The sequence below is a fragment of the Acipenser ruthenus genome, chromosome 37 (genome assembly GCF_902713425.1).
Source record: "Acipenser ruthenus chromosome 37, fAciRut3.2 maternal haplotype, whole genome shotgun sequence".
NCBI lineage: Eukaryota > Metazoa > Chordata > Actinopteri > Acipenseriformes > Acipenseridae > Acipenser > Acipenser ruthenus.
This window is the reverse complement of record NC_081225.1, coordinates 1280062-1341009: the sequence shown is the minus strand read 5'-3', so window position 1 is coordinate 1341009 and position 60948 is coordinate 1280062. Positions and strand designations below refer to the sequence as shown.

General features: G+C 43.6%; 4 protein-coding genes and 1 non-coding gene across 10 annotated transcripts in view; all 5 read left to right on the top strand.

Moving 5' to 3' along the window:
- Positions 1–3165: 3165 nt before the first annotated feature.
- Positions 3166–10092, top strand: LOC117966433 (low molecular weight neuronal intermediate filament-like). Its single transcript, XM_059008601.1, has 4 exons — positions 3166–4033; positions 5959–6276; positions 6732–6856; positions 8288–10092. Exons 1-4 carry the CDS (start codon positions 3272–3274, stop codon positions 8550–8552), a joined length of 1470 nt encoding a protein of 489 aa, XP_058864584.1. The 5' UTR covers positions 3166–3271; the 3' UTR covers positions 8553–10092.
- A 7266-nt stretch (positions 10093–17358) lies between these two features.
- trnag-ccc (transfer RNA glycine (anticodon CCC)) lies at positions 17359–17429 on the top strand. Its single transcript has one exon. It is a non-coding gene; the product is annotated as a tRNA-Gly (tRNA).
- A 289-nt stretch (positions 17430–17718) lies between these two features.
- Positions 17719–37894, top strand: LOC117962572 (cytotoxic granule associated RNA binding protein TIA1-like). 6 transcript variants are annotated; one of them, XM_059008373.1, is made up of 13 exons: positions 17719–17986; positions 20218–20314; positions 21377–21470; positions 23501–23553; positions 23835–23889; positions 24637–24724; positions 27760–27835; positions 28487–28595; positions 29384–29482; positions 30092–30176; positions 31243–31414; positions 32008–32159; positions 33240–33615. In XM_059008373.1, the coding sequence occupies exons 1-13, from the start codon at positions 17952–17954 to the stop codon at positions 33256–33258; spliced, it is 1134 nt and encodes a 377-aa protein (XP_058864356.1). In that variant the 5' UTR covers positions 17719–17951; the 3' UTR covers positions 33259–33615. The 6 variants fall into 6 exon arrangements, with proteins under 6 accessions (XP_058864356.1, XP_058864354.1, XP_058864357.1 ...); XM_059008371.1 differs by lacking the exon at positions 33240–33615 and adding an exon at positions 36331–37894 and having other exon boundaries at positions 17720–17986; XM_059008374.1 differs by lacking the exon at positions 33240–33615 and adding an exon at positions 36331–37894 and having other exon boundaries at positions 17720–17986; positions 21377–21475.
- A 2806-nt stretch (positions 37895–40700) lies between these two features.
- Positions 40701–50425, top strand: LOC117397728 (uncharacterized protein C2orf42). Its single transcript, XM_059008615.1, has 10 exons — positions 40701–40903; positions 42396–42607; positions 43215–43996; positions 44153–44266; positions 45011–45109; positions 46129–46233; positions 47917–48021; positions 48552–48652; positions 49204–49369; positions 49854–50425. The coding sequence occupies exons 2-10, from the start codon at positions 42405–42407 to the stop codon at positions 50054–50056; spliced, it is 1878 nt and encodes a 625-aa protein (XP_058864598.1). The 5' UTR covers positions 40701–40903; positions 42396–42404; the 3' UTR covers positions 50057–50425.
- A 5258-nt stretch (positions 50426–55683) lies between these two features.
- LOC117966086 (calcium-activated potassium channel subunit alpha-1-like) overlaps positions 55684–60948 on the top strand; it is a 26751-nt gene continuing 21486 nt past the window's right edge. Inside the window, exons 1-3 of the mRNA XM_059008432.1 lie at positions 55684–55745; positions 56592–56682; positions 59984–60095. Of these exons, the coding sequence (XP_058864415.1) occupies positions 55684–55745; positions 56592–56682; positions 59984–60095 (265 nt within the window). The remainder of the gene's footprint in view (positions 55746–56591; positions 56683–59983; positions 60096–60948) is intronic.

Genomic DNA, 60948 nt, shown 5'->3' with positions numbered 1-60948 from the left:
GTAGCACAAAAATACACCCGCAATTGTTAATAACATCAGATACATACAAAACATACATCAGAAACAGCATTTTAAAAAAATAAAAGCAGGTTTTTTAAAACAGAGTTAATACCAAAGTCATTACAATATATCAATACGTGTGAAACATCCATTATAAGTTATACTAAAAAAACAATTAATGATCAAAAACCAAGTGTGTGTGTGTGTGTGTGTGTGTGTGTGTGTCTGTGTGTGTGTGTGTGTGTGTATATATATATATATATATATATATATATATATATATATATATATATATATATATATATATATATATATATATGGACAATTAAAAATAACTAAAACGGAGCTATTTAGTTTTCAAGAAAAAAACTAGAGATTGGAATTATAAATGTATAAACACACACACACACACACACACACACAGCTAGTATAGCTGCAATACGGGATATTAGGAGTTAATGCGTTCGCTGTGAAACCGAGGGAGTTCTGTAATTCGACACACGTCACGTTTAGAACACCTGTAGATTTATCGGGGCAGCCTCTGCCGCTTCAGAGCACTGCGCTGTTAAACCCGACGATTGTGATGTCATTATTCAAGCTGCAAGGACAGCCAGCCTGCAGCAGCAGCAGCAGCAGCACATTGATTTGCTGCACAGGCAGAGTGGGCGAGGTCAGATCCTCGGCTCCTGTTGAATTGTGTTACCGCGAGAGACGGTGCATTGGCTTATGATGTTACTCACTCTTACAGGACCGGCGCTGGGAGGGGATGGGTGTTATGCGGTCACTTTAATTCATGAAAGACAGTGTTTTCAATTCCTGATTGTATGATGTTTTTCATTAAGACAGAATGATGGTGACTTGTACATAACTAGTAATTTCCTACTGGTTTAATTATATATATATATATATATATATATATATATATATATATATATAGAGAGAGAGAGAGAGAGAGAGAGAGAGAGAGAGAGAGAGAGAGAGAGAGAGAGAGAGAGAGGGGGGGGAGAAATTAAATTAAATGATCTTTTACAAATCGCATGTCTAAACAAAATACTATTAGGTAGTTCTTGTTGCAATTATATATCAATCAATCAATCAATCAATCTTTATTTTATATAGCGCCTTTCATAGTGGACCACCATCACAAAGAGCTTTACAAGATAGTGAGGAACAACGCATAATACATTAAATACAGTGAAATACAGGGCATAGCACATTACATACAAACAGTAAAAAAGGCTAGGATGTGAATTCTAAATATTTATCTATCTATCTATCTATCTATCTATCTATCTATCTATCTATCTATCTATCTATCTATCTATCTATCACATTTTGCTGCGAAGCGCATCTCTCTGTCCCTCTCGCTTGCTCCCGAGTGTTCAGCACCCTGGACAGCGCTTACCGTGAAGTTCCATATCCCGGCCGGGAGCGTCCTCCGCCGGCCACCTCGCTGAGACGGTGCGGTGCGCTCGTTTCTCCCCATCGACTTGAAATAACCTTCGATCGATCCAGAGAACCAGGGCCGCTGCACACGCAGCATGTCTGAGGGTGTCAGAAAAACAGAAAAAAAGACTGCTTTACTCATCAATAAAACAGTAAGCCGCAGACAGCCACCGGGAATGCAGTGTGGTTTTTTCAAGGGGACTCGCACAATTTGCAACTCTGAAAAAAAAAAAAAACAACCTAAGTGACCATCTGTAAAGTGTTGGACGGTCCTGAGAGAATGGTGCATTCATTCCGCTGTTTACAGACCAGAATACAAGTTTTACATTATTTTCCTTCAAGGTAATCTACACAGATCACCACATAAAACCGAGGTCCTATTGGAAGTGACTCTGCAACAGCAGCAGCAGTTGATAAAGCATAGTTCGCCCCCAAGTCTCTGTAAGTCGCTTTGGATAAAAGCCTCTGCTAAATGACTTATTCCTAAATATTATTATTATTTATACCTCGCTTTACTTACCACGTTTCGGATTGCATTGCCTTTTTTATTATACTTTACTACACTCTGTGCTCACAGTATGGCGTGAAAGCAACAAGACTTCCTACTGGCTTTAGACGCACACAAGGACATGCACGTATGGGATTGTATACACGACAGCGCGGAAATACTGTACATTGAGAAACACACGTCGTGCATTGCAGCAGAGACTGGAGAGGAATCAGTGTTTAATGTATTCACTAAGATGCAGCGGAGCAATCCACGATCGATTCTGTTTCACGCCTAGAAACTGCAGAACTCTAGGGCGTGCTCTCCGTTGCTTTACAAAGCAGGCGCTTGCAATCTAATATAACAAAGACTTCACTGGCTGAAGAAACGGTATGCGTGTAATATGATTAACCTGCACTGACGACCCCACCCCACTCCACCTGGGACTCCTGTGTCACTATAGAAGCACACCGATGTGTCGACTTCTCAAAAAGGGAATTCATTTTCTTCCGTTGGTTTTTATTTTCTGCCGGCCGGGCAATTTAAAAGGTGTTCCGTTTTGTGTTCTGTCGCCTTTGCAATAGGATGTTATCTTATTTAAACCCCAAAAATATTTAAAAAGCACATACGCTTCTTTTGTGATCAGTATTTTGTTTCAACTACATAATAATAATAATAATAATAATAATAATAATAATAATAATAATAATACTAATAATAATAATAATGAAGCATATCTAAACGTGTGTATTTAATACAAGGGTGACATTGTGAGCATTTCTGACTGTTTTCCGATGCACAAAAAAACATTATTAAGTAACATTCACACGTTCAGATATAGAGTTGAATTATAACACACGCTCTCAGCGGTGGTGCCACAGAATGTAACATAATGTCGAACTGTCAAGTTTACGCCGATATCGTCTTATTTTTTAGTGTCGTGTGTGTTTAAGTGAAATGCAACTGTGTTTTTATTTGAATGGCATTATTGTAAGTACTATTTTTCATGGGAAAAACGTGCGATTCTGCAGCAGCGACAGCTCGGGTGAAAAGCGCATAGCCTGTCTGTTTCTCTCCCCCTCTCTCTCTCTCCCTCTCATTGGAAATCAATTGGATTTTTTTTTTCGCAGCGTTTGCAGGTCGTCCCCCCCCCCCCCCCCCCCCCCCAGTAAATGGGCGTGTTCATTCAAGAGCTGTTTCTTACCCGTGCGTATAAAATGTAACGCCGCGGCACCGAAGGACCGCATTATCAACTCGCTCTCTCACACACTCACCCACTCACTCCCAGACTGAGCTAACAGCAAGAACTAAAACGAAAATAAAAAAAACTCCGCAGCCATGAGTTACTCCAGAGATGTCTACTCCTCCTCCAGCTCCTATCGGAAAATATTCGGAGAGTCTCCGCGGGTCTCTTCCAGAATGTCTTCGAGCGGCAGCCCGGCCCGATCTGCCGGTTACCGCCCCGGCCCGGCTCTGCACCACCGCAGCTACGGCTCATCGTCCGCAGTGCCTTCCTCCGCCTACCGAAAAGTCGGCTCAACCCGCCCAACGTCCTACTCCGCTGGGCTGGGCAGCACCGACCATTTCGACCTCTCCCAGTCCACAGCTGTCACCAACGAGCTCAAAATCATCAGGACCAACGAGAAGGAGCAGCTGCAAGGGCTGAACGACCGCTTCGTTACCTTCATCGATAAGGTCCACATGCTGGAGCAGCAGAACAAGGTCCTGGAGGCCGAGGTGACGCTGCTGAGACAACGCCACTCCGAACCGTCCCGGCTCCACGAGCTCTACGAGCAGGAGATCCGTGAGCTCCGGTCTCGGGTGGAGGAGCTGGACCACGAGAAGAGCCAGATGCAGCTGGACTGCGTGCAGATGAGCGACGCGCTGGAGAAGCTGAAGGAGAAGCTGGACGAGGAGGTGAGGATGAGAGAGGAGGCCGAGGCGACCCTCAAAGGGTACCGCAAGGACGTGGACGACGCCACCCTCACCCGGCTGGAGCTCGAGAAGAAGGTGGAGTCGCTGCTGGACGAGATCGCCTTCCTCAGGAAAGTGCACGAGGAGGAGGTCGGGGAGCTGCAGAGCTCTGTGCAGGCCTCCCAGGTGAGAACACAATACAAATGTATTATTGCACTGACTGTAAACTACACTGTGTTTAAATATGAAGCTTGCATTGTAACCCTGTACTGCCCTGGAACACCTGTCAGTCACCTGGGATAAAGGCGTCTGCCAAATAAATAATAATAATAATAATAATAATAATAAATAACGCAGCAAACACAACCAAGATATATACATAGCTAATAGACACCGAAGTAATAGAAAGTGTGTGTGCGTGTGTGTCTGTGTCTGTGTGTCTATATCTTTCTTGGATAAAAGCGTCTGCCAAATAAATTAATAATCCTAAAATAATCATAGTAATAATAATATATCACCCACAGAACTCTTGAAAAGTAACACGTGTAACTGCAGCGCGTTTTGTGTTTATTCTACACTGTGCATACATTTGTAAAGTATGAAATCATGTATATAGAAATAATACGCACGTGTAGCTACAAGCTGCATTGCGGACCCTTACAATAACAGATACCGTAATCCAGTGCTGTACTAATGATGCGGTATTCCGGCTGCAGTAACTTTGCATAAATCCTGCAAAATACACATTACCCCCCCGCCAAAAAAAAACTGCAGCATCCTACTGCATTGAAATTAGACACCGTCCAAAATATCGTTCCACGGTCTTCATGCACGCTCCAAAAATACCGCAGTGTATTCATTCACGAGCTGTAATTAATAGAGATTTTAAGATTGTAATTTAATATAATGTCTATTTATCAGGCACAGAAATTGCCTGTTTATTATATATATATATATATATATATATATATATATATATATATATATATATATATATATATATATATATATATATATATACTCTTTATTATGGTTGTCGATTAACTTTATAGTGGTTGTTGATTGAACCGGACCATGCCGTGTCCCGAGAGGGTTAATATAAAATAAATCAGGTTTGGGATTGGTGCGCGCGCGCTTTGCACTGGGTGCGGCAGGCAGGCAGCGCGTGTCTTGGGAGGGACGGGGGCGGGCACGCGCAAGGTTTTTGCAGGGTGAATCGAACACGTCTCGCAGTGTCATCATCACACATGGTAGAGACAAATTCAACCCCAAAGAAAATAATATATAATACTGTATAATGTTTTGTGTTTTTTTTTTAATAGAACTGCGTGCTTATTTTTTCAAACGCAACGACAAAAGAAAAATAGCATTTTTAAAAAAAAATTTTTTTGCATATTTGGTATAAATCATATTAAGTGGTCCTCCACCTTTGGTTTATATATACAACATAGATCATCTTGTTATACAGATGGCTTTGGGATTACATTAGGAAAGCCAGCCAGGCTTGACCTTAGTCATGAAATAATTGAAAATAATTGAAAATATGTGAGCCCCCCCCCTTCAACTGCTAATGAAAGTTATCCATGGTAAAAATACTGCAAAATGCAGTAAAGCACAGCGAAATAATGAGAAAGAGTGGCACACAATGCTAAATCGTGCAAAACCATTGAAAAAAAAAAGTTTGACTTTTCTTTTGAAAAAATAAATGTTTAAAAAAAAAAACAGCAAAAATAAAATAAATACCAGGATAATATTGTCTTCATCCCATTGCAAATGATATCGCTCTTGATCAAGCAATAGTATCTTAGTTAACTTGGTCAGGCGTCAAACTGTTTATTTTGCACAGCAGTGTGATCCAGTCCTGGTTTCACTAGGAGTTTAATAATCAGACACACCTGAGCTTGTTAGCTAGACACACTGTGTCTGATCAAGCTGGTAGTAAAACCTGGAATGGGTGACACTGCTGTGCAATAGGAGTCTTATTCCCACTCTTGCATTGAATGCCATAAAATCGCTTAATTTCCCCTCTACGTTCCCTCTTCCTTTTGCCCTCTCCCTTGTATACCCCCCCCCCCCCCCCCCTCTCTCTCTCGCTCGCTCTCCGTACCCAGGTGTCCGTCGAGATGGACATGAGCAAGCCCGATCTGACTCTGGCCCTGAAGGAGATCCGTGCCCAGTACGAGAATCTCTCCTCCAGGAACCAGCAGGCAGCGGAGGAGTGGTACAAATCCAAGACCGCCAACGTGACGGAGGCAGCGGTGCGCAACAACGACGCTCTCAGGCAGTCCAAGGAGGAGCTGAGCGAGTACCGGCGCCAGCTCCAGTCCCGCACCCTGGAGATCGACTCGCTGCGCAACCAGAACGAGGCTCTGGAGCGCCAGCTGCGCGAGATGGAGGATCGCCACGGCAACGAGATCAACGAACTGCAGGTGCAACCCTTGGGAAACAGTCTTCCCCTTAGTAAAAGCACAGCAAAGTGTAATAGAGCATGGTGAAGCACTGTAAAGCACAGAGAGGTATGGTAAAGCATAGGGAAGCATTGTAAAGCACAGAGAGGTATGGGGAAGCATAGGCAAGCATTGTAAAGCACAGAGAGGTATGGGGAAGCATAGGCAAGCATTGTAAAGCACAGAGAGGTCTGATAAAGCATAGGGAAGCATTGCAAAGCACAGGGAGGTCTGGTAAAGCATAGGGAAGCATTGTAAAGCACAGAGAGGTCTGGTAAAGCATAGGGAAGCATCGTAAAGCACAGAGAGGTCTGGTAAAGCATAGGGAAGCATCGTAAAGCACAGAGAGGTCTGGTAAAGCATATTAAAAACAAACCATGGTAAATTTCTTTCCTCTTATGAGAAAGAGACTCAATCGCATCTGTTGCATTTTGCAGGAAACCGCTCAGCAGCTTGAAAACGCTTTGAGGACAACCAAGGGGGAGATGTCCCGTCACCTGCGAGAATATCAGGACCTTCTTAACGTCAAGATGGCTCTGGACATTGAGATAGCAGCCTACAGGTAACTCTAACCCTAACAATATCCCTAACTCTATCCCTAAACCCAACTCTAACCCTAACCCTAACAATATCCCTAACCCTATCCCTAAACCCAACTCTAACCCTAACAACATCCCTAACCCTATCCCTAACCCCAACCCTATCTATATCCCTAAAACTATTCATATCCCTAACCCCAACTCTAACCCTAACCCTAACAATATCCCTAACCCTAAGCCCAACTCTAACCCTAACCCTTTCATGCATGCAATATTGAAAAATAGTATAGCAGTTTGTCTGCTTTAAGAATTGGGTACATGAAGCTCTGCTTTGGGATCAGGCACACCTCCAGGATCATCCTTCTAAATCTATAGATTGTTCCTCTTCCTAATGACCTCATTTTCAAGGCTTGGAAACTGCAGTTGAGTGCAGTTCAGAGGGGCCCATTGACTAAGCTTGGATAGGGAACATTTTACATTGTTTTACCTGTTAAACTGCAGAGCTGGGAACGAGAATGCCACTGCCAGACCGCACTGCCTTGATGCAGCTCGTTCTGCACAGCACGGTCACCTATTAACAAGGTGCACTGTACTACTGTATTATATAGCTTAACCTTTTCATGCATGAAATAGTGAAACTAGCCAAATAAAAAGGAGTTTCGGGCACATAAACATATTATTCATTGAAAATATTTTCATTTTTTTCCATTGCTTTATATGGGGGAAAATCCGGCTCATATGAGATCATCATGCATTTGCTTGCTAGTGTTCCACATGTCCCCAGATATATATGCAAGATTGGAATATTGAAAATGACTGCACGGGTTATTATTATTATTATTATTATTATTATTATTATTATTATTATTATTATTATTATGTATTTCTTATCCAGGGCGACTTACAGTCGTAAACAAAAATACATTTCAAGGATCACAGTACAAGTAATAATACAATTAAGAGCAAGATAAATACAATGACTTTGGTTCTAGCAAGTACAAGTGTGACAAAATACAATTCAATAACGGAGCAGATAACAGTGTCAGTGATAGTTACATCAGGATATGATTAAATACAAAATACTACAGATTAAATAACACTTGACAGATTCCAGTACTCTAAAGTACAGGATTGTTATGACGGTTTTGTGCAAGGCATGGCTGCAAGCCTTCTCAGACCTCGTATCATGCTTGCACAGTTCTTGCGATATACTTGCATTTCATGCTCTTGCTTGATGCTAGTGCAACAGGGGGGAGGCGGGACGCGAAGCGACGAGCACTGCAAGCGAGCATCTTAACCGCTGTGCAAAAGACCCGTCTGCATTCGCGGTTTTAGAGCTTTGAAACTCATCTCGCTGACAGAGGACAGAATCCGTAACGGCATCACACAGCACTAGCAGTTTTTGCTCTTGAAGAGCGCTGGGTAACTTTTCCTTCTCTGTCTTGATTTTCCAGGAAGCTGCTGGAAGGCGAGGAGACCCGTCTGAGCACAGTGGGAGGGGGAGCGGGAGGCAGCCTGCTGCAGTCAGGCTATTCCAGCTACACATCAGCCTCCCCCTTCTCTGGCATGAGGTCTTACTCCAGCAGCACAGCCTACCGCCAGAGGATGGCCAAACCGGAGGAGCCTGAGGAAGAGGAGGAGGAGGAAGAGGAGGAGGAAGGAGAGGAGGAAGAGGAGGAGAAAGCAACCGCCCCCGCTGACAAAACCAGCAAGGATTGACCGCAGAGCAACAGCCAGAACCAGCTGTCTCCCCCACCCTGCATCCCCCCCCCCCACCATCCCACTAACCTAATCCAATAGGGCTGCACAAAACGATCATTCCGTTATTCTGATCAAGCTCTCCACAGGTGAGGGTCTCTGCTGTCGATCGGGCTGATTTACCCATTCAGAGTGAAACGAGTGACGAGACAGCTGCTTGGGTTTGTGTGGATCGCTGTTCTCCACAGTCTTAAGAAAAGCAGCGATCATCTCAAATCCAAGCAGCTGTTTCTTCACTCGTTCCACTAGGAACGCTGAATCAGCCCGATCGACACCAGCGACCCTCACCTGACTGTCAACCCCTGATTTCTGTGGCGCGCAATGAATAATTCCACCTCTATCAGTGAAGCACAGCAAATCACAGTCATATCTACAAGTATGAAGCTAGTTTAATGGCTCTGTAATTCTGACACACATTGATCCGCAGTCTCACCAGAGGAAAGGGAGGCGTTTCAATGGAAATCTTTGGCGGCTTGATTTCCATTGTAACTTATTTCAGTATTGCTGATTAATTTAAAATATGTTTATTTATTTATTTATTTATTTATTTATTTATTTAATAATGCATTTATTTATGTATTTACTGCATATGTTATTTAGTATTTAGGAGAAGAAAATGAACAGATTTTCCCTAGGAACCAATATTCAGGACTATCCGAATATTCCCTGGTGGGAACTAATATTCGTTTACACCGGAATGCTGTCACGGTGCTTAAAGAAAGCCAAGAGTTTTAAAAGCCTTGTTCAATCTGATCCTTATAAGACATCTGTGAGTGGCTGTACTGTACCTCAGTCCACACTAGCGCCAGATGGCTGGCCCTTTAGCATCTGTGTTTGACAAGAAGTACCAGGGGAGTCATTGTTCTCCAGACACCTACAAACAGACGCTGGCTTTGTGTGAAGTCCGTCCCGGTGAAAATAAAGAAACGGATTAAAGCTACTGAGATGCATGTGCCAGATACGGCAAGCTTGTAACTGAGAGAAGGCTGGACCAGCCCGGACGCCCATTGCAATTCCAGATACAAATCAAAATATTGCAAAATGCTGGCAGCCCCTACCCCCCCCCCCCCCGCCCCCCCCGTTAATTCATGTGGGTTTAATCACCCGGATGCATTCAATGCTCCTCTGTAATGAATGCTGTGGATCGCGTGTATAAGACAGGCATTCATTATGAATGAACACTTCTCACAATCCCCTGGTGTTATTCCTGCGGGATTCAGATCAGGGATTCATTAGGAATTTGCAGCCGTTCTTTAAAAGTCCTTCCGCCTTAAGCATCGAACACGAGGCGTTTTAATTCACACAGAGCATCGTGCATCGCCACAGACCCAATGGGGAGACAGCGATAGATCGCGCACACTTAAGTAGAGTCACGCTAAACTGAACTGAACGCTATGTATGTATGTATGTACATGTGCTGGGGGGTTACAGCACGGGTTCACTGGAGTCCGCTGCAGTGACATTCTGCCCAATGCCAAATAAAGCAATTCACAAACCAAAATACTGAACCCGCTGGTGTGTTTTCTACCGGTTATATTATATCAAGGACTATGTGTGTATGCATCTACACATCAACCTAATCCTACCTTTATTATATCACAGTTTCACCCCAAACCTTCAATGTATACCCTTATTATTATTTATTTCTTAGCAGACACCCTTATCCAGGGCGACTTACAATTGTTACAAGATATCACATTATTTCATATTATACATTATTCAGATATTACATTATTTTTACATACAATTACCCATTTATACAGTCGGGTTTTTACTGGAGCAGTCTAGGTAAAGTACCTTGCTCAAGGGTACAGCAGCAGTGTCCCTCACCTGGGATTGAACCCACGACCCTCTGGTCAAGAGTCCAGAGCCCTAACCACTACTCCACACTGCTGCCTTAGACAAGCTTCCCACAGTAAAAGCATTGCAAAGTGTAATAAAGCACAGTGAAAGCATGGTAATGCAAGCGTGCTAAAGCCCTGAGAGGTATGGTAAAGCATATTTAAAACATGGCAAACTATGGTAAATGCATCGCATAACCAAGGGGAAGGTGTGGCGGAAACTGAAAACCAGCTGTGCAAATTGAATCTGATAAAAGGGGATTCTGGACCTTAAAAGTCACTGTCAGGTTTGCAAAATTGCAATTCAGTTCCCCCAGCGGGATAATTGAAATAATATTTTCTGTGCAGCATTTACTCTGTGTGTGTGTGTGTGTGTGTGTGTGTGTGTGTGTGTGCAATTGAAGCCATTGCATTGCTACTGTCTGTCTCTGTCTGCATTGCCACTGAAGATACTTAGGGAAGGGCATAGTTGGCACACTGTGGTCCTATTCAATGGCAGCCTCATCCCATTGTAGCTGCCTTTGTGCTACCATTGCCTCTCAGTATGATACAGAACCACTGCATTATCATTGTCTGTCTCTGTCTGTCTGCATTGCCACTGAAGATCACCTGGGAAGGGCATAGCTAGCACACTGTATTACCATTCCACCAATGGCAGCCTCACCCCATCGTAACTGCCACGGTTTGACCCTTGCCTCTTAGTGCAGAACAATTGCCATAGTAGTGCCACTGTCTGTCTGTCTGTCTGTCTGTCTGCCATTGAAGATTATTTGGGAAGGGCACAGTTAGCACACTGTGGTCCTATTCTCCCAATGGCAGCATCATAAAATTTCAGCTGCCCTTGTATTACCAATTGCCACTTAAAGAGTGAACCATCTCCACTGTAGCGCCGTTGCAATCGAAGATAATTTCAAAGTGGATGCAATATTTTCAATGCACCATGCACACATGCACACTAAAAGCTGGTGTGCTATCTCATCTGCAAGGCAGTAATGGAGCAGAAGCAGCCCTATTTTTTTACCTTCTTAATAGGCTGTAAAATAAGCAGCCAGGCTCACCGCAGCAAAGCTTGCAAATGCAGAGTAAGATGACAGCCAGACTTACAGATAAATGTGACAAGCAGGGCAGCTTAATTACGAGGGCCCCGCTCGCCTGCATTAGTACAGGGTCCGGAGATATCGTCTTGCTCCTGCCGATCGAGACGTCAGCTTGCAGGAAACAGACCTTTTTTAATGGGATTACTCAGGACTGAGCTCCAGGGAGAATAACTCACTCTGTCTCTGTCTAGACAACATTGAAATCAGGGATGGCATTAACAGAGGCTGTCTCCCGTCTCATCTGCAGGTCCCTGGTATTTCTAACTTGTTCAATATCCTGTTATGCGTGTTCCTAAATGGCTCCTTGGTGCCATATTTGCTGCTCTTACTAACTATCCCAGCACCTGAATAGACACTGCTGATTGTGGGGAAAGTGGGGTGGGGAAGCATATTAGCGTTGCGCTCCCCGCTGGTGAATTGCTCTGCATTGAGGCCTGTGCAGCGCTTTTATGCTTCCCCAACTTCACACAATTAATATTGAGGAGAGTCCCCTAAAACGTTCCCCATAATAAAAGCACAGCAAACTGTAATAAAGCACAGTGCTTTACAATGCTTTCCTGTGCTTTACCAGACCTCTCTGTGCTTTACAATGCTTTCCTGTGCTTTACCAGACCTCTCTGTGCTTTACAATGCTTTCCTGTGCTTTACCAGACCTCTCTGTGCTTTACAATGCTTCCCTATGCTTTACCACACCTCTCTGTGCTTTACAATGCTTCCCTATGCTTTACCAGACCTCTCTGTGCTTTACAATGCTTCCCTATGCTTTACCAGACCTCTTTGTGCTTTACAATGCTTCCCTATGCTTTACCAGACCTATCTGTGCTTTACAATGCTTCCCTATGCTTTACCAGACCTCTCTGTACTTTACAATGCTTGCCTATGCTTTACCAGACCTATCTGTGCTTTACAATGCTTCCCTATGCTTTACCAGACCTCTCTGTACTTTACAATGCTTGCCTATGCTTTACCATCCTTCTCTGTGCTTTACAATGCTTCCCTATGCTTTACCACACCTCTCTGTGCTTTACAATGCTTCCCTATGCTTTACCATAAAGCAAGTTTAGTTAAGTTTTGGGGCGTAGTTAATAAAACATCTTAAGTTTGGACTGTTTTTGGAAATGGTCACAGATGCATGCTTTGTTACACTCTGCTGTGGTGTTACTATGGGGAAAATAAGGGATAAGCTATGCAGTTCTAGTTCTTTATCACAGAGATACCAGAAGGGCCAGGGATGGAACAGTTAACAGCATGTGAGCAGGAGTTCAGGACTCTGCTGTGCTGCAGTTAATACGATTTTAAGCAGGATTGAATTATCTGTTTACTTATCCGGTCGTGTTTCTGGCTCGTATTGATGCATTGCTATCAAATATCTCTGAAATATTGCTTTGCTGTTTGGCAAGGTCACAATATAGAAAAGATTTGTTTGTTCCCCAGCTGAAAACCAGTGGAGCTACCATCTCTGATCAACTGGAAACCAGTACAGGCAGCCTATCTGACCAGCTGTAAGCCAGTATAGCCCTTTTAAAAGATCCCATAGTAGCAAAAAAGAATGCAGCAGAGTGGAAACATGGGGAAGCACAGGGAGCATTGCAAAGCACAGAGAGGTGTGGTAAAGCATAGGGAAGCATTGTAAAGCACAGAGAGGTCTGGTAAAGCATAGGGAAGCATTGTAAAGCACAGAGAGGTCTGGTAAAGCATAGGGAAGCATTGTAAAGCACAGAGAGGTCTGGGGAAGCATAGGGAAGCATTGTAAAGCACAGAGAGGTCTGGTAAAGCATAGGGAAGCATTGTAAAGCACAGAGAGGTCTGGTAAAGCATAGGGAAGCATTGTAAAGCACAGAGAGGTCTGGTAAAGCATAGGGAAGCATTGTAAAGCACAGAGAGGTCTGGTAAAGCATAGGGAAGCATTGTAAAGCACAGAGAGGTATGGTAAAGCATAGGGAAGCATTGTAAAGCACAGAGAGGTATGGTAAAGCATAGGGAAGCATTGTAAAGCACAGAGAGGTATGGTAAAGCATAGGGAAGCATTGTAAAGCACAGAGAGGTCTGGTAAAGCATAGGGAAGCATTGTAAAGCACAGAGAGGGATGGTAATGCATATTATACAGCACACCCCCTCCCAGCCTCACTGCTCACTGCTCCTTCACACACACACTCCCTCCCAGCCTCACTGCTCACTGCTCCACAGCACACCCCCTCCCCCAGCCTCACTGCTCACTGCTCCTTCACAGCACACCCCTTCCCCCAGCCTCACTGCTCACTGCTCCTTCACAGCACACCCCCTCCCAGCCTCACTGCTCACTGCTCCTTCACAGCACACCCCCTCCCCCAGCCTCACTGCTCACTGCTCCTTCACAGCACACCCCCTCCCAGCCTCACTGCTCACTGCTCCTTCACAGCACACCCCCTCCCCCAGCCTCACTGCTCACTGCTCCTTCACAGCACACCCCCTCCCCCAGCCTCACTGCTCACTGCTCCTTCACAGCACACTCCCTCCCAGCCTCACTGCTCACTGCTCCTTCACAGAACACCCCCACCCCCTAGCCTCACTGCTCACTGCTCCTTCACAGCACACCCCCTCCCCCAGCCTCACTGCTCACTGCTCCTTCACAGCACACCCCCTCCCCCAGCCTCACTGCTCACTGCTCCTTCACAGCACACCCCCTCCTAGCCTCACTGCTCACTGCTCCTTCACACACACACACTCCCTCCCAGCCTCACTGCTCACTGCTCCTTCACACACACACACTCCCTCCCAGCCTCACTGCTCACTGCTCCTTCACATGCAATGGGATATTTGTTACACTTGCGCATGCCTGTCATATTGCACAGCGCTCCCTTGTATCTGGGAATCTTAAGCCCCATGACAAGGATTCAAAGCCCTCTGCAATCCTCTTGTACCTGCCCTCTGTCTGCCTCTGTTCCCAGACACTGCTAAAAACGGATGACAGGCAGATTTAATCTGCAGCAGCTGAGACTAAGTGTGCTGCCTCTGGGGAGCATAGAGAGTGCAGCTTCTGTGTTATACTGAGAGGCAATGGTAGCACAAAGGCAGCTGCAATGGGATGAGGCTGCCATTGGCTGAATGAAACTGCAGTGTGCTAACTAGACCCTTCCCTAATGATCTTCAATGGCAATGCAGACAGAGAGACAGACACAATGGTAAAGCAATGGGTCTGTACAGTCTTAAAGGCAATATTAGCACGAGTATAGGGCAGCTGCAATCAGGTGAGGCAGACTTCGGTAGAATGATGCCTCCCTCTCTCTCTCTCTTTCTTTCCCTCCCTCTCTCTCTCCCTCTCCCATCTCTCTCTCTCTCTCCCTCCTCCTCTCTCTCCCTCTCCCTCCTCCTCTCTCTCCCTCTCTCTCTTTCTCCTTCCCCCTCTCTCTCCCTCTCTTTCTCCCTCCCCCTCTCCCTCCTCCTCTCCCTCCCCCTCTCTCCTCTCTCCCCCTCCTCTCTCTCTCTCTCTCTCTCCCTCTCTCTCCCCCCTTTTTCTCTCTCATACTCCTCTCACCCTGCCTTCCTCTCTTTCTCACCCTCTCCTCCCTTCACTATTCTTCCTTGCTTCTCTCTCCCTTCCCCTAACCTCCCACACCTCTCTGTTTCTCTGGCTCTATCTTCACTCTATCACCTCGTGCTATATTTAGACTCCTGCATTGCAGATAGTCAGTGACCCTGTACCCGCAGTGAGCTGTGTGGCTGCTGTGCTGCGCTGTGCTGTGCTGTAGATCCGTGACGTAGCTGGGATTTTGCTGTGGTGTAATAGCTGTGCTGTGCTATGCTGTGCTGTAGATCCGTGACGTAGCCGGGATTTTGCTGTGGTGTAATAGCTGTTCTGTGCTGTGCTGTGCTGTGCTGTAGATCCGTGACGTAGCCGGGATTTTGCTGTGCTGTGCTGTGCTGTGCTGTAGCTACACCACTGCCGTAAATACATAGATACAGACCCCCCCCCCCCCCCCCCCCCCACACACACAAAGCATTGTAAAGCACAGAGAGGTCTGGTAAAGCATAGGGAAGCATTGTAAAGCACAGAGGTCTGGTAAAGCATAGGGAAGCATTGTAAAGCACAGAGAGGTCTGGTAAAGCATAGGGAAGCATTGTAAAGCACAGAGAGGTCTGGTAAAGCATAGGGACGCATTGAGAAGCCCAGGGAGGTATGGTAAAGAATAGGGAAGCATTGTAAAGTACAGAGAGGTATGGTAAAGCATAGGGAAGCATTGTAAAACACAGAGAAGTATGGTAAAGCATAGGGAAGCATTGAGAAGCCCAGGGAGGTATGGTAACACCCAAAAATCAGTTTATATGACTCTTTTGGAGAGGGTGGGTTGTTGGATGTTGTTGTTGAGAGAGAAAAAACTTAATAAATAAGAAAATACATAAAATCAATCAATTCAATCAATAAATAAACAAGAATGAAAAAAAACAGCGCCGCGGTCCGACTGGAAGGTGAAGTTCACTGTAACGCGTGCCCTCGGTGCTTCAGTCAGGCCTCGTGTTTTATTCATGAGTTTGGCCGCAGCTCTTGCCCTGTGCCGGGAATAACCTGAAAGCAGACCCCCGGGGAGTTCAGCTGCCACACTTCGATTTGTTTAGTGAAATTACCCCTCCTCCAACCCCCTACAGCTCTTAACTGTTGGGCTCGGCAGCTTCATTACGGTCAATATATGCTTTACAACTTTCCTGGATCCAAGAGTCAGGATTTAAAATGTTGTTAAACTTTATTTAACACAGTTCAAGCAAGACAGAGTTCCATTTTAAACCAAACCAGCGGTTATGTCTTCATAGTGCATTAGTACGATAGTCGAAATTCCGAGTTTTAAGAGACGAGTTTAAATGTTTATTTTGCAAGTAAACGGTTTTTGAAGGACTTTACTGCCATCTGCTGTTAGCAGGCGGTACTGCACATGACAATATATACCGTGGCGGTAATGTACTTACAAAAATTGCAAAATGTTGTCAAACATCATGAAACACGGCCATCATTTACTATTGTTTATTACTCTTTTAAGGAGGGTATTTAATGCCAAATTGAAAAATAAATGTCTAAATAAATGTCTATATAAATGTCTAAATAAATAAACATATAGACATTTATTTACGTATTTCTATATTTCTGTATTTATTTGATTATTTCTACATGTATTTATTAATTTCAGTATTTATTCATGTATTTATTCATTTATTTAGGCATTTATTTTTCATTTTGGTATAAAATATCCTCCACACCCTTATACATGTATATAGAAATACTATCAGAAACTTGTAAGAACGACGGATTTCCAATATTAAGAACATAGGAAAGTTTCCAAACGAGAGGAGGCCATTCAGCCCATCTTGCTCGTTTGGTTGTTAGTAGCTGCTGGTTTATCCTAGCTGCTGGTATCCTAGATTTGGATGGACAGTATTTATCCTACCTTGATTTTTATTTCACAGTACTTTGTGGCTATTACTGGACATCTGGCGCCACCGTGTGGACATTGTTAATAACTGCCAAAATCAGGCAATTTGTAAGATTTGCCCCTTTGTACATGTAGAGAAATGCATACCACAAAATCAACCCACCTCCCTCCTTAATAATCCTTTAAAATTTGTTTCATGCTAAAGTATTTATAAACTATAATACACGCGAGCTTAATAGCAGCATTTTTGTAATAATAATAATAATAATAATAATAATAATAATAATAATAATAATAATAATAATAAGACTCCCATGGTCGTGACAATTAAGGATCTTGCGGAAATATATGCAAACTGGACATGGACATATGTGAATTAGTGTCAGAATTTAACACGGTTTAACCCAATCACTAAATTAAATCTGCAACAGCGCCGCTGGTGTAGTGGTATCATGCAAGATTCCCATTCTTGCGACCCGGGTTCGATTCCCGGGCGGCGCACGTCTTTTTATTAGTATTATTATTACTATTATTTTTTTAATAATTGTTATTTTTTTAACCACTCCTTTTTTAAAATAATACATTTACTTTCATGCATATAATAACACAAAATATTGATCAATTGTTTAAAAAAAAAAAAAAAAAAAAAAATCAACTCCCTATTTTTTATTAAAAAAAAAAAAAAAAAAAAAAACAACACACATGTTGAATTTGCGTAATCGCGTACAAAGATGCTGAAGATATAATTATATTGCCCGCTGCCCTCCCCTGATCTGCCCCGACGGCGCGTCACTGCGCCTGCGCGCTGGTATATCCGCCCGGACTCGGCCGCCATCTTATGTCGCTTTTTCTTTTGTTCCACAGACGGAGCAGAGGCGGCTCTGCGAGAACGAGAGAGAGAGAGATTTACCTTTAAAAAATAACCTTATAAACAAACAAACAAACAAACAATACAACACGAAACACACAGAAAGAGATTCATTCTCAGGGTACACGAAGTCTCTCTCGGCAAAAAAAAATAAAATGATGATGATGGATGACGAGCAGCCCAAGACGCTGTGAGTATTAGTATTATTATTATTATTTTAATTCTGTTGTTACCACACACACACACACACAAAAAACATGTCTGGTCTTTTAGCAGCGCTAGACCGGAGTCGTTGCTGTTTTTTTGGGGGGGTACAGAAATACATACGTGGTTGTTTTGTGATATCGCAAAAAAAGGCCGCGTAATTCACGCCGGTTTGCGAATGGGATGTGATGACGTGCCCGTCTCCTTCTGTTGTGATTATTATTATTATTATTATTATTATTATTATTATTATTAAATAAAACGAAGGGGGGACCAAGTCATTTTTAAAATAAACACAATATTGATTCGCTGTTCGCGCTTACTCGCTCGCATTTGAAATCGGAATATCGTTTTGGGCAATCGTTCACATCCAGTACAAGTCGTACCAGAGAGAAACAAACAAACAAAAAACACAATATGGCCTTGAATTTTGATTTTCTGGACTTTGATACATTGAAAACAAACACACAACACGGCGCCAGGCGCCACAGTATTATAAACAACGACCAGGCGCCATTGCTTCGTGTATGTGGCTGATGGTGGTGTTACAAATGTTAACATTTTCTGGCTAAACAACCCGTCAAAGCTACTGTTAATAAGAATATGCTTGGCCGACGACGTTTTGTATTATTGGCTGAATACTGTCGCTCTATTAAGACACGTTCTTTTATTTTAATTTAATTTTTTTTCAGTATTGATGCAGTGTAAGTTAACCAAATGTCCCAACACTGTATAGGAAGTGTTAGGCCCAAGGCTTTTATACAAAGTATAGGGACGAGTCTCCTTAATGTTTTTAGGCGGGTACATGCAAGCACACGTTTATACTTGCAACCGCAATTGATAATGCGTTAATTGTGTTTTACAAAGTTATAGAAGAGTTATTTTTTTATGCAAAAATACATAAGCCAGCCTGTACCATTTTAAACTCTGCTGCATTACGTGTCCTGAACGGAAGCGTTGATTATGACAGTATTGCTTTTGAAAAAAGTGTTGGCAGGCAATGCCATTTTATAAACTCCAGGAATCAGAATACCCAAACTTTTCTCTTTCGGTATAAACTCCAGTCTAGGTTCAAAAACCTGAAGTATTGCATCTCGCGTTCTGTTAAACCCATTATTACTGGGCTGGAAATATGTACAGCAGTTTGATCCTTTCCTGGTTTTGCTGTAACACACCTGAGCTTGTTACCTAGACACACTGGGGCTAATCAAGCTCGTAGTAAAACCTGGAATGGGTGACACTGCTGTGCAATTCCAACCCTGCGTTCTGCTCCCAAACCAACTACGACTAAAGTGATCTTGTAGCTTCCTCATTCAGCTTGTCTCTGGATCCTGCATGCACTGATTATTAAATAGAAGGGTTTGTTAACACAGATAGCCTGGGCCTTGGTAGTCTCATGGTGTTAACTTGTAGTTGCACTTGTACACGCTTTTTCAACATGTTTGGGCCCATGAGTAACGCACACCCATCTTCAGCACACACACTCGCACACACCTTTCTTGGAACCCTTTTCTCCGCAGCATGTTTGTCATCAACCACAAGTGCAGAAACCCCTCCCCAGATTCACTTGAACCAAAATGACCCTGCTGGAGAAAATTTATAAAAAGGAGAATATGCAGCTTCCAGCTTATTCCATTAAACACTGAAAGACACGTTTTTTTTTTAGTCTTGATCTCTGCACCTTTTTCTAATTTTACAAGCAATTTCACAAGCGAGTTCTGGTGGTGTATATAGTTTAGAAATGCTACACAGTTTTTGTTTTTTTTTATAAATTCAAATGTTTCGACTAGAAGTCTTTCTCAATACATTCATCATTTTAAATGTAGTACTTCTAAATTTAGCACTTGAGTGTTTTATTTTTAATGGTCATGGATAGTGTTGTATGCCAACCACTATTCAGGGCTGGAAATAAGACTCCTGTTGCATAGCAGTTTGGCCCATTTTAGGTTTTACTACAAGCTTGATGAGCCCCAGTGCGTATAGTTAACAAGCTCAGGTGTGTCATTAAACTCGTAGTAAAATCAGGAACGGATCAAACCGCTATGCAGTGGGAGGCCTATTCCCATCCCTGTTTGGTCCACACTTCCTGTTCCCCTTCCAGTTCATATAAATGTTTTGACTTGTGCAATTGAATAACTGGTTTCTTCTCTCTCTCTCTCTCTCTCTCTCTCTCTCTCTCTCTCTCTCTCTCTCTCTCTCTCTCTCTGTGTTTTACAGTTACGTTGGGAATCTCTCTAGAGATGTGACAGAAGCTCTTATCCTTCAGCTGTTCAGTCAGATTGGACCGTGCAAAAGCTGTAAAATGATTGTAGATGTAAGTCTCTCTCTTTTTAATCCAGTGTCGTGTAGCACAGCGGTGGCCGACCCTGGTCCTGGAGGGCCGCAGGGTCTAATGGTTTTTGTTCCTTCTGCCCGAGTTCTCAGTTACTTAATTGAACAAATTTTTTTTTTGTTTAATTGGTCAACAGCACAAAAAAAAATCTAGGTCTTTAGCCATGGATGATTTTAAATATACCCAGAAAACCTGCAGGATGGTGGCTGTCCAGGACCTGGTTTGGTCACCCCTGCTGTAGCATGTAGTGCTGAATCAATCTGTTCGGATTGTGATCTCCACAGGTGAGGGTCACTGGTGTCGATCGGGCTGATTCACTCGTTCAGAGTGAAGAAGCCGCTGCCTGGATTTGTGTGGATTGCTGTGCTCCATAGTCTTAAGAAAAGTAGCAATCCACATGAAATCCAAGTAGCTGTTTCTTCACTTGGAATGGTAAGTCAGCCCGATCAACACCAGTGACATTCGCCTGTGGAGAGCTTGATCGGAATAATGTGGCTCTCTTAAGGATGCTTGGTGGTCAACTGGTTAAAGAAAGGGGCTTGTTACCAGGAGGTTCCTGGTTCAAATCCCAGCCACTGTGTGGTGACCCTGAGCAAGTCACTTAACCTAAAACCGTGGTCCTATTGTAAATCACAATAAGTGACTCTGCAGCAGTTGTTGTGAGGCATAGTTCACCGCCTAGTCTCTGCAAGTCGCTGTGGATTAAAGTGTCTGCTAAATGACTAGATAATAATATTCAGGTGAGAAGTGAGCATTTTCAGGTAGGAATTTTAGGAAGCTGTTTAAACTAACTCTGGGTTTTAAATACCAGTCGTTTAACCTCCTTGTGCTCCGTCCTTCGGGCGAGACGTGAAAACGAGGTCCTATTGTAAGTGACTCTGCAGCAGTTGTTGATGATGCAAATTTCATCTCCTAGTTTCTGTAAGTCGTCATGGATGAAATCTCTTGCTGAGTGACTCATAATAATAATTCATAATTCATCACTCTCTCTCTCCTTGCTGAAGTACACACTTACAGCGCAGTGTTTTTTTTTTTCGTTTTCAGACTGCAGGTAACGACCCGTACTGCTTCGTAGAGTTCTACGAGCACCGACACGCCGCGGCTGCATTGGCTGCCATGAACGGAAGGAAAATAATGGGTAAGGTAAGCTATCGTATCTAAAGGGTGAGTTGGGGGTGAATGAGGCTCGGAGTGTGAAACGCCAGAGGTGTGATTCAAGTCTCCACTGGCAGAGCAGTTTTTGCCGTTTAAGTTTTTTTTTTTTTCACTGTGATCTTTGTTGTAGGTGGCCTGCCCTGTACCTAAAATGCACAGTGTGGCCTTTTTATTAAACCCACACCAGGGATGGAAATAATACTCCCGTTGCATAGCAGTTTGATCCGTTCCTGGTTTTGCTACAAGTTTAATAAAACACACCTGAGCGTGTTTACCTGTACACACTGTGGCTAATCAAGCTTGTAGTAAAACCTGGAATGGCTGAAACTGCTGTGCAATAGGAGTCTTTATTTCCATGCCTGTCACACTAGAAGCTTGAATGGCCCAAACTGCTATGCAGCAGGAGTCTTCAATTATTCCTGACCCAGCGAATGATTCAGTTATATGCCATTGTGGTCTTTTATTTATCAGACGTGTTCTCCTTTTCCGTAAGGTTTGTTTGAATACAAACAGGATTTTATAGTGTGTGGGCAACGTTTTGTACTCCAATAGTCTTTTTATTGCTCTAGCCAGACAGCCGCCACCCTTATCACTGTATTTAAATGCTGAAATAACCCTCCAGCACCTGTTATCCCAGACATGGTGACAGTGTCCTGATTTGTCTTGTTAACACGTTCTGTAGTAGCAGAGACGCGTTTTTAGGGATAGGAATGGGGGGGTGGGATGGGGGCTGGGGGGTATAACAGTTCAAACCAATCATACACAGGTAAGTAACGTCAAAGAAAGGTAACTTACTTTTGACGACCATTTAAGAATTTAAAATGTAAAATCTAAATCTGTTCTGCGTTTCACGTCCTCCTTTTTGTCTTAAGGAATCTCTCCAAACAGCACTTGCTGTAAAGCCAAAAATATTTGCGACCAGAATATTTGGCGAATCACACCCACGAAACCTGTTTTTCTCCAGAAATGTTGGCGACCTGTTGCAATATACGAAGCATGTGTTAGTGGAGTCTGATATTCGTGCCAAAAATATTTGCATGTTTTTTTCATACGCATAATAAAAGGCTAGCAAATGTGTATGGTGGCTTTACAGTAAATTAACATTGCAAGCAGACTTTCTTGGGTGACTGAAATTCCCGACTCTAAGCTCAAACTCTTTAAATAAAACTCCTTTTTTTTTAATCCTGAAAAAAACACAATGGTATTCTATTGTTAGTCTTGATTATTTTTACTAAAAAAAAATAAAATAAATAATGTTACAAAGATGGTTAGGGTGTCTAAGTTAGACAGTTTTAACATTGATATCCCTCACAGCGAAATGTATTTAAAAAAAGTATTTCATGTGCACAGACTCCGCTGCGTTACATGTGTGTTTTTATATATTTTAAAATACATTTTACCTGCATGCATACGTTTGTTCCCAGATTATATCGCCACGTATCATATATTCAAATTAATAATATAGATGTACCTCAAATGGTGGCTGAAGTAAAATCATTTGTATAGTTTTGACTAACAAATGACCACAGCAGCACACACACTCCGTCTTGACTTTTCCCAGAGGATCATTACCTGAATATGCAGCCCTGTGTCATGCAACGAAAAAAAAATCAATGTCCTTAAATAATAATAATCAAAAACCTTAAACGTAAAGCTACACAAAACCAATTTGCACAAACTGTCCGAGTTGTAACGTTCACGTAAATCATCTGAAAAACGACACTTGCCTGCTTTAAGCAAATTTTTAGGCTTCTGCGTGACTGGCTGTTAGGTTCGCTGATCCAAGACAGTTCACGTGTTTATGGAGAGGCGTTGTGTGTCCTTTGTTTTGAATGTGCGTGCGTTTCACGCAGCCCGGAGGTACTGGGATACATGCACGTTGAATCTTTCTAAAGCAGCAAAATTATTCTAATTGAAGAACAATATATTTATAGCAGCATCCTATGATCTGTTGTAAACCTGGTAGCATCCCGTTCAGTTTTTATAAAAAACACAATATTTTATCCTCAACAGGTAATGAAGGACCATTGAGGAGTTCAGTAAACAAGGTCATATTTCCCTCGTTTGTAAGTGCCTTATTATTTAGACCTTTTTTTACTCTTGTCAGATTGTTTTAATACCAGGTTCTCACTCGAGACTTGCTACCTATTTTTGGGGAAAAAAATATATGATCTGCATCATTGTCAGGATCAGGTATCCTTTTCATCATCATGGCAAGCATACAGAGGCTCACATTGTGTGTGTGTGTGTGTGTTGGATTCTTAGCTTAGGAGAAACCTTGTTTTAATGTATGAAAATAGTACGACTAAACACTTTTTTACCCTTTCTTTGTTTCTCTTTTTTTTAGGAAGTTAAAGTGAATTGGGCAACAACCCCGAGTAGCCAGAAGAAAGACACAAGCAGTGAGTATTTATTATTATTATTATTATTATTATTATTATTATTATTCATTTGCATGTGTTTAGAAAAAAAATAAAAATACAAAAAGAAACTTTAAATTCAGTGACAAATTGTTATTGTTTTATCTATCTTCCAAAGCTTTCAAATGTTGAAAGGGGTTTGGATTCATATACCTGTGTCTTTTTGGAGTCTGGACTCTGCCCCTGATCCAAGTGTGAATGGGCTCATTTAAAGACGTATTATTTGCACTTACTGTAAACTACACTATTTAAATATTAAGCTTGCATTGTAGTAACCCTGCACTGCCCTGTAACAGCTGTAAGTCGCCTTGGATAAAGGTGTCTGACAAATACAAATAATTGGAATAAAGCGTCTGCTGTGTTAGTAATAGGCAAGCTAAGTCGCATGACTCGCACCTCCCGCACAGCTATCTGATTGTCAGTCCTCTTGATGCAACGAAAAGAGCATTAAGAACTTATCACAGAGTAGTACTTTTTTAAAAAAGCTAAAAATGCTGCAGAAGACGACAGCAACAGACAGCGCATCCGCTACAGCTGTGGACACAAACAAAGCTGGAGGAACGCGTTGCTTTATAGAAATTAAACTTATTACCAATTATGTGTTACTAGAAGTTCAGTGTACATATAAAATGTGAATTTGTATAACGCTTAATTTCTATTTCGGTGGTTCTCCAGTACCTTTTTGAGATTTAGGACCACACCACTTATCTTGCCTTCTGTGTTTGTTAGATCACTTCCATGTCTTTGTTGGGGACTTGAGCCCAGAGATATCCACAGAAGACATCAAGGCAGCGTTTGCCCCGTTTGGGAGAATATCGTAAGTACCGTGCTTCGGAGCGCTATGATAATGCTTTGTGGGCTCTTGCTATTAATTATTAAAATGCCATTGTAACAATTTTTATAATGGGCTGTGGCCTTGTTGAAACTTATCAAGCATACGCTGTTTATAATATGAGTGGCCAAAGATTGGATCGGCATTGAGACTGAACTTCTCCCTCCCTCACCCCCCAAGAAAAAGGGTGCTCCCTCCAGTCCAGGGCAGGGCAGGTTTGAGGCATGGAGACTGAACTGCTCCCTCACTCCCTAAGAGAAAGGGTGCTCCCTCCAGTCCAGGGCAGGGCAGGTTTGAGGCATGGAGACTGAACTGCTCCCTCACTCCCTAAGAGAAAGGGTACTCCCTCCAGTCCAGGGCAGGGCAGGTTTGAGGCATGGAGACTGAACTGCTCCCTCACTCCCTAAGAGAAAGGGTGCTCCCTCCAGTCCAGGGCAGGGCAGGTTTGAGGCATGGAGACTGAACTGCTCCCTCACTCCCTAAGAGAAAGGGTGCTCCCTCCAGTCCAGGGCAGGGCAGGTTTGAGGCATGGAGACTGAACTGCTCCCTCACCCCCCTGCTTTATAATGTCCTTAAAGAATGTATTGGTCAATATTAAATATGCAGTAAATTGATGCTATGCTAGTTAAGTATTCTTTCTTCAAGTTGTGAAAAGACTGATGGGTAAGTCTTATTCTGAATGTATTAATGTCTTTAAACCCAAATATATCTTTACATTGTAAACCACTGTAATTCAATATTGTATTTGACAATCAATGTAAAGTTTCAAGTGGATACCGAAATATATAGATGTCTTTACTTTCATTGGGAATGTGTGATAGTTTTAAATGATAATTGAGTTTACACAGACAAGGTTTATATGTTAATCTAATACTTTACAGCCTCACTGTAACAACACACTTTAAGATGAATGTATTGGTAAAAAAAAAACTTTATTTGTGTTTTTGTCCATGTGTACAGAATTACATTTGTTTAACCTTTTTTTTTTCTACAAACTAAGTCTTCATAGTCAAATATACAATTGCAACAATATCTGAAATTTCAATTTCTCAAAATTCACAGCTGCCCATGGAATTTCAAAAAGCGGGTAACGAATTGACCTGAGAAATAAAGAAATCGGTTAACAGGCGACGTATGCCTTTTTAATTCCTATTTTTTTTTGTATTCATATTTATTGATTTATTTTAAAGATAAGTAGGTAAAATTAGTGTTGACGCCAAGAAAAGCTATATTTATTTGCAGTGCATGGTTCAAGAAAGAATTCACTTAATTTTCTTTGCTAGCAGTAGCGTTAGCTGAGCATAGATTGTCTGGTCAGAATTGATTACCTGCTTTGCTCGTGCCTCAGAGCATTAAGGTTTTACACATTAGATTATGGCATACAGTGTGCACATGTGAGCAGTCTGATATAGAAAAGCATTTTTGCATGTTTTGCGACCTCTATAAGTCGCTCTGTTTAATTGTAATGCATTACAATAGCTGTTAAGGCAGCCTCTGTCCTTTTCAGTCCCTGTGTTAATTTTTAAAGGGGATTTTTGTAATGTGAGCGTTACCCGTCCCCTGCGTGTTGCAACAACTGTTTAAATAACGTACCTGCCATTTTATTTTCATTGGCATCCTGACAACTTTTTACACTTACAACTTTAAACCCTGTTTCAAAGCTCTTTTCAACATGTCTGCTCTAGAGCACTGGGGTTTGAAATCTGTCCTATAAATCAGTGGTTCTCAAACTGGGGGACGCAAACTGTATCCTGGGGGAGGGGGGTGTTAAAGTTCAGGTTTTCTTTTTAATTAGAAATAAATGACTTACAGCTCACATCTTATCCTTGGCTATACCGTATAACATGCAGGTGCTTTATTGGCTATTGTGATTGGATCGCCAATAATACTTACAAAGAAAACATAAGTGCTGCGGCTTGTCTGTTCTGTACCACATCATGGATCGCTATTGCTGTGTTACCTGTTTGACAATGTGGGAAATAATCCTAGTCCATTTTGAAAAGAGCTTTGAAACAGGGTTTAAAGTTATCAGTGTAAAAAGTTGTCAGGATGTTAACAGTGAAAAGAAAAACGACAGGTGCGTTATTTAAACAGTTGTAGCAACACGTGGGGACGGGTAACGCTATATTTTTCGGAACCCCGCTACTTGCTCTTTAAATTCTCACTACCCAGAGCCGCTCTCTCTGCGTGCAGGGTGATAAGTCTCTGGCATTTTGCTATTGTGTTCTGCAAGTTTGTACTTTGTGGTCAGTACAATCTGATGCTAAGTTAAACTGGGCTTTTAACTTAATGTGGTATATCAAATTTATATATATTTTTTGTTGCAAAAATGCATTCATAATTACGGCTTTATTCACATTAATACTAGTGTATTATTTCAGGAACTAATAATTATTATTATTATTATTATTATTATTATTATTATTATTAGTAGTAGTAGTAGTAGTAGTAGTAGTAGTAGTCGTAGTAGAAGTAGTATTAGTATTTAAATGCATAGATTCAAAAGTTTAAACAGTATATATTTTATAAAGGAGGTGTGTAATGCTGTAATACGCATTCCTGGAATTGCGATCCCCTTGATAGTGTTACCGTGTTCCTACACTGTCTGTGAGTCTCTGTATAATCACCCTGTATCTTCATGGAATTGCATTCTGGCTCTTGGCGGTGTGATGCATAAAATAGTACACAGTGCATTTGTTTTGTTTTTTTGTGCAAGGACCTAGAAGTGAAACATAATGTGAATGAATTTTTCAAATTGTAATCCCAACATTTTAAATTTAATGCAAGGACTGAAAAGGTTGTCTCCCAAATTATTTATATAGAATTACACACTGTATATCTAGCTATGCTTTTTTTTTTCTGTTCAGTATACGGTCGCTTTAAAATAAAGTAAATCAGAGATGAGAATCAATGTGCTTTTATTTATTTTATTTTGGCTCTTATTTTAATCTTCATCAGGAGCGTATTCATTACCCTGAACTGACAGTTTTCCCTCCCTTTCTTTCTTTGTGTCTATATAGGGATGCCAGGGTGGTTAAGGATATGGCTACAGGGAAGTCAAAAGGCTATGGCTTCGTCTCTTTCTTCAACAAATGGGTAAGCGTCTCTCAGCAGGTGTCTGTGCAACAGTACACTGCACACATTTTCCAATGCAGTACGTATCGCCATGTGTGTTGGCATACGATATCATCACGGTGCGTGTGATGGTCCTGGTGGGCTACCTGCGTGATGCGTAATAAGATCATTTTAATGCTGGACTATTATTAAAAGACAGAAGCTCAGATCAGTTAAGGAGAGTGTGCGTGTTCCTCGTACCAGCTATAAAACGCGCTTACTCTTCATTGGAGAACTGCTTGTTGAGCTGCAGTGAGCTGTGCTGGTGTGCTTTTGGTCGTGTATCGCGACACAAGCCTCTGTTAGGGTACGATGCATCACGTACAGAAAGTATCCCGCTTCATCGATAAGCAGCGAGACCCCTGGAAACCAGGGGCTAGTTTCACAATCCACTGCCAGCTAGTAAGCGGTCTGATTTCTACCTGTTTCATAAAAAATATACAATGGAACGATAAAGCTTAGTAGAAGTCCACTTGGCAAGTGTAAAGTATTCAAGGATACATGTTCTGTTTTCTTTTAATATTTAACAGAAGTGAACTGGATTTAGCAGACTGCTATCTGGAACTGCTTTGTGAAACCAGCCTCGGGTGTCAATCTTAAACTTCATTAATGTCATTTTTCATCTTCTACTAGGATGCAGAGAACGCCATTCAGCAAATGGGGGGCCAGTGGCTTGGAGGCAGGCAGATCAGAACTAACTGGGCTACAAGAAAGCCCCCTGCTCCTAAAGCTACTTACGACAGTAAGCTTTTTAACTAACCTTCACCCTCTCTGTTTGAGTTCAGGTTTACAACCTACGAATTTCAAAACAAAATCTGTTCTCCTTGTAATACAAACATGTTCTCAAATATAGAACTTTAACATTCATACACGTATACATCTAAACCCACACCTTCAATGAGTTTTTTGCATTGTAATAGGACTAGTACAATAACAAACGTTACGTTTAAGTCGCTGTAGTAGTAAGCCGACAGTCTGTGTAATATATATATATATATATATATATATATATATATATATATATATATAGTTGTCATCAAAAGTTTACATACCCTCTGTTTGTTCATCTTACCAAGTGATAGTTAAAAATCTGGTGAATTAACCAAGTACCAGTGTTTGACTATGAAAGTCAATGGAGTTAATTCATAAATAGTTACCCTGTGCCTTATCGTTAATTCACCAGATTTTTAACAACCACTTGAAAAGACGAATGAGTGTTCAACACACTTACAAGAAGAATCATTGTCGTGTAAGTGTAGTGTATCAAACAATATTTCAACTTCATACGTTGGTAAATAACACTGTTGCAAATAGAGGGTATGTAAACTTTTGATGACAACTGTGTGTGTGTGTTATTAATAACACAATTTTGCAATTCATTTATAAATGGGCTTCTCATTTTAAGGAAGTCGTTTAATTTTCCTGTATGTAACGGAAACCCTGTATTTTAATTTGGGGAGCGGGGTTTACAACCTCCGAAAGCTACGCTCGGACTGACTTGCTAAACAAAACCTGCTCTCCTCCTCACAGCTGCGAATGCCAAACAGTTGTCCTTTGAGGATGTCGTGAACCAGTCCAGCCCGAGCAACTGCACTGTGTACTGTGGAGGAGTCACATCAGGACTTACAGGTCAGAGACAGGTTCTCCTTTGCTGTAATGTTTGCACAGTGTCTGAGCTGCATCCTTTTATAAAGGGAGGCTGCACTTCAAATGCTCTTCAGAGTTTCGTCATGAAGATCTCGTCCTACCACAGGGATGGGGGAGAAAGACTCCCATTGCATAGCGGTTTGATCCATTCCTGGTTTTACGAGTTTAATAACACTTCTGAGCTTGTTCCCTATACACACTGTAGCTGTGCAGTAAAACCTGGAATGCGTGAAACTGCTATGCAATAGGAGTCTTATTTCCAACCCTCTACCACATGACGTTAGGCTCCCTGTCAAACCTTGGACAGTAACTATACACTATGAACAGTGATAGGTAATGTTGTATGATGTATAGTAACGAACAAATGGATAATTTTAAAAAGCAGAACCCAAATACAATGGATGTGGGGGGGTGCATGTGTTGAACGATGAATCTGATTTATTTAATTATAACTTTTTTGGACAAGTTGCCATATATGTAGTGTGTTTGAACATGTATCTTAATACACAACCTCTGTAATATGATATACTGTGTCATGCAGAAGTTTGCTAGAACATCTTTTTAATTGGTCCCTGTCTTTATTTTTCCCAGAGCAACTGATGAGACAGACGTTCTCTCCTTTTGGACAGATCATGGAGATTAGAGTTTTCCCAGATAAGGGATATTCTTTTGTGAGGTATGTTTTAATAAAACAGGATCTTGGTTAGAGGGAATATTACTGCGCTAGTTTTAAATGTAAGTGGGGTGTCTGAGCACATGTCGTATTATTGAAAAGACCAGGTGGGTGCAGGAATTTGAGCGATTGGGAGCCCTGCTAAAATCTGCTGAGTACTGAGAGCACTCTTTGCAGAATCTGTGAAAGTCTACAGCTATGGCCAAAACTTCTGCCTCGCTTGGAGTTTTAAGACTGAGATGCTAGAAAAAAAAACTAATGAGGGTAATTTCGAAATTTTTATATAACATGTAATCAAAGAAACTACAAAACGATATCGCAAGTGTCTACCGGAAGCCATGATAGCAGTACAGCAAGTATTTCATGTTAGATTTCGAAATGTCACGTTTTTCAATTTGTCAGTTTCATGAAGCATATGGAAAACTACAAAGCAGTATCTAATTCATTATGTTAAGGTAACATTATTCAGCAGGTTTCGTTAGACTTTATGCAACACAATTAGTTAATTCTATAGGTTATGTGATGCTTTTAGCCACAGCTGTAGGTTTACTAGTTGGAGTTGAGCAACTATATGGGAGGAGCTTTAGCAGGGGCCTGCTTAACCCATTAAGTGCCACTGTGGCCATTTGAAGACAGGCTACTTTATCATAATATAGTTCAGTTAAATTAATAATCTACTCATTTTTGTTAACTGCAAAAGTCTATTGTAATGCATCAAATTACATGAGTACAACTTGTGTTCTGATTTTTATTTCAATGAAACATTTTAATTTGGTTCTGAAATGGGTTTAACTCCTGGCTCCTGGTCTTTTCAATAAGCTTGACTGGGTGCAGGGCTGCTGTGAGTCTCAGACTCTGAATCAATAGAACAATACAGAAGCTGCCGACTCTAGCCCCATTCCAATGCTTTTACAACCAGGTCGTGAATGAGTCTACCGAACCTGCTAGAAGTCGGTCGACTAACCAGAGGACTTGATCAAAATCCTGGACTGGGAGTTGGGGACTGCTGGTATCCTGGTTGGGAGTTTACTGACTCGGTTTACAATTGACTGGTTTCCCCGTCTCCCAGGTTCAACTCCCACGAGGGGGCTGCCCACGCCATCGTGTCCGTCAACGGGACGTCGGTAGATGGTCACGTGGTGAAGTGCTACTGGGGGAAGGAGACTCCAGACATGATGAGCCCAATGCAGCAGCAGCAGCAGCAGCAGCCACCGCAGCAGCAGCCTCCGCAGCAAGTGCAGGTGAAGCACGCTGAAAGTCTGGCCCTTCTGCTGACTATTTTATGTAGCAGACAGCATAAATACTAACGTACCTAACTAGCCCACAACTTGAATACTAATTGTATTATATAACTGCAGCCCCCAACCTAATACTAACCCTGTTAAATAACTATACCCTACAACTTGCATACTAACTTGTGTTTTTTTTACGTAACTGTAGCAGTTAACATAATACTGTGTTACATAACTTTAGCACACAACTTTAAATACTAACTTTTTATATATACAGTATCTGTAGCCCAGAGCTTAAACACTAACCTACAGCTTAATTACTATCAAATAGAAATTCATTCAAGTGATATGACTAAATAAGAAGTTAAAAAAAGCACTTGTTTAATGTATTTATTTTTATACACAGCGATTTAGCATTTCAATTCCCATTATATCAAGTGCTTTTAATCGACAAGTCAGAGTTCAATATGATACTGCTGCATTTATTTTAATTATAAATTAACACGTGAATGAATAAAGAATGGCAGTTAAAAATATATATATAATATATATTTTTGCTGCTTTTACTGACAACGATTTATCTGCGTTTTTGTTTTTCGCAGCAAAACAAAGTTGGGTTTGCAGCAGCGCAGCCCTACGGCCAGTGGGGCCAGTGGTATGGGAACGCCCAGCAGATTGGCCAGTATGTGCCCAACGGCTGGCAAGTGCCTGCGTATGGAATGTATGGGCAAGCATGGAACCAACAGGGTTTCAAGTAAGTAAGCCAGGCAGCCAGCCAGCCAGGGGGCAGTTTTCAGATTTAAAGATGGGTTTTTTCTTTTTCTAGGACATGCACAACCTCCTCCTCCTCCTTCGTACAGTCGTTCAAAGAATCATTTTTATCCCAGTTGAAAGGTTGGGCTGCAGTTGGATGAACTCTGCAATTTTTTTTTTGCATTTATCATTGAAATTAAGAATTCCGATGGCTCCTGCTTATCTTGAGGAGTGTGTGTAATTATTTTTTCTACAAATTAATTGGGACATTATGCTCTTGACAAAAAAAATCAAAACCAACTATTGCCAGTCAATTCAGAGACTTACCGGCTACTTTTTGGACAAAAACTTTGGCCTGTGTTTCTGACTTTTTTGGAGTATCCTTCTTGTTGGGATCAAATTACATATCGTGCCATTTTTATTCATCGATTTGCATATAGAACAACAAACGTTGCAATTTTTTTTTACATTTTTTGTTTCTTCCTTGCCCACCTTCTTAAATTCATATGTATTACTGTGTCCATTTTTTTTAAAGCAAAAACTATTAACTAAATTGAATTGTTTCTGTAACAAGATAGAGGTGCTGCTTACAGTTTTGAATTCTTCACGATACACTGTACAGTATACATAAAGTGCTTTAAAAATGTTACCTCCTTTTCTCTTGTAAATGACTTTAACACTTCTAAGTTGGTGATGAAATGATATGGAATTTGTAATCTGTGATTTTATTAGTTCTTGGGTAGTCTGGTGGTCAAACGTTTTAAGGATTTTCCTAAAGATCAGGACTGTGTTAAACACTCATCCGTCCAGAAGACGCTGTAATAAAAGTGATTTTGTACACTTGCCAACCGTTTAGTGAGAAAGGTCATCCCCACCAACTGCATATCCCAAGCTCCGGATTAAATCAAATCAAAGGTTTTATATAGCTGTGCTGCAGTCCAGTTACCTCGATGCAGTGTCTCAATTATGCTCAAGCCAAAAACAGTACAGCTCAGGAACTCTTTTATATATAAAAAAACAACAAATTCAGATAAAGGGAGTATCATTTTTTTCTCTTCTCCCTTTTAATTCTGTTTTACAGTAGCCCTATTGAGAGCTGATGTCCTGCACAGTCTAGGAAGGTAACTCAACTCTCCTAGGTACATAGTAACCCTTCTGTTTTTGGGTGGGATGACGACACCCCGCATTCTCCGTGAACACGTCTCAATGGACCGTAACACAGCTAACTGACTCTTGATTTAATCCTGGCTTTGTTCCAGACGATCGTTGTGCAAGTGTAAAAACCAGTTTTTTTTTTTATTGATCTTGATTTCCATATGCAGTTCGGTTATTTCAGGTTCGCACTTGAATTCCACATCTGAAGATTAAGGAAATGTTTCTCAGGCTAGAATGAAGCGTTGACTGCTGTATTCGGCATGTTTTTAGCAGTGTTTTTTCATTCCCCCCCCCCCCCCCCCCCCCCCTCCCCATACAGGGAAGGAAACAAGAGCCCTGTTGCAGAGCAGTTTGATCCATTCCTGGTTTTACTAGGAGTTTAAGACACACCTGAGCTTGTTTCCTGTACACACTGGGGCTAATCAAGCTGGTACTAAAATCTGTAACGGGTGAAACTACTCTGCACTAGGAGTCTTATTGCCATCCCTGTCCTATAGATGTTTATTTTGGTCCCGTGTATGAAGTAAACCTTTTGACTTTTGGGGGGGGGGGGGGGGGTTAAGGCTAATCTTAATAAATAAATGAAATACACCCCCCTTCTAAAAAACTTCCTAGATGTGCTGTAAAGGTCCCTGGTTGCATTTATTTGTAAACTAATACCACCATGCTTCATATTCAGTCTGTATTTAATTTTATTACTGCTGGATCTATAACATGTGGCTTGTACACATTTACTTCTGCATCAACAAACAAAATCTAGTTTGCTTGAGCATGGAACCAGGGTTGATGATTATGTTGCTACTTGTGAATGTGTGTCAAGTTAGCTATGCGAGAGAGAAAGGGAGGGAGGGAAGGGCTTCCCTTTATACAGTATTGTACTAAACTAACGTCAAAAGTTTAGTTTGCTGAAGCCTAATAGAAAAGAAAGTGTAGACCTGTACATATTTCAAAAGAGAATTCAAGTCTGTTCTCTTGCACTAAGTTAATGTTTTGAAGTACAGTCTAGTCCATTTTGTGGCAACAATCATTGCGTTTGGCCAGCATCTTATAAAGGGGGGGGGGGGGGCTCTGAATTTGTAATTTATTTGGGGGTCAGGTGGTGACTGCTGTAAAACACTTCACTAACTACAGGCTTTTAAAAAAAAAAAAATGACCTACGTGTGCTTGTTTGCACTATGTAAGCAAAATTATACTGTTTCTATTTTGCGTTTCTTCTATTTGCCTAGCTGAAAATGAATGCTGCAATATAAACTTCTGATGCAAGTGTTGACGATCTCGATGCAGAATGTAGCACACAGTATTACTGTAAAGGACGCGGCCCCAGGCTATTTTTCTTTGCATATCACCGCTGTATTCCTATATTCAAACTGCTGTGATTTCCCCTAAAGTGGACTTGACTGTCATTCACATTCATCATAAACAATTGCCTACCAGCAATTGATACGAGAATAAAATTTCATTCTTTGCATTTAGTAGCTGCTTTTTAAGGGGTTAACACACAGACAGGGTTGAGGTCAATTCCATTTTTTAAATTTTTTTTTTCTAGAATTTTTAAAATCTAATTCCCATTCCGTCCGTTCCAAGTCCTTCAAAAGAAGGAATTGGGGAATTATTTTAAATTGGGATTTAAAGAAAGAAATGGACCCCAGCCCTGCATCAGAAAGCATTTCGCCCAGTGTTTAAAAATTAAACTCCTGTTGGTAAATCTGCAAGAAAAATAAAAACTAAGATGCTATACCGTCTTGCATTACCATCCCTAGTTATCATTTTGAAGTTTTGTTACATAATTTGTACATGTGCTTTGTGCTTGGGTTAATGCTTTGTTAACATTGCCCTATCTAAAAAATAAGTTTTGTCATAAGGATCAGTCAAATAAAAGCGAGTGTCATGGCAACAAACCAGCGTATTGCAAGTCTTGTAAGAGTACGCTAGTTAAGGTGTGATACGATAAATGTTTTACTTCTGTAAAGGGAGCGTCTACAATAACATTTTTAGTATTTAAGCAGCACAACAGCTTGGACTTGCTGACAGATCAATCAAATCCTGCTTCCACTTCTGTTTTGGTTTTCGGTTTTGAATGTAATACTGAGGTCTCAGATCCCTGCGGTTTTGGATGGAGGAAGACTCCCCTTCTCTCTGACTTCAACTGACACCAATACAAACCGCGCCAGCTCTTTGATTGCGTCAAACCAAGTATCGATTTTATGCTGAAGTCGAAGAAATCAATTCCGTTAGCTTGACAAGCACTCAGTAAAGCATAAAGGAAAAAGGTCTATAAAATGGAATTTCTCTCCAGGTGACGGGCAGCATTGAATTATTTGCATTGGAAGTTTTCGCCTTTTAATGAAACTAGCATAGGGGGTGCATTTGCAGAAATTAATTTGCTATTGCTGTATACGCCTATCTTGACCGACTGTGCAATGTTGCTATTTTAACAAATGTTTTTCCTGTTTGTTTGCATCCATTTTTTTGCGCTCCATGTATGTTTGTTTGAGCATTATGAGATGAATATTAAAAGATACTGTTTAAAGATGACCCTTTTGCATTTAAAAAAAAAATGCAAGAAATAGTAAAAAAATGAATTGGGGTGGGGGGGAAACGAAACAAATATATATAAAAATGATGACAAACGTTTAGGCTGTTGATTTATCAAGCCGAGGGGACACAGAGCCGCGGCTTGGAACCTGCTTTCAGGAGACTAGGTTTCAGGCCACTGCGCGGCACACCAGATGGAGACTTGGGGTTTGATACAGCAACCTCAAAGTCTCCTGAAACAAGATTTCAAGCCGCTGCTCCTGATAAAGTGATTTCGTGTTCCCTCTGCTTCTTTTATTTTGGTTAACGTGAGCGTGTTGCGTTCGCTGAAACGTTTTGTCTGCTTTTTGATTTGTAGTTCTTTTAAATTTAAACCTGAAATGGCGCATATATATAATGTGTGGTGTGTTTTTAAAACACTTTTTTTATTCTGTCCCGTACACTCATAACCTGACGGTCGTGTTTTCTTTTCCTTTATCTAGTCGATCCCAATCCCCTGCTGCATGGATGGGTGCAAACTTCACTGTTTATCCTGCTCAGACACCACAAGGCCATCTCGTAGCTAAGAGAGCCGGATTTCAAACCCAGTGAAAACACACACACAATTACACAAAAAAAAATAAAAAGGACTTTGCCTTCTGAAAATGTATAATTAATAAGCAGGGATGAAAAAGCAAGCTGTGGGTTGTGTTTTTATATACCATTTTTGTACAACTTTTGGTCTTCATGAACGGTTTTTGTTTCATCACAGTGAAAGTGTTGTCTGAAATGAACTGTCCTCAAACTCTCACTTGGATCTCCTTAACCCTTTCAGTCCTGGGGGATCCTCTAGGTCCCTGCTTATCTCAGCGTTGTTATGTTCACATGTGCCGTACTGACGGGACATTTGAAGTCCCATTTACCAAAATGTATGTAAAATAAATAAATACATAGTTGTCCTGTTCTCATGTGTGCTCAGTAAAGGCGCTCCTTTTTTTTTTTTTTAAATTGTGTAACTTTAATTTTGCATTCTTCAGCTCGACAAATTCAGGACTGAAAGGGTTCGATTTGAAAAAAATCCAAGTATCTTGCTGCTGCAGGGTGTGGACATTCTTTGACTTTAATATCCAAGAAGCAAAGTTTAACTGTACAGTGGCTTTGGGGTACCTTGTGTTTATTGAAAAGAAAACGGGACGCAAATCTAAAAAGATCATGTTAGTCTTCAGACCTCCACAGCAGAAGGGAGGGGGAGGGGGGTGCTTAGTTTTATTTTAAAATGTTTTTGTTCTATTTCTGTATTGTTTAATACAAATGAAAAAGCAGTTGCAGGGATTACTGCCTAATTTTTATGCAAAGGCAGACAAATATTGCACAATACTATTACTAGATTTTTACACACGTGATTTAATAGTTTTTAATTCAGCATTCCTTGTGTGTGGTGTTTAATTTTTTTTCATTATTTTTTTTGTTTCAATAAACCGCCCTCTGCCAGTACAACCAAACTAACATTGAATGTGCTCAGAAACTGTCGAGACTGAATAGCAATTAACAGGATGTCACTTTTGGTATTGATGAAAACTACAGCTGTGGCCAAAAGTTTTGCATCACCCTATAGAATAAACTCATTTTGCTTCATGAAAGTGGAATGAAACCTGCTTTTAATAATGTTACGTTAACATGTTGAATTACACACCGCTTTGTAGTTTTTCCTGTATACTTAATGAAAAACTGACAAATTAAAAAATGGGACGGCTTCCGATAGACAATACATTTTGTAGTTTATTTGATAAATTCATAAATGTTTATAGTGTTTTATTTTTTTATTTTTTTTATATATATATATAATTCTCAATCTTGAAAAATCCAGGTAATGCAAAACTTTTTTGGCCAGAGCTGTACAGTTGTTGTTTTTTGTTTTTTTTAATGTATAAAATGATCCTTTTTAGCAAAAGGTTTTTGTCTAATAATAAAATGCCTCCTTTCAAATCTGTTCAATGCTGACCGTCACTAAGAATAAATAGGTGGTGCCTAAATTGAAAACCTACTGGATGCCTGCGTTGAAAATCTTTCACGTTTTCTTAATTTTTTTCTAGTATGCCGATGCTATTGAGGGGCCTTGTGTGGAATTAAAGCGTGGATGTTTGTAACATTACTGCAAGTCAATGTGTTTTATAAATTCATAATGTCATGAATTTGGCAGATGCTTCATTTATTATTGTGAAATATATATATATATATATATATATATATATATATATTGTAACTGTAATAATTTTGGTTCTATTGGTTTCGTTCTTGTATTTTGGACAGAGCTCTTCTGTCAGTCTAGGTCAGGGGCGTCCAAACACAGTCCTGGTGAGCCGATCCACTCCAGGTGTAACAGGTACAATGTGATAATGAACTACTTCAGGGTCTGGATCGAGGTGTAATTGGTTCAGTTAAACAATTTAGAACAGGGTTGGAACAAAGACCAGGAGTGGAAGAGCGAACCTCGGTTGCTTGTGATCTCATGGATTCAACTTTAACCTTAATGGTGAGCTGATCATACACATTAATTATTGACTTCAAGTTAATGCTTTGCATTTAAAAAAATAATAATTATGGGGTGGGTTTTTTAATTTTTTTTTATTTAAATATACAGATTGAAAATGGTAATTAATTGCATCACAGAGTTTCTTAAAGGAACCAGGTCTGGCTTCAATCAAAATTGCTGGTGCCACAGCCCTAATAACAGATTCTTATTTATTTCTTAGCAGATGCCCTTAGCCAGGGTGACTTGCAGTTATAAAGTATCACATTACAGAATATCACTGCCATAAACCGCTATTCCCCGGTTCAAATCCCACCTCAGCCACTGACTCATTGTGTGACCCTGAGCAAGTCACTTAACCTCCTTGTGCTCCGTCTTTCGGGTGAGACGTAGTTGTAAGTGACTCTGCAGCTGATGCATAGTTCACACACCCTAGTCTCTGTAAGTCGCCTTGGATAACGGCGTCTGATAAATAAACAAATAATATTAAATTAGACCCATCAGTGTTGTAAACAGGTCCATTTACAGCAATTGAAAAGAGTTAATTGTTAATTTCTCAGCAGATGCCCTTATCCAAGGCAACTTACAATTGTTACAAGATATCACATTATTTTTACATACAATTACCTCTTTATACAGTTGGGTTTTTACTGGAGCAATCTAGGTAACCTTGCTCAAGGGTACAGCAGCAGTGTCCCCCACCTGGGATTGAACCCACGACCCTCCGGTCAAGAGTCCAGAGCCCTGACCACTACTCAACACTCCTGCTTAATTGCAGGGATTTTATATATATATATATATATATATATATATATATATATATATATATATATATATATATATATATATATATAAAAAAAATATTTTTAAAGCAGTCAGGCAGCCGCACACAGTATTGACTATCTGTACCACACCTCAGAATGTAATGTGTTCCTCTTCGCTTCCAGACATTTCATACCTCAAATGAAACCGAGACAACTGATGTTAACACTCATGCCTGCGGTGATGGTGTCTGCTTTACAGGACCTCCTGTGCAATCACGTGGGACGCTCGCTGGTTAAAGATAATATCTTGTTTCCAGGAGGTTCCGGGTCCAAATCCTGGTTCAGTCACTGACTCGCTGTGTGTGACCCTGAGCAAGTCACTTCACCTCCTTGTGCTCTGTTCTTTGGATGAGGTCCTGTTGTAAGTAACTCTGCAGCAGCAGCAGTTGTGATGCATAGTTCACTCTCTAGTCTCTAAGTCGCTTTGGATAAAAGTGTCTGCTAAATGAATAATTCGTAATAACAGGAGAAAAAAAATGACAAACATTTTAACTGGAAGCCTTTGTGAATGTCTGCAGTGTGGATTGAGAAAGCTTGCTGCTGTGGAATTTGGCAGGTAATGGGGATACTGGTGAAACTACTAAATCCAGCGTTTGGTTTTTCAAATTGAACTCTGTGGGACTGGCTATTTCTGCACCAAACCAGAGCAGGGGAGACACCAGGGATGGACAGCGAATAAGATTCTAGGATGGTGTGCCATGTTCTGACTGCCATTGCGCTGTTCCCGTGACTCCCCTCCCCTCCCCTCCCTCTGCAAGCAGGTTCATTCAGGTCTCAGTGTGGAGAATGGGTAGTAAAGCACTGTGCTGTTCCAGTGACTGCCCTCCCCTCCCTCTGCAAGCAGGTTCATTCGGATCTCAGTGTGGAGAATGGGTAGTAAAGCACTGTGCTGTTCCAGTGACTGCCCTCCCCTCCCTCTGCAAGCAGGTTCATTCGGATCTCAGTGTGGAGAATGGGTAGTAAAGCACTGTGCTGTTCCAGTGACTGCCCTCCCCTCCCTCTGCAAGCAGGTTCATTCAGGTCTCAGTGTGGAGAAGGGGTAGTAAAGCATTCTCAGGGCAGGTTGAGTGAACAGACAGCAGGGCTCGAAGTAGATCAAGGAGCAGAAGCAGCTACGTATTAAACTTTTATTTATTTATGATTGCCATTTTATTTGAAAAAAAAAAATGTGGTACTGTTTTTTTAAATAAAAATGTAAATCTGGCGTACAAATTAGCTTGTGTGTTGTTGCATAGTTCGGCTACCGTGTTGCAACTTTTCAAATACAATTCTTTGAACTAATATCGTAATTCATTGAGGTAAAAAGCGCTCGGTATTTTCGACACAGTAACTTTGTAGTACAAATACCGCATCATTATTACTTATCCAAGTACTTCGTGCAACACAATGCACTCTTGCTGCGAAACACTTCTCTTAGTGTACTGTACTGCAAACATACATTTTCAACTAGCTTTAAATACCAACGTGGGTTTTTTAAGCACAGCTGTCGCTGAATGTTAACAACACTACAACTCCCAGCACACACCGCGCCCCTCTCAGCCATCCCCGCCCCTTTGCCTTGTCACATGGCCAGCCGCCGACCAACCCCGTGCCTCGTTACAGCCGCAACGCCGACCGCCGTTTGTAAGAAGGAATGGCGACGAACCTGAGGGAGCGGCGTCGTTGGAGTCTGAGACAAAGCCAGCCAAACAGAGACGGGAGCGGAAGGGGTTAAACCTCCAGGTAGATTCGACGCCAAGCGCAGTCCTTTCACAGCACCGCCGGTGTTCAAATCGGTAGTGTTTACTGCAGAAGTGCATTTCCCAAAAAACCGGTCAACTGTGCTGTAGATCAGGAACAAGAATCTCAGCGAAACCGAGCTGTGGTGTTTTCTGGCAGGAGGGTCTAGCAGTCCTGTCTCCAAGCTTGAAGAAAAAGGAAATTACATCACTGCGTTTAAGATTATTTACCCAGTTTTAGCAATTAAATGTAGTGTATATATATATGAATAACAGCAGTAGTACGGGGCTAAGTTATGTTAATGGGAACATTATTATCATTATTGTTGTTATTATTAGGATGTCAACTATATGCAATAAGCCGGGTGCTGTCTAGAAATGTAGAGAGATAGAGAAAATAAGTATTTATATATAAATATTATTAAATGCCATGCAGTCTAGAATATTACAAATACAAAATAAAAAGTTTAGTTATAGCGAAGGTGCACAAAGTTTATTTCAGGACGTTTCGGACAAAATATCTAGCTCTGGAAAAAAAAGTAAACTCGGTGCAGTAAACGTGTTACTTATGTGTACATTAAAAACTAATATATATATATATATAATATATATTGTTTAACAACATACGGTGTAAAATACGGGGCACATTTAAACACCACTTTAAAAAATATATATATATATATATATATATATATATATGTATATGTATATTATTTATTTATTTTTCATTGACAATGTAAAAAATAATTTTCAGGTCAAATATAACTGCACCTGTAAATAATTTCATTCACTCAGCGACATCATCAAACATGAAATACGCGTTTATATGCACAGAGCAACTACGTATTACCAAGCGCTGCAATTATATTATTTATTAACTAAAATCAATGGCAAAAAGAGACAAAAAACACAAAACAATTGTTTCTCTCTCTCTCTGTCTCTCATTCAAAGGTGCTTTATCGGCATGACAACATTGGTGGCATTGCCAAGGCGTTTACAAAGTACAATATTATAAGGAACATCAATAAAAGTTAATACATGGAAAGGTCTAATTAAATATAGAGGTAATGGTAGGAATGATAAAGTGAACGCTGTTAAATAAAGAAACGAACCCCCCCCCTCCCCTCCCCTCCTTCAGTGCCCCTGTGCATAGTGCTCAGACACACATACTGGGCAGCCAGTGGGGGCTGTGTGTCCTTCACCTAGTAGGATTGCCACTCTCTGGACTGGTCAGGTTTGGGAATTGCAGGAGAGAATGTTTTTTAAGAATATGTTCTTTGGGTGTATTTATTGCAGTGTTGGAGAAAGTACATCTCTGTCTTGACTTCTCCCAGTTCAGTCACCCAATAGCCTCTCTCTCTCTCTCTCTCTCTCCCCTCTCTCTGTCTCCCCCCGTCTTTGTTTCTCTTTCCCCTCACTCTCGCTCTCTCTCTCCCCTCTCTGTCTCTCCCTCTCTCGCTGTCTCTCCTCCCCGCTCTCTCTCTCTCTCCACACAGGGGTACACGATGGAGGGCAGCCCTGCGGCAGCAGCAGCAGTAGCAGTGACCCCAACGACAGCACCCAGCACCCCCTCCCTGAGCCCGCGGGATCGCACCAAGACCCCCCCCTTCCTGTCGAACCTGGGAAAGCCCACCCTGCGCGGGATCCGGAAGTGCCCCCAGTGTGGCGTTTACAACGGGACCCGGGGGCTGAGCTGTAAGAACCAGAGGTGAGCGAGGAGACCAATACACTGTCTATAAACCAGCGAGGAGACCAATACACTGTCTATAAACCAGCGAGGAGACCAATACACTGTCTATAAACCAGCGAGACCAGTACACTGTCTATAAACCAGCGAGACCAGTACACTGTCTATAAACCAGCGAGACCAATACACTGTCGATAAACCAGCGAGACCAGTACACTGTCGATAAACCAGCGAGACCAGTACACTGTCTATAAACCAGCGAGACCAATACACTGTCTATAAACCATTACTTAGAACCTCCTGCCAATGCTTTACTCCTCACTCTGTTCTGATATCTGTATGCTGCTGACTTAAGTTTTAACCACACATTTTTATTGTGTTGCTTGTATAGTATTTGTCCTTTTATTGTTTTCCAGGACCCCCTTGTAAACGAGGCCTCGGTCTCCATGCGTAAATCTCTTGGTTAAATAAACAACCCCCCCCAAAAAAAAAAAAAATAATACGATGTCTATAAACCAGTGAAGAAACGAATACGATGTCTAAATTGGGGGGGGGGAATCAGGTGTAAAAATAATTGGGCAAAAAAAAACAAAACAATGTTCTCGTGAGCTCTTTTCTGTCCTCTCAGGTGCGGGGCGGTATTCCGCGATGGGGCCGGGCGCAGCAGCAGCAACCGACGCCAGCAGCAGCAGCCCCAGCCGAGCGCGGAGGCCGTGAGGGTTGTGACAGGCTCAGACCCGGGCTCCTCCTCCTCCTCCTCGCCGCGCCTCTACTCCGTGCGCCAGCGGGACCGCGGCCCGGATTACAGGGGCTTCGTGGAGCTAGGGGTGGATGAAGCTGAGATCAGGACCCCCGGGGGAGGGGCCCTGCTCACCCAGGTCAGCTCTGGCCGCTGCTACGTCCCCGCCTGCTGCCGGGCAGCCACCACCACCACCGGGGCGGCGCCGGAGAGCCCCTGCCTCCACGTGAAGCTGGCCACGGAATGCCGGCTGGAAGCCTCGCCGCTGACTCTCAAGAGCTCCGTGCTGGGCTCCCTTCAGGCCTCCCAGGAGGCGAAGCAGGCGATCTGGCAGCTGGCCACGGAGTCGTCCGGCCCCCTGGTGCAGCGGATCACCAGGAGCATCATGGTGGTGAAATGCAAGGCCAGCGAGCTGCACCCGCTGGGCTACCTGCATGCCTCCTTTAGCGAGCGCGGGAGGGGCCGGGAGGGGTCGCGGGGCCCCCCGGAGATGAGGTTCCAGTGCTCCTGCCAGCAGGCTGCACGAGGGGGGGCGGCTGGTCCGAGGAGAGGGGAGGAGGGAGGAACAGCGGGACGGAGGTGCGTCCACTTCTACGCCTGCCTGTGCGCCTTCGCCAGCGACCACAAGCTGCAGCAGGAGTTCAGCGGATTTATTAACGGTGACGCCGACGGTGAGGATGGGGTTGGGAGGGGAGGGGGACGGGAGGGGGAGAGTGATCATCATACAGGGCTTCAGTTTTTAAATATCTGTCTTTAGAAACTAAAGTGAGCCCGCTGTGAAGGGACGCCTTAACCTTATACGAGGAGGGCAATGTCATTTTTTGTAGGTCTGCCGATAAACCCTGAGTCTCTCCTGCTCTACCCCTCTGCTGCCTCTCCTCATAGTGAGCCCTGCGTACCAGCAAAATCCAAGAAGATCAAGGGAGAAGGCGCCACAGCAGGTGAGGGGGTGTAACTGCACTCTAATACAGGGCTTGTCATTATGGCTTTTTTTTTTTTTTTTAATATCGGTTCACAATACGTTAAAGTCTACAGCTGTGGCCAAAAAGCATTGCTTCTCCCTATAGAGTGAACTCATTTTGCTTCATAAAGTCGAATGAAACCTGCTGAATAACGTTACGTTAATATCTTGAATTACACACCGCTTTGTAGTTTTCCCCATATGCTTAACAAAAAAATACTGCGTTACTATTATGGCTTCCGGTAGACTTTTTGCGATTTTGTAGTTTCTTTGATTACATGATGTTAAATATAAGATATAAATTATATTCATATTGTTGTTGTTTGTTTTATTTGTTTGTTTTTTTCTTCAATCCTAAAAATCTAGGTGATGCAAAACGTTTGGCCATAGCTGTCAACGTGTTTTAATACCAAATTTTAAACATTTAGGAAACTAAACAGAATCTGAACTGAGCTGCGCAGGCTGATTTGAAGCTTCATGTTTAGTGTTTAGGATAACCTTCAGAAGCTCGGCTCCCTGCATGCTGGGCTCTCATTATTAATTAGTCATTTAGCGACTTAGAGACTAGTAGAGTGAGCTATGCTTCATCAACAACTGCTGCTGCTGCAGAGTCACTTCCGATAGGACCTCGCTTGAGTCGGGATTTGAACCTCCTGGGGTAACAAGCCCCTTTTCTTTAATCACCGGACCACCAGACATGCCTGTGCGTTTGTGCCCCCCGCAGTGAGCATCCCTCTGATCACAGTGAGAGACGGGGGGAGCGCTGGCTTGAGGAGACCTGCACCCAGGAAACAGGTCGTTTCCTCTGCACTCAAGCGAGCAGGTGAGGCCATCCAGACATTACTTTTTTTTATTTGTTTATTTAGCAGACGCCTTTATCCAAGGCGACTTACAGAGACTAGGGTGTGTGAACTATGCATCAGCTGCAGAGTCACTTACAACTACGTCTCACCCGAAAGACGGAGCACAAGGAGGTTAAGTGACTTGCTCAGGGTCACACAATGAGTCAGTGGCTGAGGTGGGATTTGAACCGGGGACCTCCTGGTTACAAGCCCTTTTCTTTAACCACTGGACCACACAGCCTCCTAATGCTAGTCACACTCAGAGGGAAGGAGACACTGCTTCACACAGAGAGTGGCGAGGCCATAGAATGAGTTACTAAGGGCTACCAAGGGTTACCTAGCCATGTTGTTGATGCTGAATCACTGGGATCCTTTAAGACCCGACTTGACAAAGTTTTGAGATCAATCAGCTGCTAGGAACCAGCAGTGTGGAGTAGTGGTTAGGGCTCTGGACTCTTGACCGGAGGGTTGTGGGTTCAATCCCCAGTGGGGGACACTGCTGTTGTACCCTTGAGCAAGGTACTTTACCTAGATTGCTCCAGTAAAAACCCAACTGTATAAATGGGTAATTGTATGTGAAAATAATGTGATATCTGTATAATGTGAAATAATGTATAATGTGATATCTTGTAACAATTGTAAGTCGCCCTGGATAAGGGCGTCTGCTAAGAAATGAATAATAATAATAATAATAATAGGAACCAGACGAGAGCTGATGGTCTGAACTGGGGTACATTTTCTTAAGTACTTTAATATGTTCTTAGAATATCACTGATATTGCATGCCTACCTTAAACCTATATTGTACTGCACTGTACTGCACTGCACTGTACTGCACTGCACAAACCAGGATTTCTGTATAATCTGAGTGAGTACAGTTTGTATTTTTCTTCCGGAATGAATGTTAAACCTGGACTGCCTCACGCTGCTCTGCAGTGGGAGTCTTTTTCTCATCCCTGTATTGAATATGCATCCCTATATTTCATTTCTGCCTGTCACAGGAAGTAATGTTCCGGTAGACGAAGCCCATGTGACCCTGTCTTTCCACCAATGGCTGGCCAGCGTGACGGAGCGAATCCACCAGACCATGCATTTCCAGTTCGATGGTGAGGAGGAGGGCTGTGAGGGGATCTGGGTTCATTTCATATACAATTTACTGGCAATTTATCATATTTATTTGGCAGATGCCTTTACCCAAGGTGACTTACAGGTGTTACAGGGCAGTACAGGGTTACAATGCAAGCTTCATATTTAAATACAGTATAATTTACAGTAAGTGCAATAATAGTAACACTACTAGAATACAATCTGAACTAGGATGCAGCCAGTTAGGATCACAGCAAGTTATATCTACAGTGACATGTTAGCAGTGCAATAGTGCAAGGATAGCGCATCAGCTGAGGATCCAGTAACATGGTGCTGAGGTCAGGCGAGTCCAGTGCAGAGCAGGAGGGGCGGATCAAGAGATCTACAAGCGCAGAGTAAACGGGGGGGTCTCAGAGGAGGCGGAACGGAAGGCAGTGAGAGACGGAGCGGTCCTGAAGTTCTCCGGAAGCTGGTTTAAAAAAATAGTCTTTTCCAAACACTCACATGTTGCACACATAGTATGTGATTGCAGATATAACTTGTTGTAATCCTAACTTGTTGCATCCTAGTTCATATTGAATTCTAGTAGTATTATTATTATTTGCACTGACTGTAAACTACACTGTATTTAAATATGAAGCTTGCATTGTAACCCTGTGCTGCCCTGTAACACCTGTGAGTCGCCTGGGATAAAGACGTCTGACAAATCAGTAAATAATAATAATAATAATAATAATAATAATAATATGTAGTCTCATCCACAGTGTTGTAGTCGGTGCTGCACAAACCGATTATTCGATTGTTCTGATCAAGCTCTCCACAGGTGAGGGTCTTTGGTGTCGATCGGGCTGATTTACCTGTTCAGAGTGAAACGAATGAAGAAACAGCTGCTTGGGTTCGTGTGGGTCGCTGCTTTTCTTACTCTGTGGAGAACAGCGAGCCACACAAACCCCAGCAACTATTTCTTTACTGGTTTCACTTTGAATGCTAAATCAGCCTGATCGACACCAGCGACACTCACCTGATTGTCAGCGCCAGAGCATTGTAAAGCACAGAGAGGTGTGGTAAAGCATAGGGAAGCATTGTAAAGCACAGAGAGGTATGGTAAAGCATAGGGAAGCATTGTAAAGCACAGAGAGGTCTGGTAAAGCATAGGGAAGCATTGTAAAGCACAGAGAGGTCTGGTAAAGCATAGGGAAGCATTGTAAAGCACAGAGAGGTCTGGTAAAGCATAGGGAAGCATTGTAAAGCACAGAGAGGTCTGGTAAAGCATAGGGAAGCATTGTAAAGCACAGAGAGGTCTGGTAAAGCATAGGGAAGCATTGTAAAGCACAGAGAGGTCTGGTAAAGCATAGGGAAGCATTGTAAAGCACAGAGAGGTCTGGTAAAGCATAGGGAAGCATTGTAAAGCACAGAGAGGTCTGGTAAAGCATAGGGAAGCATTGTAAAGCACAGAGAGGCATGGTAAAGCATAGGGAAGCATTGTAAAGCACAGAGAGGTCTGGTAAAGCATATTGAAAACCATGACAAACCAGGGTACACTGTGGTTGCATTACCATGAGAAAAGCGGGATGGGTTGGTGGGGGAGTGGAAACTGCAGAATTCCCGCGTGGATCTGTATTCCCGCGTGGATCTGTATTCCCGCGTGGATCTGTATTCCCGCGTGGATCTGTATTCCCGTGTGGATTTGTCTCTGTTTCCAGGCAAGCCGGAGCCCCTGGTGTTCCACATCCCGCAGAGTTTCTTCGAAGCGCTGCAGCAAAGGATTTCCGCGGGAAACAAAAAGAGACTCCCCAACTCCACCACAGGTACACCGTGCCAGGACTGATTACAAACAAACCCAAACCCAAACCCTAACCCCAACCCCAACTCCACCACAGGTACACCGTGCCAGGACTGATTACAAACAAACTAGTGTTTCTGTGTCGGTTTGGTCACCTTATAAAAGTTTTCCTGCAGTGAAAGCACAGCACAGTGTAATAAACACAGGGAAAGCACAGCACAGTGTAATAAACACAGTGAAAGAACAGCACAGTGTAATACACACAGTGAAAGCACAGTACAGTGTAATTAAGCACAGTGAAAGCACAGCACAGTGTAATTAAGCACAGTGAAGCACAAGTAAGCATTGTAAAGAACTGCAAGGCATAGCAAAGCATATTGATAAAATGGCACACCAGGGTAAACTACGGTAAACGCACCGTATAACTGTGGGAGAAGCATGAGGGGACTGCTAAACTGCCGTGCAATAAAAACATGGTGAACCTTTATAAAGGGGCGGTGCTTTCTTTTGTTTTGTTTTGTTTTGTCCATTTCTTATTTGTTTGTTTGTTGACAGCGTTCGTCAGGAGGGACGCCCTTCCCCTGGGAAGCTTCTCCAAGTACAGCTGGCACGTCCACAACATCCTGCAGGTGAAGCAGATCTTCGACACGCCGGAGGTGAGTGTCACACCAGCGCCAGCATTTATATAGTCATGAAAATGTTCAGGCGTTTTACACCCTATTCTAAACAACTCTACTCTAATTCATCTGATTACCCTACTGGTTAGTACTCTTCACTCCCGTATGCACATCACATACTGACCTCTCTCCCCTCTCCCCTCACTCCCCTCCCCTCTCCCCTCACTCCTCTCCCTCCTCGCCCCTTACTCCTCTCCCCTCTCCTCTGTCTCCCCTCTCCTCTCCCTTCTCCTCCCTCTCCTCTCCCTTCTCCCCCCTCTCCTCTCTCCTCCCCCCACTCCCCTCTCCTCTCTCCTCTCTCCCCTCTCCTCTCACCTCCCTCCTCTCCCCTCACTCCACTCCCCCTCTCCTCTCACTCCTCTCTCCCCTCTCCCCTCACTCCTCTCCTCTCACTCCTCTCTCCCCTCTGCCATCTCTCTTCTCCCATCTCACCCTGCTCTCCTGTCTCCTCTTTCCTCTCTCCCCTCTCCTCTCTCCCCTCTCCCCTTTCCTCTCTCTCTCTACTCTCCTCTCAACTCTCTCCCATGTAGGTACCACTGGAGGTGACTCAGAGCTTCGTGAAGAATAGCGACGGCTCCTTCGAGCTGTTCCGATGTCCGCCGGTCCGAATGGAGCCCGTTGGGGATGCGGTGTCCGGCCGCTCGGACCGGCAGCCAGCAATCCGACCGCTGGAGCTGAAGACCTTCCTCCGCGTGGGTGAGTGACCGGACGGGCCAGAGACTGGCCAGCGACGGATTCAAGACTCCCGTCGCATATCAGCTTCCATTGCTGGCTTCACAATGAGTTTAATAAGTCACACAGGGATGGAAATAATTAAGGATAAATAATCCAATCATTGCAAATATTTGTTTACTGTTTATAACCATCAGAGACGTTCAGTGAAAACAGACCTGATTTAGTATTTCTATTCATATTCTATTAAATTGTATTTCAAATGTTACATACATTTCCTATCTATCTCTTTCTATCATCTATTTCTATCCATATCTCTATCTCTCCATCGATCTCTATCTCTATCCCTCTATCGCTATCCATCCATCTCCTTTTTCTGTCTGTCTGTCTGTCTACAGTTCGCTCTCATTAAACAATGAAGAGAGAGAAAACATCAAGATAATTGCATAAGAAATAACATGTGGTCGATTTCTTTATTTTCATTGATTTTGGGGTTATTTGTCCGCAGGGAACACGGCTCCGGACCAGAAGGAGCCGACCCCATTCATCATCGAGTGGATCCCCGACATCCTGCCAAGGTCGAAGGTCGGGGAGCTACGGCTCCGCTTCGAGTACGGACACCTGCACAACGGACATGTGGAAAACACGGAGCAGCCATCCGGACCGGAGCAGGGGCTGGGGCTGTGCCCCTCCGACACCAGCACACACTGAGAGAGTGAGAGCACCCCCATAGCATCCCCACACACTGAGAGACACTGCGAGCATCCCCATAGCATCCTCACACACTGAGAGACACTGCGAGCACCCCCATAGCATCCCCACACACTGAGAGACACTGCGAGCACCCCCATAGCATCCCCACACACTGAGAGACACTGCAAGCATCCTCATAGCATCCCCACACACTGAGAGACACTGAGAGCATCCTCATAGCATCCCCACACACTGAGAGACACTGCGAGCACCCCCATAGCATCCCCACACACTGAGAGACACTGCGAGCATCCCCACACACTGAGAGACACTGCGAGCATCCCCACACACTGAGAGACACTGCGAGCATCCCCACACACTGAGAGACACTCCGGAGGCCGCTGCAGTGCGTTGGTAGAACGGCGCGGTCGGGTTTGCTGGCTTTTTTTTGATGCAGTTGAAGCCGTTTCCTGCAGCGCTCCCAGGGTTGAGCATCACTGAGGAAAGGAACCTTTTTTTTGGTAAAACCCAGTGATGTTTTACTCGGAAGAATGTGTTTCTGCACTGATCGGCGTGTGTCAGACAAGTTGTTCCTATATCAGTGTATTCGTTGTTTCTGTGTTTGGTTTGTTCTTCCAGTAAAAAAAAAAAAAAACTATGGTATGTGTATATATGTATATATACGTGTGTGTGTGTATATATATATATATATATATATATATATATATATATATATATATATATATATATATATATATATACACACATACATACAGTGCTCCCCCTTTGTAATGCTGTAGTCGGGAGCTATTTGTGTAATGCCATTATGGGGCAAATGGGAGCCATGACCGTACCGCCTTATAACCAGTATAAAGGGCTGTCTTATAAAGGGGGAGCACCGTGTGTGTGTGTGTATATACAGTATAGTGTGTATATATATACAATAGTGTTCAATGCTGTTTAGCCGTGAGCTTTACATACAATGAAAAAAAAAACATTGCCCTCCAAAAGCAATTAAATGAGTTGATTTTTAACATGAAAGTAATGAATGAATAGACCAGGCTGGCTGGTCTTTATCAAGGCAAAGGCTGCGTTCAGCATCTCGGAGCGAGAATGTTTCCGCTCTCTCGGGTGATGAAATCTGCCCTGCAGCTCTGAGCTGCTCAGGAGGGAGCGGGACTGAGCCGCTGTGAAGCGCGTTCTGTCACCGAGCTGCTCGGAGCGGCTCACTTACTGAAAGACTGACCGGGTCCTGCTGTCTGTAGAGCAGCTTCTTTGTAATTTACTGTACTGTACATCACACATGTAACTAAATGATATATAGTGTATTGTTTCCTAGAAATGATTTGTACTTTGTGTCATATAGTGTGTGTGTGTGTATATATATATATATATATATAATCTATCCCCGTTAGTTAAACTATGCATTATACCATCATTGAGTATAATAAATTGTATACTAAACCCTGTTACCTGTTTTTCTTTTCTTTTTTCAAAAACGTACTATGTATTCCAGTGTTGCCCCTGAGCGCTGCCTTGTCACGGTTACTTTGATGACATCACAGAGCACGGAACCGGCAGACGGAATGCTGAGCTCGTAGGTTGTGATGTCACAATGGGACTGGGCGACAAATGCACAGCAAACATAGACCCAGCCACCCACACTGCCTATTGCATCCGTAAACACACAGAGTATAGTTACTATCACACTGGCACCCGTGTACATAGAGAACATGCGCATTTACACATAACCGTATATACAGCACTGTATTCCTATCAATATCCCACTGAACCAAACATCCTGTACTAACCATCTAACTCATGCACAACGACACACTCTGTATAACGCTAGTCTGCTGCTATCCCATTTAAACTCACACATACGGCATTTCCTATCACAATCAGCCTCGCACATAACTAACGACACAAACAAGTTACTATCAGTTACACGCGGCACAACAGAACCACAAACACTCTATTGAACCACAGAGACACACACACACACAGACTGAGACACTCAGACGCACCGACACACAGATACACACAGAGACAGACTGAGACACTCTGACGCAGAGAGACACACAGACTCACAGACACAAAACAGACTCGGAGACACAGACACACACAGACACACACACTGTGTTTGCTCTGGAGAGATGGGGGTTTGGTGAAGCGGGCAGGGGGAGATGGACACTCGGGTCCTCCCCATCGAAGACCCGCGCTGCTTCCACGCGGGGCAGCGTCTCTGGCTTCCCTTCCTCCTCTCCTCCCTCGCTGTCTTCTTCGGCGGGGCAGCGCTCATCCTTCTCTGGAGGGGGGCGAGGTGGGCCCTGGGGAGGGGGCTGAGAGCAGGGCGAGGACGCAGGAAGCAGGTAACTCAAGTTTAACCCTCTAATGAGCTCTCTGGGCGCCGCTCCCCTATCCAACCCTTTTGGGTGTCCAGTGACAGTCCTGGAGGGCCGATCCACTCCAGGCTCAACAGGTATGATGAGATAACGAACTACTTCAGTTAAACAATTTGGGACACAGACCAGGAGTGGAAGGGTCAGCTTTGGCCAGCCCTGTTTTAAACAGACCCTGTTTAGTGAGTCTGTGATTTGGACCAGTCCCTCTTTTACATGGGTATATCCTGGTGAGACAGCAACCCACACAAACAGAAGCAGGGCTGAGTTTCTATTAACCTGCATCGATCCCATGTGCAAACCCCTTATCGTTCTTCATGTGTTTTGTAGTGACTATGGAGCTGAAGAATGGACCTTTTCTACATTTAACCCTGTAATGCCCGAGCATTTATAAAACTATAGATTCCGTTTGTTGTACAAAACTTTGTATTGGATGCGAAACAGAAATGGGCATTACTTAACTGATAGCTGTTAAACACTCAAGCAGCAGTAACGGATTTTGAAATGCATGAGGAAACAATACATTTTGGGTAGCTCATGTCGAGAATATTTTAATGGTGGTAAAGCAGCCCGTCGGAGTATCTGTTTATTGATCGATATTTGTGATTTATTTATTGTACGCTAGCAGATGAACCAATACATTGATTGGTGTTACAATTTCAATATTAAAGAAATACTGAAAGAAACGTAATTAATAGATTGTTATACATTTTGTTATGTATTTACATTGCTGCTGGGTTTTTTTTTGTGACAAACTAGCAAACTTAAAGATGTTTATATATAAATAAGATAAGCTTGCTTTGTGCTTGTCAGGAGAATCCTAACTGGCTGGTGCTGACTGAACAGCACTTTCTCCTTCCATTCAAATTAAGTGTGTCAACTGCCATGTAATTAAACTGGGCATCACAAAATCACTTACACTATGTTTGGACGTGCATCGGTGGCTGCCTCTTATCAAGTCGAGATTGCATTTCATTCTGGAGCACACTTTGTTCTGTCTGTCCTACAAACAGTGCAAGAGAAAGCACGGCGCTCTCTTGCATGTAAGCCATTAAATCTAAATAAAAGACAGATTGAACCCTAATATTAACATAATCTGTTTCTATAGAACCTGCTGTGGTTTAAAAATTTCGAACGCTTTGTCGTTGACATTCTCGGTGTGAGATCTACACTCTTGGCGAAGATAAAATTCTAGCTGCTGCTATAGGGTCCAGTGGAGACTTGAAATGTGTGGCAGATCGACTTGCTTCACTCGGGCTGTATAAACATCCATGACGTCCAGCCTCACCTGGGCGGAGCTCTGAGGTGCACACTGCTGTGACAGCCTTGCTTGGTTTGCAGGATGTGGGAGGGGCTGGGCGGAGCGCTGAGGTGCACACTGCTGTGACAGCCTTGCTTGGTTTGCAGGATGTGGGAGGGGCTGGGCGGAGCGCTGAGGTGCACACTGCTGTGACAGCCTTGCTTGGTTTGCAGGATGTGGGAGGGGCTGGGCGGAGCGCTGAGGTGCACACTGCTGTGACAGCCTTGCTTGTTTTGCAGGATGTGGGAGGGGCTGGGCGGAGCTCTGAGGTGCACACTGCTGTGACAGCCTTGCTTGGTTTGCAGGATGTGGGAGGGGCTGGGCGGAGCTCTGAGGTGCACACTGCTGTGACAGCCTCGCTTGGTTTGCAGGATGTGGGAGGGGCTGGGCGGAGCTCTGAGGTGCACACTGCTGTGACAGCCTCGCTTGGTTTGCAGGATGTGGGAGGGGCTGGGCGGAGCTCTGAGGTGCACACTGCTGTGACAGCCTTGCTTGGTTTGCAGGATGTGGGAGGGGCTGGGCGGAGCTCTGAGGTGCACACTGCTGTGACAGCCTCGCTTGGTTTGCAGGATGTGGGAGGGGCTGGGCGGAGCTCTGAGGTGCACACTGCTGTGACAGCCTCGCTTGGTTTGCAGGATGTGGGAGGGGCTGGGCGGAGCTCTGAGGTGCACGCTGCTGTGACAGCCTTGCTTGGTTTGCAGGATGTGGGAGGGGCTGGGCGGAATGCTGAGGTGCACACTGCTGTGACAGCCTTGCTTGTTTTGCAGGATGTGGGAGGGGCTGGGCGGAGCTCTGGGGTGCACACTGCTGTGAAGGAGTGGGCTGCAGCCACGCTCTCCGTACAGACTCGAACAGGGAGAGTCCTGGTGAGCGGCTTTGCATTATTATTATTATTATTATTATTATTATTATTATTAATTAGTCATTTACAGATGTTTTTATCCAAAGTGACTTACAGAGACTAGGGGGTGAACTATGCTTCATCAACAACTGCTGCTGCTGCTGCAGAGTCACTTCTAATAGGACCTTGTTTGTTTTATGTCTCGTCCGAAAGACGGAGCACAAGGAGGTTAAGTGACTTGCTCAGGGCCACACACAGTGAGTCAGTGGCTGAGCTGGGATTTGAACCTCCTGGTATCCAGCCCTTTTTCTTTAACCGCTGGACCACCAAGTCCCCTGTTCTTTACAGTCTTGCACAGACCGCAGAGCCCCTTTTTAAGAGTGCAGTAAAGCTTTGATCACCCGCACCCCTCTGTTATCCGAACAGCCCCTTATTAACCTGTCACGTTGTGTGCATGCAAGCCTTCTTCCAACCTTACTGTAGAGCACAAGGGTGACTATGTGTATTGTATATTGTTCAGGGATGGAAATAAGACTCCTATTGCAAAGCAGTTTCACCCATTCCATGGTGAACTACCAGTTTGATTAGCCACAGTGTGTATAGGTAACAAGCTCAGGTGTGTCTGATTAAACTCCTAGGAAAACCAAGAATGGATCAAACTGCTATGCAATGGGAGTCCTTTTTCCATCCTTGTGATGATAACCAGCATTATTATTGCAGGGATGGAAATAAGACTCCTATTGCATAGCAGTGTCACTCATTCCAGGTTTTGCCACGAGCTTGATTAGGTCCAGTGTGTCTGATTAAGCTCAAAACCAGGAATGGATCAAACTGCTATGCAGTGGGAGCCTTATTTTCTCCTCTGCTCTTACACATGTTGCATTCTCCACACTCATTCTGATTAGCAGAGTTCTCCACTCTCTGCTAATCAGAATGTAAAAGGCATGTAGGCGTGCTCATTGACCCTGATTCTTCTTTGTTATTTTGCTGTTATTTTGTGCCCTGATCAGGGCTGATTTGAATCCTGGTGTAAATGCCTCCATGGCTCGCTGCCTGGGTTCTTTGAAAGCTGTCCCTGATGTCTTTCTCTGCTCCTGTTTAGATGGTGATGTTGTTCCTGTTCAGCATCGCCTCCCTGGCCGACTACTTCATCCTCTCCATACAGTGAGACTCGCTCGCCTCGCTTTCCCTTACAAAAGTTTGGTGAATTTGCACTGCAATTTTGCAGTTTTCCCCGGTTATGCTCTGCATATACCATAGTTTACCAGGGTTTGCCATGTTTATTAATACGGTTTACCGTACCTCACTTTGCTGTGCTTTTACTGTGGGGAATTTTTATAAGGGTTAGTTTACCATGGTTTGTTTTTTAGTATCTTTTACCATACCTCTCTGTGCTTTACAATGCTTCCCTATGCTTTACCAGACCTCTCTGTGCTTTACAATGCTTCCCTATGCTTTACCAGACCTCTCTGTGCTTTACAATGCTTCCCTATGCTTTACCATACCTCTCTGTGCTTTACAATGCTTCCATATGCTTTACCAGACCTCTCTGTGCTTTACAGTGCTTCCCTATGCTTTACCAGACCTCTCTGTGCTTCACAATGCTTCCCTATGCTTTACCACACCTCTCTGTGCTTTACAATGCTTCCCTATGCTTTACCATACCTCTCTGTGCTTTACAAAGCTTGTCTATGCTTTACCAGACCTCTCTGTGATTTTACAAAGCTTGTCTATAATTTACCATGCTTTCACTATGCTCACTTCATTGTCACATTATGTCCAAGAAATTGCTAGAAACATGTTACATGTTTGCGTTTGACGTGCTTCCGTGTTGCATGTCTGCATGTTTCCATGTTGCATGTTTCCTTGTTGAATGTTTCTGTGTTGCATGTTTCCTTGTTGAATGTTTCTGTGTTGCATGCTAACGTGTTGCATGTTTGAATGCTTCCGTGTTGCATGTTTCCGTGTTGCATGTTTCCTGCCTCACCGTGCTGTCCTCCCTGCTCGCAGGTCCATTGAGTTCTGCTGGCAGGGCTACGACTTGGTGTTCCTGCTGGAGCTGCTTCTCAACGTGTTCTACCTGCTGTACTTCAGCCTGCGGGTAACTTGAACCCTGTCTGCACCGTGCGCCACCGTCACCAAGAATATCCCACCGTCCCCAAGAATATCCCACCGTCCCCAAGAATATCCCACCGTCACCAAGAATATCCCACCGTCCCCAAGAATATCCCACCGTCACCAAGAATATCCCACCGTCACCAAGAATATCCCACCGTCCCCAAGAATATCCCACCGTCCCCAAGAATATCCCACCGCCCCCAAGAATATCCCACCGTCACCAAGAATATCCCACCGCCACCAAGAATATCCCACCGTCCCCAAGAATATCCCACCGTCACCAAGAATATCCCACCGCCCCCAAGAATATCCCACCGTCCCCAAGAATATCCCCCCGTCACCAAGAATATCCCACCGTCACCAAGAATATCCCACCGTCCCCAAGAATATCCCACCGTCCCCAAGAATATCCCACCGCCCCCAAGAATATCCCACCGCCCCCAAGAATATCCCACCGCCCCCAAGAATATCCCACCGCCCCCAAGAATATCCCACCGCCCCCAAGAATATCCCACCGTCCCCAAGAATATCCCACCGTCCCCAAGAATATCCCACCGTCCCCAAGAATATCCCACCGTCCCCAAGAATATCCCACCGCCCCCAAGAATATCCCACCGTCCCCAAGAATATCCCACCGTGACCAAGAATATCCCCCCGTCCCCAAGAATATCCCACCGCCCCCAAGAATATCCCACCGTCCCCAAGAATATCCCACCGTGACCAAGAATATCCCCCCGTCCCCAAGAATATCCCACCGTCCCCAAGAATATCCCACCGCCCCCAAGAATATCCCACCGTCCCCAAGAATATCCCACCGTCACCAAGAATATCCCCCCGCCACCAAGAATATCCCCCCGCCACCAAGAATATCCCACCGTCCCCAAGAATATCCCCCCGTCCCCAAGAATATCCCCCCGTCCCCAAGAATATCCCCCGCCACCAAGAATATCCCCCCGCCACCAAGAATATCCCACCGTCCCCAAGAATATCCCACCGCCCCCAAGAATATCCCACCGCCCCCAAGAATATCCCACCGTCCCCAAGAATATCCCACCGTCCCCAAGAATATCCCCCCGTCCCCAAGAATATCCCCCCGTCCCCAAGAATATCCCCCCGTCACCAAGAATATCCCACCGCCCCCAAGAATATCCCCCCGCCCCCAAGAATATCCCACCGTCCCCAAGAATATCCCACCGCCCCCAAGAATATCCCCCCGCCACCAAGAATATCCCACCGCCACCAAGAATATCCCACCGCCACCAAGAATATCCCACCGTCCCCAAGAATATCCCACCGCCCCCAAGAATATCCCACCGTCCCCAAGAATATCCCACCGCCCCCAAGAATATCCCACCGTGACCAAGAATATCCCACCGTGACCAAGAATATCCCACCGTCCCCAAGAATATCCCACCGCCCCCAAGAATATCCCACCGTCACCAAGAATATCCCACCGTGACCAAGAATATCCCACCGTCCCCAAGAATATCCCACCGCCCCCAAGAATATCCCACCGCCCCCAAGAATATCCCACCGTCACCAAGAATATCCCACCGTCCCCAAGAATATCCCCCCGCCACCAAGAATATCCCCCCGTCCCCAAGAATATCCCACCGCCCCCAAGAATATCCCACCGTCACCAAGAATATCCCACCGTCCCCAAGAATATCCCCCCGTCACCAAGAATATCCCACCGTCCCCAAGAATATCCCACCGCCCCCAAGAATATCCCACCGCCCCCAAGAATATCCCACCGCCCCCAAGAATATCCCACCGTCCCCAAGAATATCCCACCGCCCCCAAGAATATCCCACCGTCACCAAGAATATCCCACCGTCCCCAAGAATATCCCACCGTCCCCAAGAATATCCCACCGCCACCAAGAATATCCCCCCGTCACCAAGAATATCCCACCGTCCCCAAGAATATCCCACCGCCCCCAAGAATATCCCACCGCCACCAAGAATATCCCACCGTCCCCAAGAATATCCCACCGTCCCCAAGAATATCCCACCGCCACCAAGAATATCCCACCGCCACCAAGAATATCCCCCCGTCCCCAAGAATATCCCCCCGTCCCCAAGAATATCCCCCCGCCACCAAGAATATCCCACCGCCACCAAGAATATCCCACCGCCCCCAAGAATATCCCACCGCCCCCAAGAATATCCCACCGTCCCCAAGAATATCCCACCGCCACCAAGAATATCCCACCGCCACCAAGAATATCCCACCGTCCCCAAGAATATCCCACCGTCCCCAAGAATATCCCACCGCCCCCAAGAATATCCCCCCGCCACCAAGAATATCCCACCGCCCCCAAGAATATCCCACCGCCCCCAAGAATATCCCCCCGCCACCAAGAATATCCCCCCGCCACCAAGAATATCCCACCGTCCCCAAGAATATCCCACCGTCCCCAAGAATATCCCACCGCCACCAAGAATATCCCACCGTCCCCAAGAATATCCCACCGCCACCAAGAATATCCCACCGTCCCCAAGAATATCCCACCGTCCCCAAGAATATCCCACCGTCCCCAAGAATATCCCACCGTCACCAAGAATATCCCACCGTCCCCAAGAATATCCCACCGTCCCCAAGAATATCCCACCGTCTCCAAGAATATCCCACCGTCCCCAAGAATATCCCACCGTCCCCAAGAATATCCCACCGTCCCCAAGAATATCCCCCCGTCCCCAAGAATATCCCCCCGTCCCCAAGAATATCCCACCGTCCCCAAGAATATCCCACCGTCCCCAAGAATATCCCCCCGTCACCAAGAATATCCCCCCGCCACCAAGAATATCCCACCGTCCCCAAGAATATCCCACCGCCCCCAAGAATATCCCACCGTCACCGAGAATATCCCCCCGTCCCCAAGAATATCCCACCGCCACCAAGAATATCCCACCGTCCCCAAGAATATCCCCCCGTCCCCAAGAATATCCCCCCCGTCCCCAAGAATATCCCCCCGTCCCCAAGAATATCCCCCCGTCCCCAAGAATATCCCACCGTCCCCAAGAATATCCCACCGTCCCCAAGAATATCCCACCGTCCCCAAGAATATCCCACCGTCTCCAAGAATATCCCACCGCCACCAAGAATATCCCACCGTCCCCAAGAATATCCCACCGTCCCCAAGAATATCCCACCGTCCCCAAGAATATCCCCCCGCCACCAAGAATATCCCCCCGCCACCAAGAATATCGCAGCCTGGTGACTGTTTAAAAAGTTTAAACCCTGGAAACGTTTCTCTGTGTTCTTTTGTCTCCTCGATGCAGTTCCTGGCCGCCCCGGACACGCTGCGCTTCTGGCTGGAAATGAACTCCATGGTGGATTTCTTCACTGTGCCTCCCTCGCTCGCCTCCCTCTTCACCCAGCGCAGCTGGCTGGGTAAGAGACCCCCTGCTCCAGAGCACTCCAACCTTCTCCAACCACAGCCAGGGAAACGTAATAAATAACAGCCTTGTTTAATCAGATTGCACGCAGCTGCTGTCGTGCTCAATAAACAGGTTCTGCGTTTAACCTTTTCATGCATGAAATATTGAGGATAGTGCGAGATGGGGGAATAAGTTTTGGACACGTAATGTTATTTACTTTCTTTCTGTTTGTCTGTCTGAATTTCTTTCTTTCATTTTTTCATAACCCTAACAAGTGGCACTAGTTCCAGTATAATGTTGTGTGAACCAGTCTCTCCCTCTCTCTTTCTCTCCTTCTCTCTCTCTCCCTCCTTTCTATTGTCTGTCTGACATTCTTTCTTTCTTTCTTTCTTTCTTTTTCTTTCTTTCTTAACAAGTGGCGCAACTATTTCCAGTATAATGTTGTATGAAACAGTCTCCCTCTCTCTCTCTCTCCAAGAGATAATGTTAAGAAAAGAAAGAAATTATCTGAAGTTATAAAAAATTTTAAGCTCCTTTATTGTGGCTTCCAACAGTAAAACTAATAAACTTTAAAAGATTTTACAGATGTGCTCTCCCTCCTTTTTTATTCAATTGGTACTTCATAGATGGTCCCTTACTTTCCCTCCCTCTCTGCTGAGGTCTGAAGTTCCTGAGAGCCCTGCGTCTCACTGAGCTCACCACAGTCCTGCAGTTTGTAGATAGTCCCTTACACTCTCCCTCTCTGCTGAGGTCTGAAGTTCCTCAGAGCCCTGCGTCTCACTGAGCTCCCCACAATCCTGCAGTTTGTAGATAGTCCCTTACACTCTCCCTTTCTGCTCAGGTCTCCGGTTCCTCAGAGCCCTGCG

What these genes read in the sequence shown, in the direction of transcription:
- LOC117966433 (XM_059008601.1), top strand. Translation starts at nt 3,272, where the DNA reads ATGAGTTACTCCAGAGATGTCTACTCCTCCTCCAGCTCCTATCGGAAA. An exon ending in GCTCTGTGCAGGCCTCCCAG is followed by an intron (nt 4,034 to 5,958) that starts GTGAGAACACAA and finishes CTCCGTACCCAG; the next exon opens with GTGTCCGTCGAGATGGACAT. An exon ending in ACGAGATCAACGAACTGCAG is followed by an intron (nt 6,277 to 6,731) that starts GTGCAACCCTTG and finishes TGCATTTTGCAG; the next exon opens with GAAACCGCTCAGCAGCTTGA.
- LOC117962572 (XM_059008371.1), top strand. Translation starts at nt 17,952, where the DNA reads ATGATGATGATGGATGACGAGCAGCCCAAGACGCT. An exon ending in AGTCACATCAGGACTTACAG is followed by an intron (nt 29,483 to 30,091) that starts GTCAGAGACAGG and finishes TATTTTTCCCAG; the next exon opens with AGCAACTGATGAGACAGACG. An exon ending in TGGAACCAACAGGGTTTCAA is followed by an intron (nt 32,160 to 36,330) that starts GTAAGTAAGCCA and finishes TCCTTTATCTAG; the next exon opens with TCGATCCCAATCCCCTGCTG.
- LOC117397728 (XM_059008615.1), top strand. Translation starts at nt 42,405, where the DNA reads ATGGAGGGCAGCCCTGCGGCAGCAGCAGCAGTAGCAGTGACCCCAACG. An exon ending in TATTAACGGTGACGCCGACG is followed by an intron (nt 43,997 to 44,152) that starts GTGAGGATGGGG and finishes CATTTTTTGTAG; the next exon opens with GTCTGCCGATAAACCCTGAG. An exon ending in GAAGACCTTCCTCCGCGTGG is followed by an intron (nt 49,370 to 49,853) that starts GTGAGTGACCGG and finishes ATTTGTCCGCAG; the next exon opens with GGAACACGGCTCCGGACCAG.